Source organism: Amphibalanus amphitrite, unplaced genomic scaffold, assembly GCF_019059575.1.
Source record: "Amphibalanus amphitrite isolate SeventyFive unplaced genomic scaffold, NRLGWU_Aamphi_draft 000280F_arrow, whole genome shotgun sequence".
NCBI lineage: Eukaryota > Metazoa > Arthropoda > Thecostraca > Balanomorpha > Balanidae > Amphibalanus > Amphibalanus amphitrite.
In genome coordinates, this window is record NW_024881775.1 from 141,424 (window position 1) to 213,512 (window position 72,089).

At 49.1% G+C, this 72,089-nt stretch overlaps 1 protein-coding gene and 1 pseudogene across 1 annotated transcript; one reads left to right on the forward strand and one right to left on the reverse strand.

Annotated features, from left to right (window-relative positions):
• Window positions 1-584: 584 nt before the first annotated feature.
• LOC122387294 (mucin-19-like) lies at window positions 585-26,727 on the reverse strand. Its single transcript, XM_043377394.1, has 8 exons — window positions 26,154-26,727; window positions 11,257-11,406; window positions 8,502-8,598; window positions 7,719-7,822; window positions 6,057-6,168; window positions 5,392-5,533; window positions 5,002-5,082; window positions 585-3,883 (listed from the first exon to the last, which is right to left on the reverse strand). Exons 2-8 carry the CDS (start codon window positions 11,393-11,395, stop codon window positions 1,112-1,114), a joined length of 3,447 nt encoding a protein of 1,148 aa, XP_043233329.1. The 5' UTR covers window positions 11,396-11,406; window positions 26,154-26,727; the 3' UTR covers window positions 585-1,111.
• Window positions 26,728-36,575: 9,848 nt separating this feature from the next.
• LOC122387297 lies at window positions 36,576-36,695 on the forward strand (annotated as a pseudogene).
• Window positions 36,696-72,089: the final 35,394 nt, after the last annotated feature.

Consider the following 72,089-nt stretch of genomic DNA (forward strand, 5'->3'; position numbering starts at 1 on the left):
GAGTGCATGATTGACTTCTTGAACACATTTGATTCGTGATTGGATGATGTCTCATTAGGACATTATGACATGACACAGACATTATTTTCGAAATCTACCTACGTGTAAAATGGACCATAAAACATACGCCGCGTGACCGACACATGATATACAATTTTCGTGACCTAGGATGACCTGGCCTTAACCTGAAAAATTCGAGGTAAAAGTTCGGTACCCTCAGGGTATCTAAGGCATATATCAAGGAGAGCGTGCCGTAAACCATAAATGAGCCTGATCGGACTTGTCAGCCGGCGGCCAGAGCCTAAATTGTAAACAAGCAAAAATGGCGATAATTTTTCTTTGACCTGACCTGTGACCTCATCGGTGACCTCGAGGTCAATGAAAATAGGTTTCGTTCGACAGTTTTTCCAGGGCTATCAGACGCCGTTTTAATTTTGACGATCAGCTCAGTAGTTTCGGAGATAGAAGGGGGGCTCTGGAGAGCCCCCATCAGTTACTCGCGTTATGGAAAATACTCCAGTCATGCGCGGGCTATTCTGCTCCCAATTGATAGTTTTCAGGAAACATATCGCATTCAAACATCATTAAAGAGCATGACTATTTTATTCTGTTTATAAACAAGCATCGTGCAGTTATACACTGCACTGAACAAACACTTGTGTAACTCGACTTCGACTAGTCAAATGTAATGCAGTTATGTACATACAACACAGACACAACATTTGCGATGACACCCTTTGACCATTCTTTGGGAAGACATCAATGCACGAAAAACAAACATCCATGCCACATTTGTGAGACATTTGAACTTTTGAATGTTGAACTTTGACACAACCGCCTAAGCTGACGCATATCGGTAGCGGTTCTTAGCGGCTGTTGCGGTCGCAGAAGCAGAAAAGACTGAGATCTGACGGTGAACAATGACATTAGCTTCCAAAGTAACGCCACGGAGCAGCTTTCTGATTACGACGGTAATCAGCAATGCATCGCCTTGCTTACGATACCGGCAAGCTGCATGCGACAACATTTGCAAACACGAACAACATCACTTCCACAAGTGCATTACATGAATGGCAAGCAGTCGACGAACATCATCTCTAAGACTTCCTGACTACTTTGGTGGGATAGGAGTGAGAGTGACTGAGTGTCTTTCAGGGTCGCTTCTACTCTTGCCCACGGTTCTAGTGAGGTTTTCCATGTGCTGGATTGATGCCGACGTCAGTGCCGTCGGAGTTCGCAACGGAGGTGCCGTGGTGCCCGCCGTTGGAGATGCTTTCTTGGCGGATGCCCCCATCCTGGCCTCGGACTGACGCCGAAGCAGGGAAGGGTCCGACATCGGGTGGAACTCGTGACCCTTGTGCAGCGGAGGGAACATGGGATGTGTGGGGAACATGTGAGATGGTGGTCTGACCATGCCGCCCTGGGCCATGGCCATGTGGGAAAGCGTCAGGAGGTTCCGCATCGCCATGTCGTAGCTCAGGCGGCTGGCCATGCTCGTGTTGACGTGAAGAGGAGATGAGTAAAAGTCGTGGGGAACCATGCCGGCAGGGAAGTGGAAGGATGCTGGGTTGGGCTCATGGAATGTGGGCTGCTGCTTTTGCTTCGGTGGTGGGATCGTCTTGGCGGGCTTGGCTGCACCGGAAGGAATGGGCGTGAGGGAGATATGCTCGGAGCGTGACAAGTTTCTCACGATGGAGTGAATTGTTTGGGTTCCCTGAGCCTTTGCTGGCTTGTGCTTGCGGGCCTGTGATTTTGAGGCGGAACGTTTTGGGACCATTGATGTCGAATCTGCGGCAGTTTTGCTGGCGCGCGCAGATAGGTCCAGCGGCGAACCGGTCAGGACCCGCTTGTGGTTCTTCTCCAGGTATTTGGCAACTCCACTTGAGCTTCTGGGAACTTCCTTGAAGAAATGTTTGATATCGGCAGATGCTTTGGCATGCTTGGTTGAGCCGCAACGCATGGTTGAACTGTCTGGACTGTGTCCTGCGGCTTTGTTGGGTGTGGCAACTTTTGCAGCCGTTTCGGTACTCTTTTGCATTTTTTCTCCCTGAGCTGGAGCATTGGGTATTCTCAGGATATTCACTGCATGCGCTTTTGTTTTGTCATAAAATGTTCCCTGTCCGGCAACAACCCCTGCTGCCTGCGTGAGCCTGCTGGCAAGCTCAGGGTGAGAAGCTGTAGAAATGTTGTTCTGAAGTGTTTTGGCTGGCTTTGTAGTCGTGCCTTTCACCTCATCCCTTATGCCTTGCTCTTGCTGTGACGTCCCAGCACCTATTCTGGATGTTTGAGAAGGTTGAGTGGTTTTCTGCTTCCGACAGTCAGTGTCTTTCTGAGGCTGCACGGCATTGTTTACTCTTGAGTCAGAATATTTGTCAACTTCAGGTGTCATTGTTTGGACAGAACAATCGACTTTGGTGGGAGATGGTTTTGGAGCGCCGCCACTAACTTCATCGATGTCCTGTGTTCCACATGATACGGACGATGTGGTTCGTACAGTGCAGCTGCCACCAAGCTTATTGGGCGATGCAAAACTGCCGACGTCAGCTTTGCATTCCTTCGGGGCATCTGGAGACGGAGATGTTTCGGACTCAAAAGGAACGTGAGGCTCAGGACGCTTGGCTGGTCCGCAGAAAATAGTCTGGGTGTCAGAGGTGCAGCTGGGCTCAGGATCTGGAGTTGCAGACTGTCCTTCCATGCTATCCTTTGGTTCAGCAGTGGGTGCAGCCTCAGGGAGATTAGACGTGCTCGGACATGTGTTCATGCTTGTGGATCCTTCAGCGGACTGTGGGGACCCATCCCTGCTACTTATGCGGGTATCCGAGGAAGGCATTGGGGTGTCATCCGCCGGTGAACGTTCCTCTGCCTCCGCTGTATCCATTGACACTGACAAAGCCTCCTCGTCTACGACAAGGCAACACTCCGACGCTGCGTCCTCATCGCAGTTCGAGTCGTCGTCTGGATCACTGCTCTTTGGCTCTCCCCCGCACACATCTCCAGTGTCAGGCTCGGTAGTGGTGCTAATTTCAGCACCGACTGTTAACTCGGAGGATGTGCTCCCAACTGCCGCACTATCTGCACAAGACACTGCCGTTGCAGAGGCATCAACGTTATCCCCTCCATTCCCACCAAGCATTGCAGACGCATCATTGCACAGTTCATCATTGCATCCGTCGACACTTCCAGTGCCCACAACCTCACTAGCACCAGCATGACCAACACAACTCTCATCACCTGCTGTACACTCGTCACCACCCGACCCAGGCTCGTCTTTCGACACGCTCGGCTCGCAGGCCATGTCACTTCCAGACGGACAGCCGTCATCGCGGTCGGGCTCGCTGGAACGCTGTTCAGCAGCGGGACTTTCACAAGCCTCCGTGGAAGGACCTGGCTGAGGAGATGGATTCTGGACGCCGCTTTCGTCTCCAGCAACACCAGATCCTGCGGGTGAAGACGCGGACACGCCGTGAAGAGCCTCTTCTTCAGCATCGAGACTAGCGATGATGTCTTCCACCTCTTTCGGCGACGTCGGCTCGTCGTCGTCAGCGTCGAACAGCCGTTCGAGGACCACGACCGGCTGTCGCGGCCGATGTTCGTCGGTCCGGCGCCGCTTGGCCGGTGGCTCGGAAGTAGCCGGGGGCGATTCAGGAGCTGACTCTTTCGCAGAAGTCTCCGAGACAGATGCCTCAGACGAGATCGCTACTGGAATTGACACATCCGGCCCAGAAACAGCTTCTGTTGACGCTGACGTCGACGCAGGTGATGCCACCGCTTTTGACTCTGACTTCGTTTCACTATCCTGCGACACTGCCGCTGTCTCGGCGTGCGTGACCGAAGGCACCGGTCGTTTTCTCACGAGGCGGTACTCCAGGCGGACCGGTGCGTCCTGCGAACAGGGCGGAACCAGGTGAGGTTCGGGTGGGACCGGTCGGCGGCGGCGTCTACCATCACGGCGTGGGAATGCCGGCACCCCGCTGAGGATCCACACGGCCCACCGCTCGGTCCCGCCGCCGTCAGTTCTCACGGCGCATTGTTCGCACCCCGTCTGTTAGGACAAGGCTGGTCACTTGACGGCTGAGGCCCGCAGTACGTGTGCGGACTGCGAATACGGTGACTATGGGTTGAAAGGAACCGCGATAAATGTGCAGGAGGCTAGTTTCTTTGGAAGCGTGCTGATGCTTCTAAAGAAATTTCAATGCGAACGCTTTGCATTTTTATGATAATTTAATGCCAATGTTTTACGCTACTTACTGATGCATCCACTGACCACTATTTCCACAATTAAAAGGCGTAGTGATGTGAATGTGAAGCCCAAGCTGAGCAAACCGATTCTAAATTATGAATTGCAAAAGTGCCATACATTTTCAACCTGCAGTCGATCGCCAGAATTACAAATAGCACCTCCTTGCATGGACATAACAAGAAAATTTAGCATTTCTCCACACCGAGTTACGAGCCACCAGGGGCGTAGCGCGTCTCGGCGCGGCGCTGTCTTTTCGACAGCCAGTCGGCCCGGCATGAAAGGGGCCGCCCGCGGTGCCGTGACACGCGCACGGCGGCGACTGATTGCCACGCTGACTTGCAGCCGAGACGCTGGCCGCCGAGGCGATGGCCGTTCGCGCTCGAGCGCCAGTCGCCGGCGCATGACGGATGGAAGATGACCGGCCGGAATGTCCCCGGTCCGCCCTCCGAGGGAGGGGAAGGACGCGCGCCACGGGTGGGACACTCTGCTGAGGGGATGGAAAAGGTGGAAAGGGCATTCTTCTGTACTGACAATATGAGGAATATGAGGATTTGGAGGATGGATTCGCATGCATTGTAAGTGTGAAGTTGGTTTGGTAGTATATACACATATATGTGAGTTACAATGGAATGCCCTGCGCACTGTGCAAAACACCTTTCGAGGTGTGGACTAAAATGCACAAAATACACAAAGCTGAATCAACATGTATTATTTATTGGTGAAATAAGCACTTCATCGATCAGTGTATGAATGACCCGTACCTGCGGCGGCCGGTGCAGGTAGCCGACGTCCATCAGGCTGATGTCGTCGGGCAGGACGTGACGGCCGTGAATGAGCTGCACCTGTCGACAGCGCGCCACACATCGCCGCGTCAGTCGCGCCGCGTCACACACGTCCAGGATCAAAGACCGGCTGCACGCCCGGCTCGGAATGTGGCCACGGTTTGGTCCACCGTGAAATCGCTAATGTTGAGCGCCGAACAGACGGCCACAGGTCGTGAGGAAGCCGTCGGAAATCGACAATAACCAAAGCCGAGAAGGTGAATGATTTTGTTCGTGTGTAGTATTGGGTAAGTTAGGAAGACAGATCGTTGTCTTAGCAACAGCTGGCATGTTTTCAGTAAAAGCTCGCGACGTTTCAAAGGGACTCGCCTGAACGTTAGGTGGTAGTTGAAACTTGTTTCGGATGAGCTTTTGCAGCACGGTGAGGGGTGTATCGGCCTGGCAGCGCAGGTAACGGACCGGAGGTACTCCGGAGGTACTTCGCTGCTGCTGCTTGGCCTCCTCGTCGTCCCTGAAGAAAACGACGATATCAGTAACTGCTAAATTTTCTGACGTCTAATACCAGTTTCTTTTCGGAAATTTCAAGACGCTGAAGAAAAGGAATTCGGTCGAAAAGTTTATCATCTATCAAGAAAATAGGAAATCAGGAACACCATTCCGGTAGATCTGAATTTTAGACGATATCAACAACAGCAAGCATTTCTAGAGATGGACATTGGAAACCCATCAGTAGCTTTTCACCATCAGAAGCCAGGTGTAGAAGTCCACCTTGTACCGCCACACAGCACATTTTTACCGCCCCATTAGGCGAGCAGCAATCAGCCCGCTAATGCCACCCATCGGACCGTCTTTATTGTCGGGCCGCCGCCATCGACTTCCCAGAACTATACGCCGGTGTAATAATGACGCCATAAAGGTGGCGATCGACGAGCTCCCCCTCACCACTCCCAACGCCAATGTGACAGTTAAAAACTGACAAATCAGACAACCTAGTATGGGCCCTCAGAAACACTACATCGAGAACCGCGACCTACCTGCTGTCAGCGTCGAACATGGCCAGTCGCAGCTGGAGGGGCTCGTCGGGGGTGAAGACGTGCGGCACGTAGGAGGCCACGTCCCCCTTGGCCCAGCTCGGCAGCTCCGGGTCTGGGAACAAAGTACCAGGGTAAGGACTGGAATGCATGAGCAACAACGTGTTTCCGGCTAGCTAGACCTAAGCTGTCGTCCTATCTGAGGTTTTCGATAGGAAGTTTTGCAGCAACATTGAGTTGGCAGTCAATGGTGGTCGGATCCCAGCCGCACCAGACAAACCCACAAGAAGCATCCGTCGGACATATAAAGCCCGACGGTGGATGGAAACAGCCTCTGTACTGCCTCCCACTGCGACCAATCTCCTGGCTTCACCAGGTTGGCTGGCCCACTACAGCACGGCCGCTGGTGCTAGCCCCGGTCCCGTATCGGAGTATTGATCGGACGGCCCCGGGAGCACGGGACGGCCGGTCGGTGCCACCGCCAGCCGCTGTCACAGTCGCTGTCACCGTCACCGGCTGCTACTGTCACAACTACTGTCACCGACCGGGGACGACCGGTCGGTGTCACCGCCAGCCGCTGCCACAGAGTCACAGCCACTGTGACTGCCAGCCGCTGTCAGAGCCACTGTCATCTGTGCAGGCCGACCAGGCTGTGTCATACTGTCATGCTACTGTCACTGGCTTCGGACAGGTATTGTCGCAGTCAGCTACTGCCACAGCCAGCCCAGGCATTGGCACAGCCACCACCACTTCGAGACCAGCGAAGTACTGTCATACTGTCATAGATAGCCACTATCACACACTGTATGTATGTACTGTCATATAGCAGCAAAAGGGCTACCAAGCTTATCGAGCTATATTCGTGCTTCTAAGGGACCCGACCCGTTCCACTCGATGCGTCGGCACACGGAAATCCCTTCTTATTAGCTAAATGAAGACTTCCCATTGTTGAAGCCGTGCTATCAGCCCTCGAAACAATCTGAACCGTTTCCTGAAATCCTCTGTTTTCTGCGCTGCAATCCCATTTAAAGATAAGGTTGATGCAGCCTATATGAAGAAAATATTACAGAATGAAGCTCAAATCAAATTAACAGTTCTTTACAAAACTAGATTCGTCACGGTGCGCTGATAACAATTGAATTATCACACTAGCATGCTAGCAGTCAGTAAGTTATCGGATCAACATCATACAAACGTGGCAATTATCAATTCTCGCGGTTTTTAGGTAGCTGACCGTACTAAAAAATAATACTTTTTAATACAGACGCCGTCAACCTATGGCGTAGGCAGGACATTCAATACAGACGGCAGACCCCCGCAGCCACCGGTTGCTATTCCGCGGCCTCAGTGGTCTACGACAGCTCTTAATTGGCCATTGGTGAGATAGCCATCTGAAGGGGGTGAGTGCCAGAGGTCGTGGGTGGCCCCACCTGCCACCGATTAGCGTCAAGATAATTAACTGCAAGCAACATGCGTGCATGACTCTTCACCTGATCAAAATGATTGCCAGTCCCATAGAGGCCCTCTTGATCAGATATGACCTGGTGAAATCCATCATAGGTTTTATTCGGTGACAGTGTACCGAAGAAGACAGTTCTGATACACCTGCCCAGCTATAGAAGAAAGTAGCGTAGAAATCGGCAAAAGTTGTGGAGAGTTGCTTACCTGCATAGGGTTTCATGTCGTAGAAGTCTCTTCTCATCCTCATTTCGTGACTGAAAAGGCCTGGCACCAGCTTGTAAACCATAGTTTGCAGAATGCGATCGGCCCTGAAAACGAGAAGAGACGTTGAATAAGCCAAGCGGGGAATAGCGTCGTGGAACTGAGCTGGACTGGGTGTATGAATATTTCTAACCGAATTGACCAAAGAACTTCTAAACGATCAAGTTGAGTTTGAAGAAACACTAAGCGGAAACACATCGCATGATCAGCAGGCCGACCGGCAACCAGGACTTATTGACCGCTTCACTCTCACCACAGCCATATCGTCAACAAAACAATTCAATACAACGTGTCCCATGGCGTCGAGCCCGACGGCCGACGGTAGCGGCGGCGCTAGACCGCAACTGGCCAATTTGCGGCCGGAATCACCACACCGGAAAGATATAATGTGACTGCGGCGGCTCCCCGGCGGCCGGCGCGGTTTCATAACAAACAAACCGAGGTGCGGTAGCTCGGGGGAGGGGATTATAACACCAGGCAGGCACGAAGCCGTATTCCGCGTTCACAGGCGGGTAGCCGTTGAAACTGGAACCAGAGCTACAGCAGTGCCGCTTGCAGGAAATGGAAGAAAATATTTTTTTTGAAACTGTTCTATATAATATGGCAGTAGGTAAAATAGTGCTTACCTAATTAATCTACAACAGTCTCTTCAAAGTGTTTACCTATAAGCGTGCAACAGTTGCAACACGGAGCACTTCATGCATGTATGCAACTCAGGTCGCTCACCTGAGACTGGATGACCCCTTAGTTCTGTGAATCATGACGTCACAGATGGGACAGTAGCTGCTTGCCTCCAGATGACGTAATATGCACGACAGGCAAACTGAAATAAAAAGAAAATTCAGGTTAGTTGGCTCCTGCTGCAGCGCACGAGACGTCCAAGCAGCCAGTTCCAGTTGGATTACACTGTCCTACGGAATTTCATTATAGTAAAAACTGACTAAATTGCATTACTGAATAACTGGAAGAACAAATTTGCTTTCCCGTGACTCTTAGGTACGTATATAGGGGAAGGTGGGGTAAGACGGCCCAGCGGGGCAAGACGGACCACCAGCCCTCCCGGCTGAACCGCTGCTGGTATCTACTGCTTTATGCACTCACTATGTTTGTTTTCCTTCGTAACAATGGCCACCTTGAGCTCATGTTGCTAGGATGCATAGCTTTTGAGTTATTGAGAAAAATGTTGTTTTTCGTCAAACCGATCTAATATAAGAGGTCTACGGGTGATTTAATTACGGCGCCTTTCTTGCATGATTAGTTTCTATTTTGCACTTAACTGTGAAGAACAAAGTTATAAACTTAGCTATAGTCACACTTTAGGAAAGGCAAGGTTTTGCAATGTTGGGCTATTTGACATATACGTCATGATAATGACAGAATTTAGATTTGGGGCAAGACGGACCACTGTGGTCCATCTTACCCTGTGGTGGTCCATTGTACCCTGCATATGGAAAGTTCTTTTCCAAAACATTGACACAAGTTTAAGTAAGCTAATTGTTCAGGAATGAGTCTTTGTTACATGTGAGCCATGCATGCAAGTGCTCAGTTAGCATGCATTCATGCCAAACGACAATCAACACACATGTTCCCAGCTTTTAGCTGCACTTTCATCACACATGAGTAAAGAATAAAGGCTCATTTTGTTATTTTACCATTCTGGTTACTTTTTCTTACAAGAGTACAGAGCAGAAGTGTAACACACATGAACGGATAGCAGGCACTGCTGGGTGGTCCGTCTTACCCCACGTTTTTTCTTGTCTGAGTTTTTGACATGTCCCTCTTTAAGAGCATTCACCACCTAGATGTCTTTAATTTGAAATTTAGTCTTTACACATATCAACAGAGGAAGGATTGAGCATTCCGAAGACTATAAATAATATGAATTACGAGAGCAGTGTAGCAAGATATGCGGCCTCAAACCTTAGCTGGTCCGTCTTACCCCACCTTCCCCTACGCACGCATCATATCAAATTCAAGCTGTCTCAAAAACAGACTGGTAGAAACCACCACAAGGCGCAAATACGCATCGTCCTTGGTATTTAACACCATTCATTCCATTTCGCCTCTGGCATCCGTGGAGCATTTACTTCCAATCTAAGACCCTCGGTAGTCATTATTCACCACACTAGGCCGCGCACGACCTCATCAGGACACCATCAGCTGACTACCATCAGCTGACGGCCACACCTGAGCAGTTCGGTGCTCTGAACCGTCTCCCCGCCGTCTGCCGCCCGCGCCGGACCATTGTCTCTGCACGCGCCCGCCGCACGTGGTCTCCTCCCTCGGTTTGCAGCGTGCGCACCGCCGCACCGATCACCATCAAAACCAATTGCGACCGTTTACATTAATGACACGTCACGTGCCGGACGGCGGCGCCACGTGCCGACACGTGCCGCGGCCGGTCACGTGCGCGCCGGCCGGGGCGCCCAGGGAGGCGCCGTTTGCCGCTGTAGGCGTGAGGGCGCCCAGTGTGGCCAATGATAACAGGCGCGGCTGGACGGCGCCCGTGTGTGCGCCCACCATTACACCAGGCCTGAGAGTGCTGCTGAGGAGCGATTTGCAAACATTGCTGCAGCTGCCGCCCTATAAATCACCATTAGGATGGGGTGAGATTTTTAGCACGCGGCTGTCATGCATCCCTTCCTACCGTTTATGTTTCACTTTTTCACCTTGCGCAAGACAGCTAGCAGCTAACAACATCGAAGCAAGAACTCGACAACTTCTTTGTCAGAACTGCAACAAAGCGTGACCTGACCCCAGCGGCAGGCTGTTGCAACAATGCACACAGTGCGTCTCCTCCACACCCTCCGTACCACCGCAAACAATCTCGCTCCGTTCAGAACTTTCTCTCACATCTCAGCGGCACGTCTAGTCCGCGCCGGCCTCTCTCTCCCCCTCTCTCTCTCTCTGGCCGGGGTCGTTTGGGGCACCGACCGGCCGTCGACCCAGCGGCAGTGCCCGGCCTGACCTTGAGGTCAGCGGGCAGTGCGCCCATTCATTTCAGCTGGTGGGATCGATACGCCGCCGCCGCCGCCCGGCGGCGGCCCGGCTCGCCGAGCGGTGCCGCCGACGACCCGAGAACGACGGCAGCGACGGGACGGCAGAACGACGGGGACAGTCGCCGGCGACGGCACGACGGGATGCGTACTGAAATGTCAGAGAGGAACGGATGGAGACGGGGCGGAAACTGAACGGAAACTGGATGGAAACTGGATATAATGGAATAGAGGATGGAAATGGGACGGGTTCAGCTAAGGAAATGAGGAGAGAAGGAGAAAGAGAGATGGAAGTTGTTGGGTGGGAGACATGGTTTGAATTAAAAGGGGGTTTCATGTGTCTATGGCAAAGGCAATCCAAGCTTCAACTTCATTTCCAGGAGTGAGGACTTTGAAAAGAAGAGACTAAAACAAGCACATTTGAAGAAGAACACCGAGGAGCCGCGACTCGAAACCCAATAATCCCTGGCAGCATCAGTACTCACATGTGTGTAGACATTCGACGATGGTGGTGGCATCGATGAAGTACCCGGCACAGAGGACACAGGTGATGTGTGACCTCAGGTCACCCAGACGGGGTCGGCCGCCCTGACCCTCCGATGACCCGAGAGCTGATGACGCCATTTTATCGGGATCTGCAACGAAAGAAAACGTTTGGAATGAATACAGACAACGCTAGGCACTGGGCAGCAGAGTATCAACGCATCATCGTTGATGCGGTTTCAACGTTGAACGGTACCAACGTCCACCAGCACTGACCAGCTCACCCATGGTCTGCCGAATCCCGCTATTATGTATATTGGCATGCATAACATTACGTACATTGTCCATTGCACAACAATTCAGTGGTCGGCGGTCAACGGTTAGCGCTTCTGCAGCAGCACCAGCAGAAAGCACAACAGTCGAGTTGTCAGACACACACAGCACCAGTAGACGGGGGAGCGGGAGTGTATGTAAAGACGCACCCTCACCGCTAGCGCACGTGCCAGCGCATGCTAACAACGGTGGCCCCACAACACAGCACCATAAACTGCACGGCGGTGTTGAAAGGATGGGGCAGCCTTCGTGCTGTGGGTCAGAGGATGGTGATAGATTGGTGACGGGTGGTGATAGGTGGTGATGGATGGTGACGGGTGAGATGGGTGGTGACAGTTGCTGTTGTTTTGTAGAAACGAGGCGCTGCTAAGGGTTCCACCACATCACTCGAACTTCGATAAGGCAGGACATCTACGTCAAGTCGATATCTACGGTGTATCGCGCAGCATTCTGCATTCTCTTTCCCACGGATCAACTTGTCCTTCTTTCATCCAACACTGCTAGTCTGACCACAATCCCTCCCAGGTCTTCTGTACCAAATCCTCACCCTCCCCGTCCTTAGGCGACCTTCCCAGTGGTCATCATCGCACCCTCATCGTCACCCACATCACGTACGAATCTTTTCCACATCGCGCCGGCCATTCAGTCTTTCCCCCCACGCCGTCCTCTGCTTCGTGCCGGCACTAATTAAAACCGGGCTCAGATGCTCTGCCGGCCGCGCGGGTCCGGCTGACTGGGACGGGCCCGTTCAGAGGGGACCGCCGACCCACCGCGCCGGCCGGGTTTCTGCGGTGAGGAGCCAGCACTGACGAGCACAGGCCGCTCCACAGAGACCGGTTTGCAGGCCGGATTATAGTGACGGCGCACGGCCCAGCCCGCCAATTAAGAGCCGAGCGATGGCTCAATAAGCGAGCCGCAACTATAATGGCTATGGTAATCGGCCATTGCGTGGGAGACAAGACCGCGCCGGCCGCAGTCGGCCGGCCCGGCCGTGCAGAGCGAAACCGCCCTGGGCGCCGCGCGTCGGGAGGTCCTAAAACAATCTCGCCGCCTTGGAGGGCGAGATGGATGGCCGGGCTCGCATCTCACGCTGATTATATTAATTATCTTGTAAAGCGATCCTTAAAAGTGGTTTCAACTATGCCAACAGCGTTAAAGTTTTAATAGGGTTTCGTAGCAGAGCTGGCGGCGTGGCGTCATATGCACGCGGTGCTGGCTCGATACCGTCGGCCCTGTGTCTCCCCACCTAGGATCGCCGCGCGGTCTCAGCGGGGTGGCAACGGCACTCGCCAGCACGACGGCGCGGTCTTCCGCTCCATAATGAAGCCGTGAATAGTCGCGTCGCCGACTGATGCATGGCTCCCTGGCGGCCATCGCGGACCGGCTAAATTCCAGCGGTCAGCGAGCCAATTTAGGGCCGGCCGTCGTGCCACAAATGCACTCGAGCAGCGAGAATTAACAGCATGCAGGACACCCCACCACAGCACGGCGTATATGAACAGCGGCGCTGGACCGTCCGCCTCAGGACAGCCCCTTCGTCGACCCGACGATCGATAGGAGACACTTTAGGAGCTCGTTAGGGGCGTGCGCGTGTGTTCCCAAATCGCACCCAGGCGCGTCTGTATAACGGGCAACAGCGGGCCAGGGGAGAGGGTCGATCCCTTTGCCACCCTCATTAGAAGTCGTCCGTGCCAGGAGAGTGTCACGAGCGACGTGACGTGTAACGAGCGTCACGTGACGTTATTAGACCAATTAGCACCGGGCGACACTTGGGGAGAGAAGGGGTGAAGCTTACCGGGAGGGGTAAGGTCAGGGGAAGGAGGGGGGACTGCTCCGGGGACTAGATGAGTGAAGAGAAAACCACGCTTGTCGAGAACAAATTGGAGGATTGATGGAGCTAGGCAGGATGGGAACGAAAACAAATGAGAGTTGGTGAGTCGTTTGATCCATATTAATGAAGGAACTATCGAGCTGTTTACATACCCACCGACTGTTGCCACCCACAGGTGGCTTGCCGATCATACCTTGTCAGTCACTGCCGATCTTATGGCTCCCAAGGCTGGTGGGCACTATAGACCCTGGGGCACGGTCCCCCTGAACCAATGAAACTGTCGCAATGCAGTGATCAGCGTCGACTTGCGATCCCTTGGGCTAGACTTCCACACCTCCCTTACAGTAGACGCTCGCGTCCGATCGACTCCACCGAGCGCCGTACCGTGTGAAGAGACCGGCACCATTTGTCTGGCACCGCCCGGGCTAATGAGCGGCCCAGCCGGCCAGCGGAACCAAACGAGGGCCGGGCGGGCAGCAGCGGGCGACGGAACCGAGGGCGGGCAGCGGGCAGCGGGCGGCGGGCCGTGGAACCAAAGGCAAGCGGGCGGTGGCCGGCGGCGGCGGGCGAGCGGTGGAACCAAAGGCAGACCGGGCGGCCGACGGCGGAAGCGGGTCGGCCAGGTCGGCGCCCCGTCGGCATCGATAAATAAAACATGACGGCCGCGGCGGGAGGCGCGACGTGCGTCCCTGCCAGGAATGCCGCCGCCGCCGCCGCCCCCGCCCCCGCCCAGGTCCGCCCAGCCGATCAGCTGGTGGGCGGTCCGTACGTCAGGTGCATCAGTCAGGACTGAAGTCGAGATATGGCGACAATTTACATCCCATACATGGGAAATGCGGTTAGCGTTACGTGCTAACAAACTATAGCACAGACTGGCAAGTAGAGATGGGTGGGAGGCATGCGATAATAAAGCGACAACGAGAGGCATTGAAATGCTCTCGAATCACAACAGAATGGAGTAGTGTTCCGAAATCCGGAAGTTGGACGTTCCGCCCCTCTGCGGCGCACACCTACATCACGCTATTTCAGTGTCGACGTCATGCACTGTTGCGCGTCGCGATAAGAAGCATACATTTTTAATTAGACGGAAGCTGACTGAAATGTTTTACTGGCTACTAATAACCACTTCAGTCCTTCAGTCCTTGAAGTTCACGTTGACATTTCTACTCGTGGAGGATCGCGTGATTGTCTTATGATCCCTGCAGGTGGACGTTATCCCAGCGCGTGTTGGTTCTCACGTCAGTGGCGGTGTGTCCAGGCGGAAAATCAACATGACATGGACACCAGTTTGGAGCCCGCTATCAGTGGACCATCACTGACCACGGCTGCTCGCCTGCCTAGCATGGCGCCAACGCATAGGCTCGCGAGGCTCACCAGCCGCCATCGCCAGACCAATGTCCAACAGCTACGTCAGCCTCCCGACGCTACCACCATCGCCGCCACGACGTCCACAACCACCACCGTCAGCCCACTATTTCGCCGCCACGGAGCGGGGACTAGCGTGACGACCCGGACCGATAACCATCGCCCGGGCGCTAATCGCCGACTTCCGACCGGTGCCGCTCCCCGGCCGCCCTGCGCCGTCAGCACCCTTCGTCCGCAGAACGGAGGCCTCCTCATCAATCATTGTGAAGTGTCGATCCATCGACGAACCAGTTGAGCCGGCTAGAGACACCGAGCAAAACGAACGGGCTGCTACGACAACTCTGAGGAATGGGTGTTGAGCATCGGATTGCAAACCGAAGAAACAGATGAGGTGGAGCGCGGATATATCTAGAGCCTCGTCTTGTCAGAGTAGCTATCCGGTAGAAGAGCGCACCACTGCATTGCGCTCAGCGGAGCGTTCAAGGATTGCTGACTGTTTGTGACAGGTGCCGACAAGTGTTGTTGACGGGTGACAGATGGTGGTGACTGATACTGTGTCAGCCGACAGACGCGTGACAGCCTCTGTCGCCATACTCGAGCAGTAAGGCAATCTGCCTTCGAGCGGAGGCCCGACTGAAGTAGAACTGCCACTCTTTTATCCGAAGGAAATTATGAATTTAAAATTATGCATCGCATAGAGCAAAATTACATACTTCGAGCGAAATTGAGGGTTTCCCCTTCCGTTCAATCATCCCGACAAAAGGTAACGAGCAGCATAACTTAGAAACGAACATCAGCATTGATTATATGACGCAATTAATTGCATGCATGATGCAAAAATACTTAAAATTAGTGCAGGCCTTCGGCTGAAAACTCTATACGAGTATGGCGCACATTCTGACTGAGTTAAATATAGTTAAGCGGCGCATTTTTATGGTAATGGAATTGTATAGTTATTCCAAGACATGGTACCACACGGAGAATATTCTCATTTACCCGTATGTCCCCAGTCAACCCATGGCATAAGACAATAAGTAAACAGAACCAAGAAGAGTTCCATTGATAGAAAGTCGTTTCCACCCTGCACTAAGTGTGTTTTGGCATCTCCCGGGCGCTGACACTCCCAGCACCAGAATCACGTCATGGAGCTGCTCAGGGTTCACTGTGTCCACTGTCCAGTGTTCAGCTCTGCGGGTGTTCTGCTGAACACAGCGGTGTTCTGCTTGAAATGTGCATACTTCAGCTCAGAACGGACTGTATGGTGGGTGTGAACAGCCCTGGCCAACAAACCTGGCACGCCTGACAGCCTGTTGTTACGAGACCGTGAACGTGTTGTTCGGCTCCACGGTGATAAAGTGGGATGAAGTATGGCCGGGTTCCTGTCACATCCATCAACTTCCCTCGTTCAATTGCTCATACCCCAGTCATCTGTTTACTTCTCGAGATGAGCAGGTGGCCGCTTTTATCATCTCTGAGGAACGCGGTACCCGTTAGGTACTTGCTCTGGTGTGTTTCACAATGCGATGGGGGACACATCCTCTTGCGTTTTATGGATATATGTCTTCAAGGTGTAAGTTGAGTTGAGTTGAAGATGAAGTTTCGTTGAACTTTTTGGAGTTGAGTTGAAGGTGTCGACTGTCTAAGTAATAGCTGTTATGGAGTTGGGGGTATCATGGTGGTCACTGGTCGTTATAGTCCTGAGGTTGTCGAGGTAATCTGTCCTAGTACTGACTTTGTCGTGTTATGAGGCTGAGGGTGCCATGGTGACCATCGTGGTGCTGGTATTGCTGGGTAATGCCTGTTATGACACTAAATGTGTCGCGTTTTTGCGCTGATGGTCTCGTGGTTTCGACCTGCGTGTGCCATGTTGTGGTTCTAAGTGTGTCGCGTTTTGGTGCTGAGTCTTTCGTGTTTGGTTTGAAGCCGAGTGTGCCATGCTGTGGTTTTAAGAATGCCTTGTTTTGGCGCTGAGTGTTTCGTGTTTTGGTGCTGAGTGTGCCGGACAGCCTGTTGTGTCGACCCACCGACGTGTGGCGCCTCGGTGTGTAAAATCAGCTCCTGGATCTCCGACGAGGCCTCACCGTGGCGATTTGTGGACCGGCTGCCGCCCCAGGTGACAAGGCTATGAATAACGACCTGCCGTAACACTCGCGACGCCCGCCATTCTGTACACAAAGCACCCCCTGGCAGAACATTTAACAGACCCATTCTACATTAAACAAACACAAGAAGAATGAAAGCGAACAAAAACGGCACTTAATTATGCACACCTCTTTCACGGAACCCCGCTGAAGAGTTGCCGCAAAGCTGCGGCTGAGCCTGGCTGTGGCCGTAGCGGGGCCGAGATCGCACCAACCCCAGCTTTCGGGCCCCTCTCACACTATCTCGCCGGCTCACCACGGGATATCCCGAGGGAGAGACACTTTCGGCGCGGAGGCGGCGATGGCGGCGCACCGAATGGCGTGCGGGTAATAGGCTTACAGCGATAAATCAAATTAGCCACGGGGTGATGAAACGGAACAACGGGATTCCTTCGTTATCACGGTAACCGAGTTGCGCCGGGGCGGAGGGACGGCTGGAGCGGGGATCGATCCAGCGCCCGGCCGGGACTGCACGGCTGCACGGCTGCACGGGACTGCACGGGACTGCACGGGGCTGGGCTGCACGGGACTGGGCTGAACACACGGACCGGGACTGGACACAGGTGCTCACCGGGCGCACCTGTAAAATCACCGGGCTCGTCGATATAAGTGCAATTTCTTATACGGAGAGGCTTGTTCTTTGGGCAAAACAAGCTGGAATACGTATGTCGGGCAGTGGAATGGTGTTTTGCGCGAAGCACTTTCGGAACATATGGGAATGAGATCAGAAACGCCCATACGCTGCAAACAATTTATCAACAGAAAGCTGGACTGCAGGAGGCCCGGGCCAGTCCGGGCAGGACCGGGTGACGGGCCGTGGACCCGTGTTACCTCCTCCGTACAATTGAACCAATCGGCCCCTCTGATGAGCCGAATTGTTCAGATTGCCAACCCAGGGCAGTCCGACTCAGCGGACCGAACGGCGCAGCTGAGGCATCCCACAGCCGCGCGTGGAATGTGTGAGCGTTTGTTCGACAAAGGAAGATAATGAAGAAAATATTTAATAACCATAGCCTCGCTGGCCCGTAGCATTTGCCTTCCCATGATTCAAAATCAGGCCTGACGTTATCAGGTCAGTGGAAAATTTAACTCCAATAAGGCTTCTTCGTATTCATTTTGCTGGAGTAATGCCGACATCCAATGTATATCAGAATGCACCGAGCTTCAATCCAACTGCATCTCACATCTGCTATCTAAGCCCACTCTCGTTACAACTATAATAGCGAGAACCACACGCTACCGCGGACAGAGCCTTCCAACGTTTTTGTTCGCCACATCATTTCGCGACCTTCGCTCGGACATCGCATTACAGTATAAATTCCACCGACATACGCTCATAGTAATCTTCTGTAATGATACAGTCCCTCTGACATTACCGCCACCAAACACGCACGGCCTGGGCGGAACTGGGCCCTCCTCAGAGCACCCCCCCCCCGCCGCCACCCGGGCCACCCTCATCCCTCACTCCTCAGTCCTGGGGGAGGGATGTCGGGACCCCGGTCCCATCCCTGGCTCGTCAGCCGGCCAGCGGAGGATCGCATTCCAATCAAAATGGGAAGGCCGCGCGCCGCAGATCACACGGACCGGATCAAACAGACCGCCTCCGATGATCACGGGGATCAAAGGCGCCGCGTTCGGTGGTCACGGCTATCGACAGCTACTGGCGGCCAAAGAGGAGACGATGAAGACGTCAACCAAGATGGCAGCTCGATGTCTACTTCAGCAATGAAATGGGCAGACAGCCTCGTCTCCTCGGCACCTCGGCGTGCTTCTGTGGCTGCTCGAAGGGAGGGAAATTGGGGACTTCCGGTGACGGCGCAGGATTGTGGGGAGCCACTTCTGATACAGCTGTCTGCGTCACAGGCTAGGCTAGTCCTTTGTCCCCTCATGGCGTCATGAGAAGGGGAAGAAGGGGAACACCTTTGGTCGACTCACGCTTCCGCTGAAGGCAGCGTGTCTCACACGGAGGGAACAGCCGCAGGCAGTCGGCCGCGACGGAAGGGTTCCTGACACGAAACGTCAGACGACTGATACGCCCCCTTCCTCTCCCAGAGACACCCCGGCATGTTGGAATGTTGAAGTGGAATGTGGTGTTGTCCGGACAGCGGTATTCGTCGTCCTCAAGACAGTGCATCATCTCAGGATTATTATGACAAAAGAGGGAGTTGGCAGCGTCAGGGTGACATTTGGCTAGAGCTAGGCTAGACTTTAGACTCGACTAGAGCCTTTGCCGACGGTTTCTCTGTCGGTCTGAGGCTGCCGTTGGAGCGTGGTCCTTGGAAGTGCGATACGCTGGAATGCCACGGAGCGGTGCGAGGCCGCCAATTACGCCAATTGAGACATCTGGCCGCAGCCGGAGCATGCGGGGAACCGACCCCCTGTCGAGGTGACGCGGGGCGGCAGCCGGGCGGGGAAGTGGGGTAGTGCAGAATACAGTGCATTCATATGATTGGGAGGCAAGCATGATAGTGCAGTGCTTCCGTTCATGATGCATACTACAGTCAACAAACTAGAATGAAAAGTTTGCTTTGAATCACCGACCGCCGACGTCCGTCTGCTTGCATGATTTGTTAACTTCAAGTTCCGGTGCTGGGACAAAGACTAGAGCAAAGTCAGTCCCTCGCTGGTAACTAGCCCCCAGGACATCCCTGCTGACCACAACCCCCGCTGTACCATCACTGTCTGCAGCGGGAAAGTCACCCGTAGTTGGTCATCTGCGAAAATTGGATGTCCCGGCGCGTGTGTTTACACTGTGGCTCAGGGAAGGGCCGGACGGGGAATTAACAACGCCACCATGTTTGTTCAGCGGTACTTACCAAAGCCCGTCAGAGGGGGACCGTCCCGTGACTCCTTCGTATTCCGGGGCCTGACTCAGTTGGTGGTCACAAAGGGGAATAGAAAACACTGGGAATTTTTATCGCATCAGCGATTGAGCTGAATCGAATATGCGGTAGATTGGCGGACCGGACTGCACACAAGACGCATGAAAGGCAGGGTTGGGCAGCTCGCCTAAGCTGCCAGCGTTGCCGCCCTGGTGCGTATTATGGATTGCCGGCACCGCCAGCCTGACGGGCCTGATGGATTGACTGGCTGGGGCGGGCGGGCGGCGGATGGTACCGTAGGGAGCCAGCATAGCGTACGATACAGCTGGGAGCGCTGCGCATTGGAATAAAGGTAGGTACCGCTGGGAGCTCAGCATTGCGTACGATACAGCTCTGGGAGCCTTGCGCAGTGAAATATACCGCTGGGAACACGGCACAGGGAAATATGCATATCGGAAGTAGCCAAGATTAGCGGAATATACCGCTCGGAGCCCAACACAGCAGAATATAGCACTGGGATCCCGTTAGAGCGAATCGTAGCGATTGAAATCGGGAGCACAGTAATGAAAACGGCACCACTGGAATCCATAGTCCCTAATACGCCACTGGAAGCTTGCAACGAGAGAAAAACTATCGTGCTTACGTCGCCTGTACCGAATTTGTGGGTTAGAAAATGCGCTGGTTTTCGATCGAAGCGAAGCTTATATGACCACAGTCTTGCTTTCAATTTAGTCTAGTTTCGAGCTGTGTGCTTGAAGTGGGTCATTCAATTCACTTTCTTGCGGATCACTGCCGCGTTTCCCCGTTTCAGATGACTACGGGATACGACTGACTGTTCGGCGGACGAGTGCCGAACTTGGAGACGATGGTCTGCCGTTTTACCGCCCTGTCTCTCCGGGGAAGGCCGTAAAGTCTGCCGAGCGGCGCGGGCGGGACGTGCTCTGCCGTGCTCGGCCGTGCTGGATCGCGCTGGGCCGTGCTTGGACGCGCTCGGACGTGCTCGGCTGTGAGATACTCCGGTCCACAAACTAAATTGAGAGATGGACTGTGAGCTGTGTTGTGAGTTGTGCTGTGAGTGGTGAGTTATGCTGTGAGCTGCACCATAAGCTGTACATACTACGAGCTGTGCTGTGAGCTATGCCACAAGCCGTGTTGTGCTGTGAGTTGCGCTATAAGCTATGCCACAAGCCGTGTTGTGCTGTGGCCTGTGAGTTGCGCTATGAGCTATTCCACAAGCCGTGTTGTGCTGTGAGTTGTGCTATAAACCAAACTGTGCTATGAGTTTTCCGGCAGCCATTCTGCCGAGCTGCGCAACCCTCGGCAGCTATCGGCCCGACCAGCCGGCCCGGTCGATCGCTCGATGGCCCGTCCGACAGATTTTATAGCACCGACCGCGGCCGGTCGAACCAGACCGACGAAAGTGGCTCCGAAATTAGATCGGAAGGACCTCCAGCGCCGCTGTGGTAGAGGCTATAAACTGAGGGTAATAATGGGGAGGTTAGACTGACCGTGTGCCAGAGGGACTCACCGTAGCCCATGACGTTTCCATGTTCTACGAAAAGAGGTAAAAGACAGTGGGCTGGATTGAATGAGCATGACAGTGCCTTATGTGACTGCGTTAGGTATTTTTATTGTTTGCGTTTGTCAGGCAATCAGTGTCTTTTAACCCTCGCCCATGTAGGGGTGGTGCGCAGTTGGTGCAGCCCCCCCCCCCCGCTGAGGTTTTTCTTAGCTACACGCCGAACCGTTTCAGATAGCCTGCTCAAATTTTCAGTACCCTTTGGGGCATCCTTTGCGCAACTTTTGGTAATTTGTTTTGTCAAGGTCATGTCAGGTCACGGAGTTATGAGTATGACGTCATGAAGGGAACAACCTCCGACCAGATTTACGCTAAATTGGAGATTGCTTCACATTGGTATAAATGCCGACTGACCTGACGCACTGATGGATTGTTTTAGAATCACAACTAGCTGATTTGACATTGACACAATGTCCGTTGACATTTTGAAGGTCACTAAAGGTCAAGGTAAGGTCAGTGACCTCGGTTGACCACTAATGACTTCTTGCACTTGTATGCCTTTTCGGGGTATTTTGATGCCCTGAATTCGAATTTGCTATCCATTTCAGGCATCGTCGGTTGTTTCTTGTAGTTCATTTTGGGTCAGGGTCAGGTCAGTGACGTCACACGCCTGACGTGACCCAATGCACAAATGACCTTGCAGACTTCCGATGCTCCCAACGCATCATGTTTAGAGTTATGACATCGAAATACACACCAAACGATAGAGAATTGATCAAGGATCACGACAGTGAAGGTTTCAAGTCGGTATCTCTTACCGTTTTGCCGCAATCGGCGCGAAAATCTGAAAAAGTTAGATTTTTTCGAAAATTTGACCTTTGACCGGTCATAAGTAGGTCAAATGTTGACCTAGGACCAAAAATATACCACCAATCGCGAGATCTCGTTGAGAGCAATCCGTTGGTCTTTTCCGCTAAGCTCTACGACGCTTCGTTTTCAAACGCCAGGGGGGGTCGCACCAACCCCCCCCCCTGCATGGGCGAAGGTGGCAAAACACCGTTTACGGGCGAGGGTTAAGACAACCTGCTGTTGAATGAGCGGACGCAGACTGCAGCCCCGCTGACAGGTCGTGTCGATCCCTCGGTCCCTGCCGCAGCCGTCGGATCATGTGACACGGGGTGCACGATCGTCGATCAAAGGCCTTGGCGCGGCACTGTCATCAGGATTAGCCGCGTTACGTGTCGAACAGCCGCCGCTCCCAAGGCTGTGCGAAACCCGTTCCAATCCGGCCGCCGCGCGCCGCTCCCCTGTCGAATTGCCGACACTTTGAGAAGTTCCTCTGTGCCGACAATAATGGACGGCGCTGCCTGAAACCCACTGAGCCATTCTATCCGCGCGGCGTCGCCTTTTTAATCAGCCGCCCCTTCGTTCCGTGAGAAAACTCGCTTCAGAACTGATCAATAAATCCCCAGAAGTGCCTGGCTTCTGTCAGCCGAGCGCGCCCCCTACCCTCTCAGGGTGGCCAAGGGCGGGAACCGCCGCCATTGGCAGGCCGACTCCCCCTCCTCCCTCCTTCCCACCTCTCCCCTCCCGCAGAGGCCCGATCCGCAGAGTTCGGCTGGCACAGTCGCGACGGAGGCAGCCAGCTGACGGCCATCCTGTGCAGCGTGCCGCGGCTACCCTGTGCCGGAGTTACGTCACAGCTCTGGCGATGACGTCAGCGGGCTGTGGCAGGGCGCGTGCCGCCGCACCGCTACCGTGTTTTGCCGACGTGTGGGCGGGGGCGGGGGCGGGGGCGGGGGAGGCGGATGTCGTGGGGCGGACCGGACGGTGTGCTACGATGGAACACTTCCCGGTGTGTCCGAAATAGACTGATAAACAGTCGTCATGCTTGGGGTGTAATTTCATCCGCAAAGAAAGATTGAAAGCGTTGCACTGCATTGCAAAGTTGGGGCAAGACTTAATAAAGAAATGTCAATTTAACTACAACAGTAATACAAAAAAGCATGATATTTTTATCAAGCATGCGAGAAACCCAGCACAGTTTCATGACAAGTGAGCAAGTGTGGCCGCTCATTGCCAACTTTCAGACTCATTTTTCCGGCAATTGTCTCGGGTGTAGCCAGACAATAAGCAACGGCCTGGCAAAAACTGGCGTCGCGTTGCGCGTCGCGGGGTTTCAATGAGTCACTGGATTTGTCCAAATTTGTGAGCCCGGACGGCGCACGCTATTTCGGCGGCAACAAAATGCGACGCTGAAACACGAGCCGACCGGTGACGTCATGGGAGACCATGACGTCATGGGAAGCCGGACTCCACAAATTGCGCCTCGATTTAGTCTGCAGGGCGCTGACGGATCCATGCTGTATCGGACCACGCATAATTCCTGGGGATGCTGTTACTTCAGCGGATCTCAAGCCATAAGAGCCAACAAGCCATAAGGCTGGTTCTCAAGAGTCTGAACTTTATGGAAAGTAGGTACTACTTTTTTAACGTTGAGAAGAGCCAACTTATCTGTTTTTTTTTTTTTAGAAAGAGGAAGTGTATCCGAAGGTTTGACAAGTTACAGTGCAAGTTATGTCACGATGTCATCATATAAATACGTTTCATTATAAAAGAAAAATTACCGCAATTGAAACTTCTCGATGATCGCTTTACAATGCCACGTTTCTCTTTGAAGAACGACGAAGCTCGTAACAAGACCACTTTCCATCTGGCGAAACGAGGTCCAGCCCTCGACCTCCGTCATCCATTCACCGATGACACTGGGAAGAGTGTGGAGCACCAAGGAGAGAGGAGAGGAGACCTCGCCTGCCGGTCATTCCACCGGGCAGTGCGTGCCGACCGAGGACGAGGCCAGTCATTGTGTGTGACGGTCTCCACCCACGCACGCGCCGCGCCGCCGTCGCTGGCGGCGAGGGACCGTTGGGCGGCGGCGGCGGCGGCTGCGGCGGCGGTACTGGCGGCGGTGGCGGCGGTGGCGGTAGTGGCGTTGGTATAAAAAAAAAATTCTTGGCGAAATGGCTTGCGAGCTTTGAAGGTAGTGTTGGAAATCCTAATGTAATGTAAAACGAAGGAGGAAGAAGGGGAAGGGCATGGTATCTCTACTCGGGGTGTGGTCAGGTTTCCCAAGGGCGCACCCATGTGCTGGCGGGGGAGATAAGGAAATATACGGCGAGGGGAAGAGCGGAAGGGAAGGACGTAATGGCAGGATGCGATGATACGGATAGGAGGGAGGAAATGAACAGGAAGGCGAAGTGGCAGAGCCACGGTGGTGCTGTGGTGGTGCACCGCCGTCTTAGCGTGATGCGCGAGTCTGTTTCCCGTTCATCATCATCGGTGGCGGAACGGGAACGGCTTGGCCACGCTGGCAGCGCTCGACGGCGGACTGAACACAGCTTGGCTACGGCCGACAGCCATCAGAACGGTTGCGGCTTGACTACGGCCGACGGCGGAGTGGGAAAGGCTCGTCTTCATCCACAGCTCAGCAAGCGACAGACCGAGCACAGCACGGCTACAGCCGACGCGGGCGGAGTGGGAACGGCTCAGCTACGGACCGGGCATGGCCCGTCTACGGCTAGCGACGGAGCAGCACGGCACGACTACGACCGGCAGCGGACCGAGCACGGCCCGGCTACGACCGGCGGCGTACCGGGCTCGGCGCGTCACTCGATAGTGGGGAACGTGACACGCCGACAGTCTGCAAGGTCGTGCCGGTGTCGAGACCGCTCGGTACGTGCCGACAAACACAGTTCGATGGGGAGGTGATGTTACGGTGCAGATTGCAGCCGCACGGCAAAAAACCGTTCCGTATCGTGGACAAGTATCAGTATGAGGGCTGATGCGCTTTTCCGTGATGGAAGACATGTTTCGGGTCTTCGGTTGACTCAAAGTGCTGAACTGGACTACGGCTAACTAGTTGTTGTTAAAACTAGTGTTGTGCGTGTGTGTCATCCATGTGGTGTTAGTATCGTTAGAAACGTTGTTATTTAGTTCATAATAACCAGCGTATGTCTTATAGTGTAGCGGTATTTCCATGCTGTATGTTCCTGCAACCTTTAACTTTTTCCTTTGACATGTAATAGTTAACCACAGTTCGCGATAACGTCTAAAAATGGCGATGTTCAAAGTCAACGCTTTACCGCGAAGGCAAACATATGTTCAATGTCTAACCAGGTGTTCAGTAGATGGTATTTTAAACTAGCATTGTTCACTTCAACTTTAAGCACTGCGTTACAGTGAAGCAACGTACAAGCTGGCCGCTGTTCGTCGGATAACACAGCTTAGCGGGCTGTTGATGGTCAAAATCTCATGGATTTGTCTCTGTCTGTCGGTCACATGGTCTTTCGTCTTTGGCTTTCTTTTTACTAGCTGCTGCTGCCGGTTCTTTCTCGTCTCCCTGAATTCAAGTCACATGAACATTGCACAACGCACACTGAACAATCAACAAAGAGTCAATACGACTCTTTAGTCTTTATTTTACCCTGTGCCGTCCGAGTGAATCCAACGACAGGAAACAGGATGTCTTCTTTTTATCAACCCCTTTTCTTCTCTCCCCCACTGCCTCTTGACGAACACTGCTCGTTGTTTCTCTCTGCTTTGCGCTGGCAAAACACTGACCTGTCTGTAAGAAGTCTTTACCATAAGCTTACCCAGTACCCTTTAGACTGATTTGGAAGCATTATGCTGCAGAGTGCAGCTATACTTTCCTGTAACAATTCCGCTGCAGATACTGGCCTGTAAGCATTCAGCTGCGGATACTGACCTCTGTAAGTATTCGGCTCCATATACTGGCCTGTAAGAATTCCGCTACAGATACTGACCTGTAAGCATTCGGCAGCAGATACTGACCTCTTACCACAGTGACGTCACTACCGACCGTACTCACCCGTCTGGGGCGGCTGGAATCGATGGTCGGTCGGCAGGACCGGTGTCGGTTGAGAGACCGACCGACGGTAGTGGCTCCCTGGTGTCGTCCACGTGTCGAGAGAGACGCCCGGTCGGTGAGACGGTACGGAGACGGTACGGAGACGGGGTAAACGCTCCTCCGGCTATGTGTATTGACACCGGACACTCACGGGGCACCGGCAGACACTCTGACACCGTGTCACTGACACACTGACACGGCGTGACTCGCTGTGTCACCACCACGGGCTCGACTGGTGCACCGCCCGTATCACTGACACTCACAGAAGGGACTGGTGGCAAGAGAGCCACTCGCTGCCTGCTGACAGCTGCACACACACTGTGACACACGAGCACACGTTGGTATTTTCCACTGGTCGGGTCGAAATCCTTCGTCTCTTGAGAGCGATCACCACCGTGTCGCTATGAATCGGCTTCAACCGCTCCAGCGCTGCTTCAATACTCTTCGGCTGCCGTGAAACACGGACAGTGTGCAGCGTCCCGGGTGCAGCGCGGACCCGTCCTTCTCGTGCCGCCGCCGGCAGTCGACTGAGCCCGCCGGCCGCCGCCACCCAATATACCCTGGCCGCCACCGCCGCCGCCGCCGCCGCCGCCGCCGCCAGTCGCCACCGCCGCCGCCGCCGCCGCCGCCAGCCGACCGGCGGGCAGGCTGCGCTGGGACGCGTCACGTCCATGTTTCTTGCGGTACGACGCGACGCGGCCTTCCCGTGGACCTGCATGAGGTCGTCCACAGTACCACGTCACCCTACATTCCACCACGTCACGCGAGGGGTCTCGAGCCTCATTAGGAGCTAAATAAACAAGGCTAATGACAGAATTCACCTTTGAAGTCGTAGTGACGTCAACTAAGTACGATGTCACAATTAAGGATAAGTCTGATGTGTTGCATGGGGTTTGTTGTAGCATTGCAGTGCACATTCTGCAAGAATACTGTTCGGCAAGGTTTTACGATAACGAGTGTCGTGCCACGGCCCGGGCCTCGGCCGGCGCGGCGGCGGCCGGCTCTCCTCCGATTGCATGAGTGGTCGGCGTTCTATCGCGGCCGCCGGTCTTGATTACACGGCCGCCGGTCCTGATTTATGGACCGCCTATTCAGCGCGGCCCAGAAGGCCAGCCAGCACCGGCGGCCGCGAGCGCCTGGCGGCCGGCGCCGGGTCCGGTCCGGTGCTGGGTGCCGGCGCGGCGGCCGGCCGGGGCAGGTGGCGGCCCTCCCGGCCAGGGTGCGTCCCTCCCTCCGCCATTTTCCTAATGAGACGGGAGCCGGCGGCGGGCCGCGGCTCAGGGGAGGGAGGGGCCGTCAATGCCCGGTCGATATTGAGCCATAATGACGCTGGGGACAGCCGAGCGGCTAGGCCTAATGGAAGTTTGGACTATAATATTCGTGGCATACATCATCACGAAATGATCATTTGATAACCACGCAATGTCTATCATTCACTAAACCGTATGGATATTGGATAGTGTATCACTTTCCCTGCCCTTGAACCAACTATGTACCTTAGGTATTCAATGATAAAAATTGTGTTGGTGCGAAAGCCGATCCATGACAAAGACTGCAGATTTAGAATTCCAAGTGGTGCTTAGCTTAAAGTACAAATTGTAATAAGCTGCAATGACTCGTTATGCCTCCTTGTCGATTTAAACTGCATTTAACCCATTTACGCCCTTCGTTGCGTTTTCTCAACACAAGCAAGCGTCGACGTGATCAAATCTTGAGAAGTGTATAATAACGTCTCACCGATGAGACAAGTTTCAGCGCGTTTAGCATGGATCCGCGCATGATGCTACGCAGTTACAAGTCTGTGCGGCCGGTAACTTACCGTCCAGAGCTCCCAGAGGGAAGTCAAAGGTCCCGTCAGTGATGACGTCACGAAAACCAAAATAAGTAGATTAAGTGATTAATTATATCGTAATGAATAATGTGTGAACATATTCTGCAGAGTCCCTACAATAGCTAGAATATACATTTTATTAACAAATTATGCTGCAAATAGGTTTTGTGACTATTTTCAAATATGACTACAGTCGTGTTGCGGTAACGCAACGTTGGGCACATCGGAAAGACAGGGGTGTTGCGAAAACGCAACGAGGGGCAAATTGGCAGGGCAGCGGAAGTATAGGAACATCAAATAGACTTCACTTAAGATACGGTGTGGGTTCTTTCCTTCTCTCCCCAATCTTCCTCCCTCTCTTCCACGCTCCCCCAACTCTCTCTCCTTCCCTCTCTCTCTCTCTCTCTCTCTCTCTCTCTCTCTCTCTCTCTCTCTCTCTCTCTCTCTCTCTCTCTCTCTCTCTCTCTCTCTCTCTCTCTCTCGTTTTGTAGTCGTGAGGGATGTGTAGGTATGTAAAGTGCAAGGTGCATTTGCACGTGAATGTTGCGACACGTTTCACATTAACTCACTTAAACAGCTATCAAACACTCATTTCTTTTTCTCGCAGATTATCGGGCTATTCGAGCAATGGGTTTTCGAACATCTGAAAATCGCATGGTAGGAAAAGGACCTGCATCAAACGCTCGGCGATGCTAACAGAGCTGAGAGATAGCGAGGTACTTTGAAAATTGGATCTACTTTGTACTAAATAATGGGTACGTAGTCTGGTATTAGACGACAGATAGGCATTGTCATTCTCTGGATGCAATCCGCTGGCCCTTACGTTAGAAAAGATAACTCCCAGAAGCGGCAAATGTGGGATATGCCCCCTCGGGGGGGGGGGGGGCAACAGACCCCTTCGGCAGGAGTGATGAGGGCGTCTGGAAAATAATAGTTTATTTTTAGAATTCATGGTTTGCACGGATTGATAAGGTGGTTGATGTGAAGCATTGCTTGTTTGTTTACTGAGGGTAGGCCTTTTGTCTAATCAGACCATTTTAGAGCTAGAAGCATTATTGGAATTAGGGAAAACATTGGTCTGAGCGGGCATGGTGAATCGTCGAGGCTGAGCCCATCCATCCAGGCCACCCATGAACCAGCCCCCCCCCCCCCTTCCCAAGCACTTTCTGTATCCGGCTACAGACCTGTGCTCCTATGGGAGCTGCTCGAATGCGATATACCTAGTTCATGCCCGTCCAGCTCGAAACAAAGGTTGAGGCATGGAGAAGGATTCTACTATCCTAAAGATGGAAAGGACGGATTGACGAAACACTTGGAAAGTGTGAACTGCGTCGAATCACCAGTCTGCCCTGGCATTGTCTCGAGAAAGAGGTTTCAAGTGTGAAGGTCGCTGAGAGTGGGACAATGAAAATTTTGGATTAGGTGTAAAAGTGATAAAATGGGTCCTGGGAGACACTTTAAGCCGAGTTGTTATGACGCTCTACGCCTTACGCAGGTAATTTGTGAAAGCCGGATAGGTTCATTTTTTGATAAGAGTGTGCACGACTACCCTGCATTTGAATTTGTCTTTACTCCTAGGAGGGTGGTTAACAATGGTATTGCGGATAGGCGCTTAGGCGAGGCACTGGTTGACTCCCAATCCTCGGTTAAATTGTTTTCAGTTTGGGGTTCTCATATGAGAGGGTAATGGGCTAATGGCTCTGTCTAACTTCCAAAAAGAAAGCACCGCCCAGGGTACGTGCCGACCACTAGGTACTTTAAATGGACAATTGTTGTTGATAATGACCGTTTATTGCCATCTCCCCGTTCGCGAACCCTTAAGTTATGCTCCCTCATTGAGGCGCTTAGGCGGGTAATAAAGCATGAGGGATGTGAGTTCCGCATTCTCAAGCAATATTTTTCAACGGTTGGTGAAATACATGTTAAAACAAACTAGCATATACGGCGGCTTAGTGTGCTTTATGTCCGTCTGATGTGCCCGTCGTTGCGTTTTCGCAACGCTGATGGCGCCCGGTGTGCCCTTCGTTGCGATTTCGCAACGCACGTTTTTTACGTTTTTCTCGAAAAACTTTTGCTGCCGGCAAAAATTATTTTCGATTCCATGCAAGACCCTGGTAGAAGCGTAACATATCTTGATTTCATCGATTTTCATGATGGTCAATATTCCTGGGCATAAATGGGTTAACTCCTGTCACCTTACAAGGCCAGGTTCTAGTAGAATTGTTCTACTAAAATTCTACAATCTCGGGTAAAACGAATCGCAACTTATTTCCCTGCGATATGAATGAAGCAGGGATCAATTATCATGCATTAATGCAATGCGAGGTATTTAGCTGTTTCCCTTTTAAAACAACTGAGATTTCGACGAATTCCCCAAACTAAGGGAGACTTAGCAAAAATGTAATAGAGGAATGTAATAGAGGCGGACCTTTTATCGTCTAAATAGCGAACTTTATCAGATTGAGCCCAGGGCTCAATCTTATAAATGCCGTGAACTGGATACGGCAGCACTGGCAGACGTTCAGCTGCAGAAAACAGCTAACAATTGCAAAATGATTTTCACGCATTTTAGTCCATCATATATTGATCGTCCCAAGTCCCAACAATCTTTCCGTTGACTCGGATGAGCATTTGATATGCACTGGCATCACTGTAAATGGTGCTAAATACCGTAAAAAGAAAAGCATGCCCTTCCCTTGATAAGATTGGGTTCCAGCCTTCAGAACGGCGGGTCAGAAGACAACATCTCACGTGGAAGTGATTGGTTGTCTCGGGTTAGATCCGGGTCAGCTTGGATTAGGCGGGATCGGACCGAAAAGAGTTTGATCGGACTGGATACCGGGTCAGGTCCAACCGCGGCCGCGCGCGGTCTGACGGCGTAGTTCCCACTTTCCGTCGTCGCCGTCGCTGGCCGGAAGCCAGGTCGGAGCGTCGGTGCCGTCGAGGCACGCGACAGCGCGGCGCGCAAACGCGCGCCGGCGCGCGCTGCGCCAAGATTGGCGCCGATTGCTGTCAGCGCGGCGAGCAGTGGCGCGTCTGTCCGCGCGCCGCCGTGGCACCGGAATGGGCCCGGCCCGCGGCCTGCTGCCACCCTGAGGACAATGGATGGTGTTTGCGCGGGCTGGGCGGTCGGGAAGAATCCGGGGAGCGATGACGGACAAACGCCTCTCGCACGCCGACCGCGGTCACCGGGTGGACGGTCAATGGTGGTGGTGGAGTGAAAACTAACTGAAAATTAGAGGTGTCTTTTCATAATCGCATTGGTGCGGACGGTGAACAGTGAACACCGCTAGTATTTCACGAATTTCCAGTTGATAAAAATTAAAAAGTATAAATTTTAGTAGTTTTGCGAACTGTTGATACATTCGTCCTTGTGATGTTCAGGACCAGGCCATCCTTGTTTTTTTACACTTCTTTGTTTCGAATCGAAGGTCATCAAACGCAAAGAGGTCCGACAAGAGGTCCGTGGTCGACCCGTGGCAGCGTGGTATGGAATGCCTCTCCTCGATAATTATTGTTTGTGCGGCTGGATGGCGTGGTGCACTGTGGCGCAGTGGTTCCAACGGAAATGTGTTCATCGGTTGCGGCGCGCCAGGCAGATTGTCGGCTCAGTCTACGCTATCTCTTTCTTATCCTCTCATTCTTACGGCTCTCAAAGGGTATTCATAAAAGCGAAAGGGGCTACCTGACGCAAAATGAATTATGCTTTTAAAATGGTGTTTTCAACCAGACGTCTTCTCAACAATCTTTACTTTGTTTTATCACGAGGAAATAAAAATAATCCAGTTGTTTTTAAAGTTATTACGAGCGACCGTGAAGCGCGAAGCGAATCCTTTTAATAAAACGGAAAAATCTCAGTGTGAGCGGCCCGACCCGACCTGTAATGCTTTTGAGAGGCTCATAACTCAGCAACCGCTGGGCCGATTGACCTGTGGTCTTTTTTTTGTTGGGTAGCCCTATCCCTTCTACCCCGTAACCGACTAGTGTTGAAGCATTTAGGTGACCGTCGTGGCACGTGCCACGTGAAAAGTTAAGGGCGTTCAGGCTGCTCTACTGGAGTAAGGATTTTGAAAGGCCTATATCTCGGCGACCGCTGGGGCGATTGACTTGCGGTTATTTTTGTGGGGTAGTTGCATCCCTTCTTTGAAACATCGGATGCTCTCGATACATGTGGGTCACCTCCAATGCACGCACAAAATGCAAAAAGAAGGGGTGTCAAATTTGTTCCCATTATAATAACTCGGCAATCACTGTGGCGGTTTTGTGAAACTTGACATGCCGGCAGGGACCCAGCACGCAATGTTTTCCCATATGTTACGGTCAGTGTCCTACTGCACGTGCGCAAGTGCATGGGCGACGCTTCCAGATCTCGAGTACGGCTAGATCGATTGCCTTTAAATTTGGCACACCGTTAGTGACCGATTAGTATAGAATGCCGTGCACGAGAGTGTGCCGTGCATAAGCCATCTGGAAGTACCAACTCGCCCTTCCGCACGTGCAGGTCTCTCTCTCTCTCTCTCTCTCTCTCTCTCTCTCTCTCTCTCTCTCTCTCTCTATCTCTCTCTCTCTCTCTCTCTCTCTCTCTCTCTCTCTCTCTCTCTCTCTCTCTCTCTCTCTCGCTCGCTCGCTCGCTCCTTAATCGCCTCCCGAAAGACGTCTTCTGTTTATTACATTTAGAATGATTTTCAAAGAAATGATTTGCAAAGAAAGTCATCACAGTGACGGTATGCATGCATATTGCATACTCCACCATGGTGTTCCTCAGCAGTTTCAAAGTGGACTGAAAGCGTGCAAAGCCAATGGTCCTCCATTCAGTAATTAGAATTCCCAGAAAGTCATGAACAAGCCAGGCGTTTATGGAAATGATACACAGAAACACCAGAAGTGCGAGGTAATTATCCTGCAAATAGTCATACACTGCAGTATTTATACGCCATGAATACGCCGCTGCCGCCTGCCTGCCACCTGTGCTTTTGCCGCCGCTCCCAGTTCTTAGACATGCAGCCGGCTAACCTCTCTGTGATGGCCACAGCTGCACGAGCATCGACGCGCTGCTGACATCATTTGACGCAAAAGTCACAACACAGCGTCACCAATGACGCAAATGTCACCACACTGCAGTCACAAATGACGCAAACATCTCCACACTCAGTAGTGAGTGACGCAGGCCCCCTTTTACCATCCTCTTTGCCGGTGACGCTGCGCTTTTCCGCGCCGCGTCAGGAGCATGCCGCTGCCTTGTCACTGCGCTCGGCATGTCTCGCTGCAGCCCGCCGGCCCGGCTGTGACCTTCAGCGTGCACTGTGCACTGCATGCAGGGCCGGCCGTGAGAGAGGGCCGGCCCGCCGCGCCGCGCCAGTGGCCATGCAAACCACCACCTGCCACCATCCATCAGAATGGCGGCGCCCAGATGAGGGGGCGGCCACCGGCGCGATGGCCAGCCGGCGCATCATTATGGCTCCCGAACGATTAAGCTGACGGCGGCATGCACACTGCTTGCATGCATATCTACACAGATAAATGGGTAGGCATAATTACATTGTTCGGACTCGGCGGTTGAGTAGCACGAAACATACCTGCAGATCATCTCTTCAATCAACACTTAAACTGTGCAATGTGCTCATGCGATTTGCATTGCAAGCAAGGAACACTTGACATATTTACTTTGCTAATGTTCTTTTGCTTTCCTATCTTTATTTGTTGCATATCTGTTCCAACTTCCAAACCTAGGCATAATGCTATCAGCAATAAGTTTGTGTGTGGTGACGGTGGCGGTTGCAGTGGCCGTTGTATTGGCGGTGGCGGTGGCGGTGGTGGCGGTTGCAGTGGTCGTGGTGGTGACGGTGGCGGTTGCAGTGGCGGTGACGGTGGCGGTGGTGTTGGTGGTGGTGGTGGCGTCTCTCTAACAGTAGCGGCGGGAGGAGTTTGGCGTCTCTAATCTGCCGCCTGTCACCCAATCTGTCACACAAACAGGTTTGTGAAATGTTAACGAGCGCGGAGATTGCGGTCAGCCGACTGGGAATGGGGGGGGGGGGAGGCTAATCTGCAAAGGAACCGGCAGTCAAAGGAGGAACTCCGATAAACGGCCAACAGAGCTTCCTTTTTTTAACCCGCGCCCCGTTGGGCTCTGCCGAGCAACGCGCCCCGTTTGGAGGGGGGCCATTTTAGCCCCCCCCCCCTAAGATCTCGAGAACCACGCAACCTAGCGACAAGCGGCAAACGGTGTTGGATAGCCCTATCAGGGAACTACCTTGTGACCCAATTTTATTGACCTAGGTCAAACCGATGACGTCAAAGGTCAGGTCAAAGGTCCAATTTTCACCGTTTACAGGCATTTCAAGAAATGCGTTGTAAAATCGAGTAAAATGCATTTCATTGAAAATCATCGATGGGGAAATGTTCTTCAAACACATATTTTGTTATTTTAGGTCACTGATACCAGGTCAGGTCACAGAGGTCAGGTCACTGGGGGGTCACAATATGAAAGTGTCGTGTGATACATGTTTTATGGTCCATTTTACATGACAAATGCGATTATGTGGGTCAGGTAGCCTTTGGGGCCAGCTTAGGCCAAGTTTTGGTCAAGGTCAGGTCAAGGTCAGGTCAAGGTCAGGTCAAGGTCAGGTCAAGGTCAGGTCAAATTAGGTCAAATTTCAAAGTTGATATTTTTGCGTAAAATGGGTATCGAATCGATGCAGCTCGTCACGGTAAGTTCAATGGTGGTCTTTGTTTTGCCGTACGTGGTCTAGAATCGCTAAAAATTGAGTTCAAAAATTTGACATCATTTTTGAACAGTTTTTCGCTATAACTTGGCCAAAAAACGAGATATCGATCTGAAATTTGGTATGTATATAGAAGAGCACAGCGACTATCACATATATTCCGTTTTTTAAATTCGGAAAATTTTTTGATTTTTTTTTTAGTTTTTCAAAAAACAAATCAATTTTTTGAATTTTTTGGTGTCAAAAACCCAAAATTTTGAAAATCCGAGATAGCAGTTTTGTAGCGCCGCTTTTTGTCTACTAGACCATATAAAGATTAAAGAACTTTGAAATTGCTTGATAACTGTAGATTTGGTGAGCGTTTCAAGATTGCATGTTTTTTGCTCATTTTTGCTCGAACATGACCTCAGTTTGACCTCAATAACTCCTGACCTAAGGTGACCTAAGACTTGAAATTTGGTGTGAATGTGTCAAATTGATGCCCGGGAAGGTACTGAAAATTTGGCGGCGCTGCGCGCCGCCGTTTTCTTGCTATTCAGGACAAACCACAGGGGGGGGGGCCAAAATGGCCCCCATTAAGCAAAAAAAAAAAAGATTATGTCGTCATCACAGCGGTTGCTGAGATGAGTCTCTCAAAAGCGTACGTACAGGTCGGGCCAGGCTAGGCTGCTCGAGCTAAGGGCTTTCCCTTATATTAAAAAAAAACATCTTCGCGCTTCGTACTCGCTCGTGACGTATCTAAGAACACATCAGCGAAAGGCATTCATGAGAATTGTCAATACTTGTCCAATTATGGATATGCTCTTGCCCTGAATGAATCACCTAACTACCTATATAGCTCTGGCGGCATTTCTAAACGCACTTGTATTTCAACGACATCAGATGACAAGAGGAGTGTATAAACACAGAGTGTGGCCCTTCCCTTCCCCTCGACCCTTTCCCAAAAATCAATATCCACCGGTTTTCTACGATGCTTTCTTTCAATGAAAACGCAATTTTGATCATGCTTCATGCAGTTGCCACTTCTGGGAGGTATATAAATGAATTCAATGACTTTTCAGTCGTCACTTTCATGAATTTCTTTTTTGTGTGTGGCTCACCTCCCCCTCCGCTGGATCCGCTATGAAAACATGCCGTTGGAACAGGCGTACTTATATCGCAGGAGGTGTTTGTTTTCCCTTTTTTAACTCCAAAAAACGAGCACATGTATCGTAATGATTGTCATACACCATGAAATGTGTTTTTCCTTTGCTTCCGCACGCACCAATGAAAACATGAAACGTGTTGAGCTGCCTTTTCCTCTCAATACACAGCGGCTGGCGGGCGGGCGGCACGCAGAAAATTGCAGCAAAAGAGTCTGCAATTATTGATATTATGTGATTGATACAGAGAAACCTCTTTTTCTCTACATTTTTTGATATATGAGCCTGTTTTTGTCCCATCAATATCCTTTTTATCAGCGTGAAAAGGAAAAAGACAAAAGACACAAAAGAAAAAGACAAGAGACCTGAGACATAAAATAAGGAAGGACAAGCAGACTGCAATGCCTAAAATGTGGAGCTTGCAAGTAGTGGTGTTCCGATCAGGATCAACCTCTGTTCTTCTTAATTCATGCAAAATCTTTAGATCGCTTTTTAATTTTTAACTGCGAAAGTGGCTGATTGAGCTTGTTTTTGCTATCTATAGAAAAAAGCAAAGTTAGCAAAGCTAACCGCTGTAGACGTTACTTTTACAATCCTTCGAAGTGAGAAGGACTAACGGAGGAACTCTCATCACTTTTGTGGGTTGCCGAGCTTCTGAAAGATGAATTTAACTATAACGAACGGTGACATCGCTTCTCGGCCTTTTGGCTAAGATCAAAGTGTAGTATCTGTGGGGCATTCCCCCGGTATTTGCACATGATCGCGGCTCATTGGTCGGGATAGACATGCTTTTGGTTGGCTACCTTTCTTCGATTCGATGAGTTGCAGCTTGTATGAGAACACAAGTCGATGTTCGTGCTGAGGAAATGACTTCGTTTCCTTTTCGTTGAGATTGACAAATGACCATGCTTATTTATCCATACAGTTCGCTTTATTTCTTAGTTTCCTTAGAAGGGGAGGGTATGACCGGGTGCTGACATGCTGACAGGTTTGCACACTCCTTAGTTTGGCGAAGAGCAACGTAGTTATTTAGCTATCCCCAGAAAAGATCTTCTTTTTTACACAAACAGGCTGCGCTGTTAGCTGCATTGATGGTATTGTCATTCATCTCACAGCGGCTTTTTTTAGCAGTCCATTCCTTGTCGTTATATTCCAATGATAATACGCAACGTCCTTTCAGATGTACCCAACATAAGGTGACTCAATTCACCGAATTACGGAACCTTCAGAAACCCGTTAGAGCCCAACGAATATGTTTTCCTGTTCACATCACCGGACAGGAACGAGTGACGTTCGTTTCGTGCTTCCATAGAGCGCATTTCCTGCCCCAGCCGGAAAAAAAATGATTTATTGATCACACAAGGAGCGGGTTCCCAACAAATACATCAACCAAGCTGCAGAGGCGTTCCCAGGGAGCAGGCCGGGGAGTGTCCACCCAACTGACGCCTCTGCGCCCTTTGGCACCGCGGCATTGGCGACTTATCTCTAATCAGCCGTGTTGGCGAGTAGGGAGTGGCATCGTGTGCCGGGTTGGTCGCGCTTGGCCATCCGTATGTGGCCGCGGCGCCTGACGGGCCCGCACCGCCAGCCTGTTATCAGCCGCCCATCCAGGATGACATATTTACGGCCTCCGAGTGGCCCTCCCTCATTATAAATGGGAGGTTTCACTGGGAATTGGACAGTTCTTAAGTTAGCGCCGCTGTCTGATGCGGTCAAACGCGTTTCCCGTCAACTGTCCATTCCCTGATGAGAAAGGCACACACAGTCAAAAGAGCAAGTGGACCAAATGCTTGGACAGCTAAAGCCAACATTAGATACCGCCAACTGCGCTGAATCGTGGCTGCACTGGCACGCCGGCTTGAGGATATTGCCTGCGCGCCATCCACTGAGAGTCCGGGGGGAGGCCGTCTGCCCGATCAATACGGGCGCGCGGCCGACCGACCGACCGGCCGGCCGACCGGCGGGGTCGGACGGCGAGCGGCGACCACCCACACTTGTTTTGGTCGCCCGCTCAGCAGCTGAGAGGGACCAGACCGGCCGGGACGTATACGGAGAGGGCTCAGGGCCCTGTTTCACGGCCGCTGCCAGCGCGCTGCCAGCACAGGTGTCAAATTGGGTTTCCATGGTGACATCAACAAACTCGTATCTCCAACATCACCACAATCTGTGACGTCAGCTCGCGAAAGGTGCTGGCAACGTCCTGCTAGCGACTGTGAAACAGGGCCCTGGAGTTTGGATATCAAACTGCTAAGCCCTGACACATAAAATGGCTCGGCATTTGAATCGGATGTCATTAATTTGAACTGAAACTGTCCTGGTAGATTGTAGAAAGAGAAAGGTCCAAAGAGGCGAAAGTGCGTTCACAAGCAGTGCTAGAATGGCGTGAACGTGTATTTTGTTTCAGCTTGCATATTGCAGACATGCATCCTTGATAGGTAGTAGAGGTGTCAATTTCAGAAATTTCTTGTCCGATGTCCGTCCAATGTCCAAAATCCTAGCTCACTTTTGTCCGAAAAATGTCCAAGGCATGGATTTGTCCGAAAACTGTCCGAAAACTGGATATGGAAAGAAAGGATGGGGAATTGATCTATATTAGGTATATGTTTGTATGTACCACATGATAACTAAATAACAGATCCGCCATCTGGTTTTGACTGCAAAATATTGCAAACTAAAAATGTTGAAGCAATATCATATGCAGTAGGGAATGGGCATTAGGGCAATAGGCCTAATCTGATGTATAACACAAGCACAGCATATTGAGACTCTGCTTTATTCTGCTTCAAAATGTGCTACAGCCTACAGCTGAAGCCAAAGCCCGAGTAAGCAGGAATAATGCAAAACATTGCCTTATCCCTCCAACTTGCGTTCTCAAATATTGACTTCTTACTACATCCCTTAGGGCTTACACTAAGCCACTTGATGATAAATTAATACAGCAATAATGCAAGCAGCTATTCACTTACAATAATGATGGATATCTTCATCTTATATCACACTGGCTGAGATGTAAAGTAGAACACTTCTTGCAAAAGAAAAATAGTTCATGTGAGAAGAAACATGTGGGATAGGTACATATGGAAGAAATGTGCTCTTCACTGAGCCACACATATCTGAATATAAAAAAGAATAACCGAGCACAAACAATAAAAATACCTGCTATGATTTAATACAAGTTCACTGAACTTCACAAGCAAAAAGAAGTTGTATAAATCCTTGGTAGAATGAAAAACACATTTCATGCTACCATTCTCGGTAGCATGGAACATGGGTATCCGGCTTTGAGTCGATGATGTGAAGGTAAATCAATCATATGACGTCATTATCATATAATTTGTCCTATTGAAGTGCATTTACCGTTAAATGTTTGGTTTAAATTCAACATGTATTACAAAATATCATATTTCTTTCGAAAATAATTCAATTGTAAAGCAAAATAACTGTATTTATTGTATAAGACGTCATTTTTGTCTCCTCCGATTCTCATCGGGACGCCATCTTTCCTTAGGTGACATTCATTTATGACACTTTCGCCGCATTTCATCACCTTTTGGTTTTCAGTTTATTGATAGGCTCAGAGATAGGCTATCGGTATATTTTAATATTTTATGTAGCATTGTATTCGATATTTCGGCACGGATATTTTTTTGTGGGAAGGGGTAGAAGGGGATGACTTTATGATAGGAGGTTGTAGGTAAGACTCTTGTGCTACTTGGCACACCTTGATATTTGCAATTTTCTTCAGTCTCTTTTCTGTTAACTTTCCAGTGGGGCAAAACTATTTTTTGATTCCCTTCTTTAACTGCTTTGGTGTCTGGTGCTTCCCACAGGTCAATTGTACATCATATTCATAACTGTGTTATCTAATGATGGGCTTGCTGACAACAATGTCACCTATTGGCTATTGCTACTGACATTTTCAAAAGAGTTAAAAGTTGGTACAGTACGTGTAGGTATGTACCTTATTTGACTCAGGGCTACCCGCTACATGCAATCACGTTTACATATGTTCATCTTGCACTATAATTATGAATGATGTATGAACTATGAAGCACCTATGCCCTGTCAATTTTGATGACATGTTTTGCAATTTGGATATTGATAATGCAAATAACTTTGAACTTTAACTTATTTAAGAAATTTGTAACTTTCAAATGGTTTTCCGAATATGTCCGATATGTTTGTCACTTGTCCGTCCGATTTCCGAATCGGAATTCGGAAATTTTCGGAATTCCAAAATTTTCGGTTCCGATTGACACCTCTAATAGGTAGGTACTATAGGTACAGAGGAGTGCCACTGCTGATTGCTGAATGGGGAATTACCTATTGGTGACAGATGAATAGGTATTTCATCATGGTATTTCATCATTCAGCTGCATCATGTATGTTTTCAGTATGGGCGGTTGATCTTTTCTCTCGATGAGCCCTGTGTCCCTCTGAAATAAGCCGTCTGAAATAAGATGTAGATAAATATTTAGGCGTATTCGGGACCCGTTATTATCGTTTTGAGCTTTCATTTCTATTTCTAGACACCCTCTTCAATTCCTGATTGAATGATTTAGCTAAACGCTTAGTTCAAGCTGTCGGCTGATGTTACGTGGCGGAGGCTGGAAATGATAGCGGAGGCTTGTGACTCTGTGCCGAGCTTTGATCACTGTTTTCTGACTGTTGTGATCTATGAAAGGATACGTGAGCTAGTTCTGTCAGATTCGATGAGATGAGCGCTGTTTTCAAGATGCCGCCGTCAGTTCAGCACTGTTTTCGAGTTGCCGTCGAAAATCTAGTGCTGCTTTGAAGTGCCAAAATGGAAGGAGCACCGTTTTCGAGCTGTCATCGTAAATTGAGCGCTGGTACCAAGTTGTCACACTCACCAAATCATCGCGCCGGGAGCATAGGCCCGGCTGCCGGCATTTGACGCCGAAATTTGGCCACCTCCGGACACAGGCTGTTGATGGAAGATCAATCCCAGTTCCTGGTTGTTTCCAGGAATTTTACCCCTTTTTGAGCTGCCGCCGTATAGTTTCAGCGCTGTTTTTGAGCTGCTACCGCCGCTCAGCGCTGTTTTCCAGCCATGCGGTCAAAAGCTGGGCGCTGTTTTGAACTACTACCGTGAACTGAGCTTCATTTTCGAGCTGCTATCGTAAGTTGAGCGCCGATTCTGAGTTGTCGCCAAGACCATGGTGAATAGGGCACTATTGACTATAGTACCCCATCTAATGCCGGGCTTTTGACTCCGAATTATGAGCTGATGCCGTGAGGCGTGAGTTCACCCTCGGACCCAAGCTGTTGCCGATAGCTCATCCCATATAGTGAGGCTGTGGCCGGTATTTTGGCGCCGCTTTCCAGGCCTTTACCATGATTTTGGCGTCACTACCCGGCCTATTGCCGAAAGATCCGCTACTCATTCGGCCTTTTGCCGGGATTTGGGCGTCGCTCTTCGCCCTGTTGCCGTGAGTTCAGCCCCGGTACCCGCGCTGTTGCCTTCAGTTCACCCTAGTATCCGCGCTGTTGCCGGGATTTTGGCGCCGCTCTGCGGCCTGTTGGCGTTGGCAGCCGCTCACCGTGTCGGCCCGTGTTTGTTGACGAACTATATACGGCCGGCGGAGAAGGCGGTCCAAATTCCGCCTGCTGCCCGCCCGACTGGTGAGCACTGAGCGCTGCTACTGGTCCTTCATGTGTTGCGAGTTTGAGGGTGAAAACTTGATTCTGGCACTTTTGCGGCTGCGTATCAATTTGAGTTGCTAAGTGGAAATAGAACGCAAACTTAACTGCGGGATAGAATGCATCATATGGGAACTGCACAAATACTGCTGACATGGTGCTAACATGGTATAAACGTGGCTTTTATGCATTGGGGCGAGCATCGTTACACTGCACTATGGTTGGAAACGGCCTCACGGATGGCCGGGGGTCAACGCGAAAAAATGTTTTGCCCATAACTTGTTAATGCGTAGACCGACTGCGATGAAACTTTGCATAGGTATACCAGTGTCTTTCATGCATCATACAGTAACTCAGAAATGACGAGGTCACGTCACGTCACGCGTGTGTGACGCCATCATTGCAAGTATGTTATAAGTCGCCTATGTCTTTCGTAATGTTATCGATATCGCGAGGCATTTTGAACATGTTTTGAATACTGCTATTACTGAATGGATATTGTTGTTATGCTTTAGGGCGAGAAATATCAACGAAGTGACGCACAGTGTCTTACTATTGGTCATAAAGAGTCAAAAATTTGGAGAAAGAGTATTTATGATTTTTTTTTAGATTGGGTAAAAAGTAAGAAATAAAATGACGATCAAATGACAAAACATGCGTCAGATTAACCCGGCAGTTGCTGGGGTATTTCCCCATCCGTCGTTTGCCGGGGGGGGGCGTTCAACGCCCGCAGCCGATAACTCGCGAACAAATAGGCGCAGCGAAACGCACGAGGCGGCAAACGAAAGAAGAACGCGACGAGACGATTCACATGAATACTTTAAAGTTGAATTTCGAGGTCACAGGTCGGGTCAAGGTCAGGTCAAACACTTGAAATCGGGCTTTCAGTAGCATGGACTTTAGAACCTCGCAATCGGTGCCTCGCGTTTCGCGTTTCGATTATATCGTGATCAGTTGGTCCTAAATAAATTCAGTCATCAGTTGGTCCTAAACAATCTGTCATAACTGTCACAACTGTCACAACCCTTCATATAAGTGCTAAAAGAGTGTCAGATCAATGTAGGGGTCAGTCAAGCATAGGCCACTGGCCAGGGTCAACGTCAGGTCAATCAGGTAAGCACATAACCCCGAAAATTAAAACTGGTACCTATTCGCAGCCCATGACACATGTGTTATGGGTACTTTTGGGCGTAGAACACGATGGTGACATTCATTTTATCATACGAGTACGTGGCTGGTTGAAAAAAGATCAATTTCAGAAATGCATGCATCATGGTCGTGAAGTAGTCACGCGAAATTGCCAACATTCAGTTCAAGATTTTTGAAAATGTAGAACGATGATCAAAAACCATAGATAGCCATTTGATTTGCCATGGTATTGGCAGTGTAATGGCGTTTACAGCATGTCTGTATGTCTGCTCTGTCGGTGGATATCCATATCCATACTCCAGGATATACCGGGTGGCCCAGAAAAAACGTTCCCAACTTTAAATCAATATTTCTCAGAAAGTGATAAAGATACAACATTGAAACTTCGAATAGTTAATGCGGCACACATTTTCAGTAAATGGTGTGATTTTCATGGTGTTCGGTAAATAACTTTTTAAACGGTTCGTGTTTCAAGCATGCCATGTAAAAATTACTGTTTTGCTCCGATGTCTACTAAAAAATGTTGGTGAACGGGTCACTTTCACCCCGCGGCACCGCGGCCTAGAGCCATGACTTCTACTGGCAGCTAGTCTCATTGATGGTTCGGGTCTCAGGATGACACATTCCCTCAGGCAACCACGATGGCTCTGTGCCAGCGGCATCGGAAGAGGTTTCCAGTTTTCTAGCCATCTTGTGGCTCAAATCATGCTTTCCTGGCTGACATTCCTGGGAAAAGGTAGCTGTTCAACCAGTTTTTTTTGTCATCTGCTGGCAATGTTGTTTTTCATAAGCTATTCTGTGGTCTTCTGGCACAGGAACCAGTCTGCTTTAGTTTGTTTTCCCTTATCCGGTCGATTTACTGTTTGATCTACTGAAAGGAGGGTAATCAGCAGTAATCCATGCACCGTGCCACTCCTGCTCGAATTATGATTTGGTGTTGAAACGAATGACATCCATGAACACCATTTTGGCTCAGTATTTGAATATTTGGCACATAAGTGAGACAAAAATATTCAAAATAAGAACATACGTGTTGGTTTCATTCACGTGCTTTATTTTTTATTTTTTTTATAGCATGGGACGTCTAACCCAATCATCACTATCGTTTGACATCGGCAAAAAAAGCAAAAACGTCTTGCTTACTTCAACTCAAGATTGCCAGCTTGAAAATTATGGTATAGTGTTATAATTTGGTATACCAATGCGCAAAGAAATGACGCAAACTTGATGAAAATTTTGGCTCGTTATTTGTACTCGTATTTGATATATAGGCCTCCAAAGTTCGGAACGTTTTTTCTGGGCCACCCGGTACATACACGTTTGCACGATATCCATACTCCAGGTGCAGGGGCGAGCAGTTACTTCTTACGAGGGGTACGGAGTCGAAGTCAGAGTCGGAGTCAGAGTCGGAGTCGGAGTCAGAGTCGCCCGGAGTCGTGGCAACGAGCCAGGAGTCGGAGTCGGAGTCGGGGTCGGTCAGGAGCCCGCAGTGGAAGTCGGAGTCGGTCCGAATCGGAACAGCTCCATCACGAATCCGAAACACTGGCAGGGGTCCAGAGTCGGAGACAGAGTCGGCCGGAGTCATGGCAACGAGTCAGGAGTCGGAGTCGTAGTCGGAGTCGGATTTGGCGCCACCACGACTCCGCAACCTTGCTTCTTACCATCATTTATTAGGATAAGCGATTGCACGACTGACTAGCCGACCTGGTGCTAACGAAGCGACGGGTAGGTACGCCTCGGGAGATGAAGCTTCACGGACGATTTTGCGCACAAGTGCGCAGTCTGCTTTTATGTTTTCCTTACGCAGAATTGAACAGAGATTTATTCTGCCAAAAAGCTCAATGGAGGTCGATGGAGAACTTTTTGTATGTCCAATGAAACATAAACGTAATTTTGCAAATGTTGCTGTGGTGACACTGCAAACAGAATGCAATGCCGTTCCTGATTTTGAACACGCATGGGAAAACGAGTCACTCCACTCGATAGCCAACATAACAAGGATTATTTTGATATATAATAATCCAGTTTTACAACGTCATGGAGGTACTCCACATCAGGGCTGCGGAGTCGGAGTCGGAGTCGGAGTCGGAGTCGGAGTCGGTCGGAGTCGACAGTTGTGCTCGGAGTCGGGGTCGGAGTCGGAGTCGATTTTAGAAACTCGAGCCGGAGTCGGAGTCGGAGTCACCGAAAATCTGTCGACTCCGCAGCCCTGCTAGGTCTGCGGAGTCGGAGTCGGGAGTTGGAGTCGGTCGGAGTCGACAATTCTGCCCGGAGTCGGAGTCGGAGTCGGAGCTGGTTTTTGAAAGCCGGAGTCGGAGTCGGAGTCGGAGTCGCCGAAAATCCATCGACTCCGCAGCCCTGCTCCACATGCTATCACCAGCGCGGTTGTTTAAACCTTTGACGGCGCACCAAAAAAGCCACTATCAGAAACTCCCGATTCCACGTACGATAATGGAGACAAATGCGCAACTAAATATTTTTTCTGCCCAATTCAAAACATTTCATCAATTTCCAACAGAATGACACCCCAAATATACATATATTCCGAAATTGCCCACGGCCATCCGTGAGGCCGTTTCCAACCATAGTGCACTGTCTTGCGGTGACTTTGGACCCATAGGCGGCGGAACGAGGGGGCATCGGGGCACCATGTCCCCCTTTGATTTTGGCATTTTAACTTTAGCCCTATGGGCGTTGCATGAAAAGAATGGGCCCGAAAGTCGGCAGTGTCCCCCCCCCTTAATTGAAGGTGTTTCGCTGCCACTGTTTGGACCGGTGCTAAGTTAAAGTTAGTGCGCTTATCTGGTATCTAACGAAAAGTGTTTTGTCTATTCAAATAGCCTGCGGTTACTGTCGCAGACGTGAGACGCATGCTGTATACTTTTGTGGGTATGCTATGCTTGCCAGACCACGAAGCATTCCGAATCGCATTGCATCGAAGAACTAAATCAACAAAATGTGTTTATTTGAACCTATTCGGAATGGGGCGTCCGTTTTAAATTTTAATCTTCTTCCTCTAATCGTTCATCCATGCGAGGAATGCATTATCTTGCAAACACATTCAAGCGTGACTGAGGCCCATATGTCGACATGATACAAACATAAACAGACAATCCGACAGACATGCTCGTACTCATTTTGAGCCCGCTATCTTACATCAGTCTGCCTTGATGTGAGATCCATCACCGGTCACTCGCCCTGTCGACGGGCGTGTGTCGTCAGCGGCTTTCGTCATCGTCTTGCTGTCCTCACGGCTACGCCAGCCACAGAATGACGACGCGGCGGCAATGGTAGGCTGATGTCAGGGGCGCATACTTGCACTGCAGTGATGTTTGTTATGCGGACGCCAAGTGATTTCGTACACTGGCATCCGAAAAACCGGACAAGTTCGTAAATAAAACAGAGTCATTAGCTTCGCTACGTCGAGACTATTACGGAGTATGTCAAACGACATTTGGTATGAAAAGCCCTTGCTTTTGTCGATTTTAGCCAACACGAGGGCGGCTGAAAAAGTGTTCGGCTCACCTGGGAGACTATTTGGAAAAACTGGCAGGATTTGACGACAAGCTTCGTGGCTACTTTTGGGGCTTTTGGGAAGACACCGTCACATTGCTTGCGGGCTGCGCTCCAGTGTGCTCTTTTGATACTACACCATTACTTTATTTTGACAAACATTTATCTGACATATCTTGGGAATGAGTAGTGACATGAGCGTTGCACACTAAAAAGTATTCCAAGCAGTGTAAAATAATTCACTTAGAATGGGTCGACAATGTGTTGTGGCATACGTGGCAATTTTTCGAACAGCGTGGGCATTTTTACGCTACCAAGCTACGTGTTTTCTTTATTATACACAGTGCAAACTTACTTTTAAGATTCGTGCCAGTTTCGCATCTCGCTACAGTCGAAGTGTTAAGTGACACATCAATTTCTGAAACAAATATCCGTATTTCTCCGACCAGCTCAGTGGGCGCCATTTTGCTCGGTTCATTCCACCCGGAGAGGAGTCGTTTTTATGACGTCATCCGCAGAGGGTGTAAAAGCATTAGGACGCCGTCCCGACCGGTGTCCTTTATGGGAAGGGTTGGCGCTCGGCCGCCTTTGTGCTGCCCGGCGCCGAGCGATGATGGGCCATTATTCTGCTGATAACGGCCGTAACTCTCTGCCGAGATGGCGCGACAGTTAATGAGCCGTACTCCGGGCTGGGACGGTCATTTTCATCACGAGCTTGTCACGGTGGAGAGGACATGATCGGGGTAGGCTAAAACGGTCACGAGATTATACTAGTTACGAGGGAAAGCAATGAGTGAAGAAATGAGACATTTGGGAATCAATCAAAGGAAAAGGCATGATAAAAATATTTTTTTATATACTTACGAATTCTAGCTAAAATCTATCTACCTCATGGTTCCAATTATGGACTCTTTAATGTGGCTATTCAAATGCCGAGCATGATTGATTTCGTTGCTATTGTATTGCACCTGGCAATTCCAAAGATGAGAACCGTCTATCTTACTCACGAAGCTTTCATCTCACGTCTCACCTAACACCTCCAATTTATCGTTTCCGTGGCCTGCCAGTCATCGCCGTTCTCGTCCCACCTCACGAGCCTCACAGTCCCGTTCCGGCATCTGTTACCGTCACAGCGGCGGAGACCCGCGCTGTCAGCAGCGGCGGCGGCGGCGGCGGCGGCGGCGGCGCGCGGTCCGCTACGTGACCAGCGCAGCGCGGCGAGCTGTGGCGCGGCGCGGTCAACGGACGGCGCAGCTCGGGCAAAAACGGTGCGCCGGCCGGCCGCAGCGGTCGGCACAATGGAGCTGTAATTATGTGAGTGGTCACGCACCGAGGCCGGGGCAAGCCTGGCGCCGGGCGGCGGCGGCACGGAGGAAGGAGGGACGACGGAGGACGGAGGGATGGAGGGACGGAGGACGGAGAGGATGGATGGACAGATGGAGGATGGAGAAATGGGGAGTGGATGGAGGACGGATGCAAAGGAATGAGGGCCGGATGGTTGGAGGGCGGAAGGATGGAAGAAAGATGGAGGACGCAGTCGCAGGACAGAAGGAGGACGAGATGAAAAGAAGGCGGATGAAAGACGAATTTGGGGTGAATTGAGGAACACTGAGCATGGATTAAAGAAGAATTGTAGATAAAGGAAAGAGGAATTGAGGATGGTTGAATGACGCACAGAGGATGCATAAAGGCGAAATGAGAATGCATGAAGACGAAATGAGAATGCATAAAACACGAATTCCTGGACGATTTAAAGACGACTTGAGGACGGATGGATACGTTGGAGCGGTGAGACAGACAGAAAACAGCCGAGGATGGACGGAAAACGGAGAAGGGCTACAGCAAGCAGTGAATGATGAAACAAATAGAAAGGGTCACAGAAATGTGAAAAACTCGAGAACGGGGAAAACGGAGGAAATGGAAAATTGAGGTGGGTTAAGTCCTCTTTCACGTACGGACATCCTCTGACGGATCATTACGGCCAAAACATCAATCGGTTACCTTTTTCTAAGCTTCCACAAAAACCAGGTATTTCTTTCTGTTTCTCTCACCAGCTTGGAAGGTGTCTCGCAATACCAATATACACAAATAGAGATGTTTTACCCATTCCTATGCATCAGGCCAGCCTGCAGTGCTCACCTCCCCCCCCCTCCCCCGGCGGCACCATTGAGTTCCGTCTGCCGGCCGCCGGGGCTGTGGCGCCAGGCATACCGGTCCGACTGCGTCACTGGTATCACACGAGCCGACCTGCCTTCCCCCGTAAACACTGAGCCGGCCGATCTGCGACGCCAAGGGTCATGGTGAACCCTCATGGACGCCACAGCTGGGGGTCTGCGGTGCGGGGCCGCGGCGCGTCTAACAGCAGCGTCACAGGCGCCGCCATGATTCTCCGGGGGGGGGGGGTCTGTGAGGGGAGGGGTGCGGGTTCAGACGGCGGGACCCACCCAGCGTGCCGCTCCCTGATGAATGGTCGAATTCAAACTGTGCAGCACGCCGCAGCTCGTCTTGCAGCGGACGGAGGTGCAGAGCGTACGACGGCAGTGTGCGAGAGCAGAGCTGATTGATGTTCCAGTGGAACAGGACGACACCCAGCGGGAGGGTGCCCTGGTGGAACGGGGGACCTCTAGAGACTACTGGACACAGGGTAATGGCCAGTTAAGCGGCCGGCATTCGAATGCGAGCGAAAATAGAGCACTGAAATGTGTTTGTCTTTATACAAATGCTCGATGACGATGACGGCCAGTTGGGGTTTCGTGTCTCTGTCTATGAGTTCGGTGCCTCTGTCTGTGTCTGTGTTCCGCGTCCGTCTGTGAGTGTCTGTCACTGGTCAGCGGTGGCGGCCGTTGGTCCGTGACCGATAGTCGTGTTCCGTGTCCCGGGCCGACCACTCGTGTCGGCGGCACCCCAGCTCCAGCGCCGGTCCGCCGGCTCGGCTGCACAAAAAGCCACACGCTCCGATCCTATCTGCGCCACATACCATCCAGCGAAGCCGCCTGCCGGCCGGCCGGCGCTGCAAACGACGGATCAGGATCGTGCGGCCAGCAACCAGCGGACCTGGGGACGCGCCGGCCGCCCGGCGTCCAGCCGCCCAGCTCTGAGAACTCGACCGCGTTCAGCGGCGCAGGGATGTCAACACACAAACATGAGTGGCGTTTATTTGTGTTTATTAGTACTGAAAGGTCTAGAGACTTACTGATTATTTCATAGACTTGATTCTTATCCCTGGTTGCGTCCTAACAAGAGACAGCGATGATACCAAAGAGAGTGGAATTTTCCCGCACAGCTCTAGGAATGACTCCCTTTGAGACGATGGTTTGCCTGTGCACAATCGCGTCAGCTGAGCTTGTGTTAACTAATTAACGCGCCTGTACGCATGATGGTCCAGAGAATGTATAAGTAGGAAAACTTATACATCCTCTTGGAAAAAAATGTATAAGAGGAAAACAGATCAATTTATCAGAATCGATTCAATACTCTCGGTAGCATGTGATGTGTTACGAACAGTGATTCTGTGAACATCGTGTGGAATACCTACTTTGCATGGCGGAAGAACTAAACATAAGTATATCGCTGTTATTGGTTCCAACTACGTGGTATAGGCACTAGGCAGCACTGTTATGTTTCATAAAGAGCTAGATTATACACTTGACAGTTGACAGTATTCATCTGTTTTGCGCCGAAAATAAGCAGACATTGTTTTCGATAGCTTGCTTCGACGTAAATGTCATTTAACCCGCGCGGGGCTGGGGGGGTAAATTTTACCCCCCCCTCGCGAATTTTTGCGATATCTCAAAAACGGCGGCGCGCAGCGCCGCCAAACTTTCAGTACCTTTTCTTACATCAATTTGACACGTTCCCTGAAAATTTGAGCGAAATCCGTCGGAAAATTTTTGAGAAATTGACGTTTTAGTGACGTCATGTTCGTCATTTTCGCCTCAAAAACGGCAAAAGTTCAAACGCCGCTAACATCTTCATTTTTAAAGGAATCAAGACGTAACAAAAAAGGTTATACGTAATTTTACTTTGTCTATTAAATGGCTATCTCGGTTTTTTGAAAATTTTGGATTTTGGCCAAATTTTTTTTTTCAAAAAACTGACTTTTTTGGGAAAATCATTATAAAATCCAAAATTTTGAGTCTATCGAAAAAACCGGAATATATGTCAGAGAAGTGGTCTATGTGCACCTACATACCAAATTTTAGAAGAATCGGTTCAAAAATGTGGGAGTTATTCAAAATTTTATGACGTCACGACACACAAATTTTTTGAAAAATAACTTTTTTGGAAGTTCTAGACCTCGTACGGAAACAAAAATAGCACCATTCGATTCGCCGTGAAAACTGCATCAGATAGACACCTTTTTAGGCCTTAACAACCAACTTCAAAATTTGACCTCACTTGACCTGACCTTGACCTGACCTCGACCTGAAATTCATCCAGAGGTGGTCCATATCACTTATTGAGTGTGCCTATTGAATTCTATGAGTAAAATGACCCATAAAACATGTGTCGCACATGCCCTTTTCTATATTTTGTTTTTTGGTGACCTGACCTGACCTGACCTGACCTTGACCTTGACCTCTGAATGATATTGTATGCAACAAATATTGTCTTGGTAGCCTAAGAACACGTTTTGGGCGATCAGTCTCAGTCCATGACTCCATTCTTCGGCAACTATGGTGCAAGGCCGATACTGTAGAAACTTGCAATTTGTACCCTTGACCTGACCTTGACCTTGACTTCAAACTTTAAATTAAGTACATGTTTTTAGTAGTTCGTGATGAGAGCTTTCGATTGGCGTTTGAATTTTCCAAATCGGACCGTTAGTTCGGGAGATAACAGGGGGGGGTAAAATTTACCCCCCCCCCCCCCAGCCCCGCGCGTTCGGCTGGAGACCCCAGCCCCGCGCGGGTTAAGTTTGCAGAGAGCTGATGGTAACGTTTATACAGAGAGGCGTGTAATTAACTTGTCGGAAATAGAGCACATCAGCCCGATTTAAATACGGAGTTGAGTTAAGCTTTTAATCCTTTAATAAGCGGCCTCTGCAACGTAACGCCCAACTGATAATCTTGTTGCGGATGCCTACTGCGTCACCATTCACTATCAAACCCTTTTCATCCGGCCGCAAATCCTGGCCGACGGGACAAGATGTCGGCGCTGCAGAGACAAAAACCGGCGCAGTGTGGGCTGATAGTGGCGCAGTCGGTCGTCCATTAGCGCCCCAGTCGATCGTCCATTCCGGGAGTGGAACGACAGCGGTTAATGGGTATTAGAGATGCCCTTTGACTCGGGGAGTGAGCGGATAGGGCGGCGTTGGATTGACATACTGCCTCTGGTTCCGTAAGAAAACTGCATTGTTGGTGGACATTGGACACTGGACAGCCTTATGACTCGGTAGAGAACATTGATGGACATTGGACAAATAACAGCCCTATGACTCGTAAGAGAGCGGTATGGTTGATGGACATTGGATACTGGACAGCACTATGACTCGGAAAATGAACAGGAAGTGAACTGAGCTTTTATCGCGTGGAGAGACTGGAGACAGGGCCGAGGAAGGAGCAGCGATGGGCAGATTGACCTTTGCCATGATAGGGCGGAGAAAATGTGTCCTCATTCTACCCTTTGTCCTTCTTTATCTCACCTGAAGAAGCATTGGTGGACCGACTTCTGCTTGGTGGGGCACTCGCACGTGATAAAAAAATGTATGCAAGAGACATGAAGTCGAAGATAACGCTGGCCCACACGAAGGCATCTGAAGAAGAATGGGAACTTTCAGTTTCGGATGACTCCTTTCCCCTGATCAAGGCTGATGAATAATCTTTCCTGGTAAGCCGACATTTTCCCGGTTCTAGTGCGATCTTTCGATGAGTCTCTCGCGTCATCACTAGTCCGGAGAAAGGGAAGACCCCCAGATGTCCTGCGTGGAACTATAATATCTGACTAACGCCTGCAGGAACGGAAGCAGTCCCCCAGCTCGGAAACTGACTCAGATATTATGTATTCTAGCTTCCACCAGTCGACCGCAGTCCCACAGACTGACTCGCCTCCGACGATTCCGTGGCTAGCAAAATGTGACCCCGCCGCCGCCCCACCGCTACCAACGACAGCAACGAATGCGACGACAACGCAGGCGGCGGCGGCGGCGGCGGAGAGGTGTTCCGGCGGCGTCAGCATCGTCGGTGACGGCGCACGGGGCGCGGAGTGGGGACAGGGGAGGGAGGGTGGGCTGTCGGCGCCGACGGCAGGCGTTCCGTATTGATCCTGTTCCGCTCCCGACGGCCGGGCGCAGCCGCCGGGCGCGTCGGCTGGCGGCGTCGTGGCCGACACCTGATACGGGCCGCACCTGTGTGAGCCGGACAGATGGACGACACCGGCACAGAGGCACGGCGGACGACCGGGGCGGGCGCCCGATAACAATGACGTACACTCGACACAAGTGTGCCGCAAAAACAGAGACACGAGGCCGGGTAGTGTTCTGTTCCCAAAAGAGACATTACAAAATATTGCTTGTACACTTGTGCAGTGCACACCTAAATACTGAGGGTTAGGCTGCGATAGGCAGCGTGTTTGATTTTAGAATACAAGTTTCCGATGACTTTTATACCAGTTAACTGAGTCGCTTATCACTAGAGCCCATCAACGTTTAATCTTATATTGATTTCGTCAGTGTTGATGGTTTTCGCCATGTGTACGTTGAGAAAAGAGTAGGACGAAGTTTTGTAGGAATTTCTAGTATAACTACTAGAAAACCTTCTACATGCAGTCGGAATTAGATTAGCAAGTCTTCAGTTCAAACTAAAATATGGTAGCACCTCTGATAGTCGTGGCGCACATTTCTTCGAAAACAGCTAGTTAAAGGGCATCAGGCGGCAAACATTTGAATGACTAATAATAACATTGGATGACTAATAGGGACAAGCACTGTGAATACCGTAAGGTGGAGCTATTTGAGACAGTAAAACATCATCTCACACAGTATTTAAAATTGTTATAAAATAAAAACCGTTTGAAATTTATGGTTAATTTTTGCTGAGGCGATTTACTGCTCGATTCCACACCTTCCTGAGCAAAAATGTCACATAAAAATTAAACGATCTTCATTTTATAGCGATTTTAAATGCTGTCTCAAATAGCCCCACTGTCTCAAATAGCCCCACTTAACGGTATGTTATCACATGATACGTTTCAGTCGCTGTTCGCAAAACTGGTGCAGTCATAATTCATCAGTCTCGTGATGTTCATCCAAAATTCAATTTACGAATAGGACCTCCCGAGTTCCAATGGCTTGGAACCGCCCCTGTTACAGATATAACTTGAAAATTTCAAGGTATGTACCCAGTTTAGTTTTAGGAAAAGTCAGAAACTTTCGGTATCTTAGCTTCAGCCGTTTCGGAGATATTAGCGAAAAGCCTGAGGGGTGGATGGAAACAACCCCCGTCCCCCTGCCACTAAAAGGGTAAATTCTGAAAGTTCACCTTCGGTGACCTCAGGAGACATGACTATTTTCACGATCTAAAAATAATCCAGTAGCTGTCTTTGTGTGATTTTTCACGAACTTATGATTTTGCTTCTCGCTATGTGACTCGCCTAATCTGACCAGTTTTGCATGCCGTTAAAGCTCAGGTCGCCAGATGACATCAAAGGTCACTTTTCTCCCATAATGAAATTTGAAGCTTAACAACTCAGTAAACCTAAGGCGTTGCAAAAAACAAAACGGTCAATTACCCTTGCAAAGCTCCCGCCTACCACAGTAACATTTCGTCAGCTTTCATCATCTTCAGCAATGGCATACCTATTGTGTTCGGCTTTGTCAACAATCGTCAGCTTTGACCGCAGGACAATAATTAGACATTCAGAAATGTACACCATAAACACGTATTTTTGTGGTGACATGCATGCCTCCCCCCCCCCCCCCCCCCCCCAGCTGTTCGGCTCCTGATCGAGCCAGAGTTTTGCGGGAAAAGGAGCGTGCTGCCGGTAACAAGAGGAACCCGATGATATCCAATTTCAAGGTCCTGGGTTATTAGTTGACCTTCCAAGTCAGCTTCATGACCTGACTTGCCTGATCGCCGCTGCTGCAGCGAGCAGCGCTGCGGCGCAGCCTACCCGGCGGGCGCTCGGCCCCGCCGCGCCGCTGATTGGTGATCCCAAAGGTCACGTGACCATCCGCCGACCAGGGTCGAGGCCGTGGCGGAGGCCTACTCTGGAACGAGGGTCGGTCGGGGCCAGGTCGCTGCGCGTATTTGTGAGGTTTTCCGAGTCTGACTGCTTCGCCGGTTTCGACAGCTCGCTGCACCGCAACGTGTTCGGCGCAATTTGTTGTTGGCTGCAAGTTGGCTGAAGAATGGGTTTGCAGTCCTTTTTTGAGGCCACGGTCTTAATTGCTTCGAACTGTTAAATGGACTGCCGTATAAGTTGATTCTGTTGATTTTTCTTTTGAATCACAACAGTTCATTTAGGTATGCATGTCTGGTACGTCATTGGACAGCCGGATCAGAGGCCTCTTGCACCAAAATCCTCTTGCACCAATGCTTGGATTATTTTGCATCGTATACCCAGACCAAGTCTCAAATGTGACAATTTGAGTGCAAAATTTAGCAAGCACATGTAGGATTATGTATTGGGCTATTGCAAACAAATTTACCACCGCTAGATTAGCTTATTCTGAAACCGGTTTTTCGATTTTACCTAGCTAGGTAGTTTGGTGCAAGAGGCCTCAGGTCAACAATTAAAGAAACGAACTCCAGTGAAAGGAAGCTTACAGGGCAACGCAGTTCTGTATTGCACGATACATCACATCGTTATACAAAACTCATAAATGGCTAATAACGACACAAGCTCACTGCTCATGCATTGAAGTGTATTTAGAGCCTTGCATTGAAGAATACTGATGTGGCATGGCAATGTCTGTATACTCAGCGGTTTCACTCCTTGCAACTACACATGCTCAGTTATCACGTCTAGTCGGCGCATCCTTCACAAGCCACCGGTGGCTGCCATTGTGAGTGCCACATGCCAACCTGCGACACCCAACGCACATCTTTCTCGTTTTGTTGATCTTATTGCTCAGACCTTTTAAGTACCCCTTGGCTTCTTGGTTCACAATGCAGAGGTGGAACCGGGCGCGCTGTGCCGCCGTTGGCTCGGGTACTGTAGGTGATCCAGTCTTCCGCAGGATGTTGTTCTACATACCCTGCTCAGGATAGCCTTCATAACCAGCCCAGTCTTGATCACCGTTTTGTGGAGGCCGGCTTTGGACGATCGGTTCGATAAGCGATATGCCGAGCTCTCGATGAAAGGTCTTCCTGCTACCTCCGGCAGCTTAAAACTGGCCTATGGCCTTGGTTAGGACCACCCAGCTGTTGCCTGTTTAGTGCCGCCATGTCAAGCATTAGGAAGATGACCATCGGCCACCTTCTTGTCGACGTTCTGCACGTGCAGCTGTCCAGCTTCTGGTCGATGTTGCCGATCGCTCCCTTGAAGTTGTAGTAGAGCATCATCTCTGGCTTTTTCTTGCATGCTGCACCCCAGCTGCCATAGTGGCTGATTGTGCTGATTGGAGACCATGAGGACGTTCTTGTCAGTTTTTTTATTTTGTAGGAAGCTGCCATGATGCCTTCTGACCAGTAGAAGTGCGTGCTTTGCTGTTGGAGCCAGTCGTCGCCTTTGCTTCCTCCGGCAGGTCCCGACGGCTCGTCCCCGAGCCCTCTGCCCTCTTTTACGGCCTTGGCTCTGCCGACGAAACGAAAGTGCGTTTCTGCTCTAGAAGTTCCTCACAGAGCGCGATGGTTGTGTAAAATATGTGTGCCGTCACGTTGCGGCTGCTGTTCCTGAACGGCGCCACTTTACAATGTTTGCCGCAAGATACCTATAATAAGAAACAGGTAGATCCGATGTTTGAAAGTAAAGCCCCAGTCACAAATTTGACGCACCTGTGACATTTCCTGACACCCACGTGACTATTGTATTAACTTTTGTGTTTTGCGATGTTTTGACCTTATTTAAAGTACTGAAAGCTCAAAATGTATGATTAATGTTGTTTAAAGCAGCATTTTAATAATTATGTTTGTAAATTACACTGAACAACAAAATTTGACTTTTGTCATAGTACAGAAAGCAGAGTACCCATTTCTGTGGTAATTTGTGACGCTTAACACGAATCTGGCATCAGAAATGGCGTATCAGGCTAGGTTTTTGAGATCCAGTATGCCTGTGTATCTGCTCTGAATGGCTATTTTCAACATTTCACTCTTCCTTTATATGACATTGCCGGTGATTTCGAAGGAAAAAGTTCTGTGTCTGGGGTAATTTAGGGTGCAAAATACGAATCTGGCACTAGAAATGGGGTATCGTGTTAGGTTTTGGCATTACAGTATGTTTGCGTCCTTTTCTTAGGTGCATGTACTCAGCTTGTTATTCTGTCTTTATATCACATGGCTAGTGATCCAATTTACTTTCGGAAAATCTTGGAGATGTCAGTGACGAGCATGGGGAGAGGTTCCATCAGTGATCAGGACATCGCCGTGATGGAGAGCAGATATCAGGGCAAGTCTGGTCCCAATATGATGGGTGATTACTGCTGGACACTGCAGAGAGAGGAACGTCAGCAGGGGAGGAGACAAAGCAAGAATCAGAAGCGATTCTAACAAGAAGAGTTGCTGAGCGAAAGGAAGATGCCCAGCCAAAGTGTTTGAAATGACCAAAAATCTTGCCTGTGTGGTCGAGAGGTAGCACAAATGGATGACCATACCGTTGGTTGATTGCACTTTGCCGTGATTGTACAATATGTGATTACCTACATTGCGCTGTGATGTGTGATATACATTTCTGTTCCAACAAATTCAGTAGTTTTGTGCTCATCTGTGTTGCCTGGCTGTGGTAGATATGGATTAAAAAGATATATAATCTAGATCTAAGGATATCTACAATAGGCCAACAACAATGCATAAAAAGTGAGAATTTAAGGCATCAGTATTTGCCAGACAAAAAACTGAGCCCGATAGGGCAAAACGGTGACCAGATTTGGAATCAGTGGCCTCGAATTAGGTAGAAACGAATGCTCACCTCTCTGTACATTTTTGGCTGTTGATCAGTGTTATCGATAAGCTGCTTATAGCAGGTCACGTGATTGCTACCAGATTATGTGCTCAGAAAGCATCTTTTCAACTTCGATTTTGAACAATTTTTACCTCCTTTGAGGCCAAATGATGGACGGTTTGAGGCACACGATGAAATGCTGAATCTATTGATGCCAAAATTTGTTCGTTTTTTGCATTTTTAGACTAGTATATCCTGGCTCAAACTTTGACCAATTTGTGTGTAAACCCTATGGTGAAGGGAAAACTTCAAGCCCAGCAGGCGTCATTACAGTGCTACCAAATCGTGTTTGGTGGGGGTCGGTTTGCCGCGCCAGTCACATGCAGGTCTGAGTTGGGATATCCGGCGACGCCGACGTACGGCAGCACGCGAAGCACAAGCAAGTAGCGGCTGAGAGCGTCAGAGACGTCACAAAGAAGCAGGCTTCGCTGGTTTGTTTGGCATGTAGTAGGTGACAACGTCGCATCGCCTTCGGAAGTTCTGAAGAGTCTCATCGACTGCAAATTAGATAAATGGGTTGTAATGGCGCGACAGTTGCCTGTTAAACTCGCTCATCAGCTCTCGAATCGCCGCAAACTCGTCCCTCTGCTGTCTCTCTTCCCTTGTTTTGTCATCGAAGCGAAAAGTGCTCAGGAGGTGTAGTCACCGCCCGTGGGACATGGTCGCCCTGTCAAATGACGGAAACACCCGTTAAACAGGTCCAGCAGCTCGCACTTCCGGTCCACTTCGCAGCCCGTAGACATAGCAGACCAATGACGGGCCTCAGCTTCTGCACGGTGACAGGCGCGTAGGTTTGGTTTTTCATAAATGCCACTTTTTTACCCCCTTCGTGGCTTTGGTGCACCATATTCAGGATATTATGAGCAAACAGAGGATAAGAGCATCCACCGGATAAGTGGTGTGCCGGGCGGCGCCCTTCGGGCCAGGCGCGCCGAACACGACGTTAGCGCTCGCGGCGCGTACTCGATGGTTCGGAGGTCCCGTAGCCCAGAGTTGACGTAACATGTATTTGGCTCACGTAGCCTGCTCTCGGAATACTCTGACAAAGTCGACGGTTGTATGTCATTTCTGTCTATGTCAAAGCCGCCCCCGGACGAGTCATGACCTGCTGGTTCTGCCATCGAATTTCTCCTGTTCTCGATCACAGTGACAGTGACGATCGCGTCGGTGTCTTCGTTGTCAGACGGGTATGACTTCCGGTGGTCCTCTTCGAAGCTGTTTTCCTGTTAGTTGATGGGTCATTGAATATCTGCAGCATCAGGGCCTGCCTGGCACGAATTACGACAGGTGCTTATAGCAATGTTCAAATAAATCTGACACGGTATAAATAAGCGATTCCGCAAACAAATCTCGTCTTCTCACGCAATCGAAGCCATCAGCGAAGCTCTGCAGCCAATGAGGAATGTGGGATGTCACGTGAGCGTGAAATGCGCTAGTGGTGTGCTAGCAGCGCCCGTGAAACAGGACACAGGTCAGGAAACTCTGTCAGCCAATCGGGAGCTACATTGTCACGTGACCTCACAGGTCGGCCCCGTGCCGCCCCACGGCTGCCAGTGCTAGGCGAACAGCGGACGGAGGACATCGCATGCCGCGGCGAACCGTTCGTGGTCACTGCAGGAGGCGCACCGAGGAAGAGCGGCGGGCGGTTATCGACGCGCATTTCGCCGGTGAGAACTACCAAGAGGTAGCTTCGGGACTGCACATCAAACAGGGGACAGCGTGGCCGATCGTCGTGCGCTACCTACATACAAATGAAATGAGGTGACTCCTAGTCCAGGAGGCGGGAGGACCAGCACGGAGTTGGACGATGAGACCAAGGACCTTCTCGTGATGCCCCTGGAGGACAATCCGCAACTGACTCTCAGACGTTCAGCTGAACAGCTGCAAGAGGTCTGGCCGGACAAGCCAGCAAAGACGACCGTCTCGCGAGCGCTTCACGGCGACGACGCTTGCATTACCGTCAGAAAGTGATCCGGCAGCCTGCAGAGCGCAAATCGGACCGCATCAAGGCTGCCCGTCGAGACTTCTCACCCTGGATGATGACTACTGAGCTTGCGCGTCACGGAATTTACGTCGACGAGAGCGGCTTCAACATCAACCTTGATGCTAACCAGGGGCCGAGCACTGGCGAGAGAACAGGTCATTCGCACTGTATGCGGGTCACGGGACAATTGAACGTGTCATTCATTACTGCCAGTAGCAACCAGCACCCAACATTTCCCAAGAAAAAGATGACAATCACCTTCTACGAGATCTTGGTGTGGTGTGAAGCGGGCCCATTTCGCGGATTTCATTCAGAGCCTTGGCGCCATCGTCGGGGAGGATAAAGAGGTGGCCATCCTTCGACAACTCGTCTTGTCTCATCATGGTCTTGAAGCTAGGGTGGAAATGCCTGCCGGTCATCAGTTGAGAGAGCTGCGGCCCACACGCTGTTTTTTTTTTAATCCAATCGAAAACGTCTTCAACATCACGAAGTTGACGACGAAGCAGCACCTGGCGGCGAATCAGCAGCGGCTCGACGACCGATTGGCTGCCGTCTGCGGGGCTGACGCTGACCGAGTGGCGCCGTCAGATCCTCATGGACGCCGGCATCGCCCTGGGTGTGCTCTCGGTCACCGGCGAGAAACTGAAAGCCGAGTGCGCCCTCTCCAATACGTTCCTGCCCCTGTGTGCAGCCGGGGCCGTATCACCGCGTAAAGCAGCTGATCTGAACCGAGCGCTGTGTCTCAGCTGATATCGTTTTTCGTTATCAGACCGTATATGTCTGCAGCAGTGTATTGTACAATGCTGTGTTATCGTGTGCGCTTTGTTTCTTTTTGTTATTACAACCCAAGCGTGTGTTTCTGTAGAAACACAGATGTTTATACCTATCTTACAAAAAAACTGCCTTTACAATCCGCTGATGGTACTGACTGGTTACATTCGATGATCAACGAGTTTGAGAATCGGTGCCGGTATACGTGTATGCGCCGGCATAAACGTATGTGGATTGAAGGCAGTTCCTGGGATAGAGGAATGGTAAAAGTGATCAGAGCGATCAGAGAGTTCACAAATGCGGAACACCCGATACGGACACGGTGCATACGAAATCAGTTTAGGAAAGTCTTGATAATTACAAAATGATGGGCGAATAAGTCAAAATTAGATTTTTCTAGCAGCTTCGTAGAAGATTGGTTAAGATTCCTTATGAATGGTAAAATAATGGTTGAACCTTTGAATCGACGCACTGACTGAAGGATATTCAAAAATCTTCTGTCTGACCGACTCATGTCTAAATCGGCATCAAGCTTTTTTCGACCACCGCGCCGGTAAAACCCCGACTGCGAATCACTAAGTGGTGGTCGTACTGGGCTCCGACACAGTCCATGTTTGGGGGGGGAGTCCAGCAACAACAGGCGGTTCAATAACAGAGCCACCTCTACTTTCCTTCGTCCCTGCGCCCTATCAGCGCCTCCTCCTCCCGCGGGCCCAGGCCGACGCGTCGTTTCCTGACACGTGGCTTCCCAGTTTGGCCACGTCAGCTCCGCCAGCCGCCCGGCCCCGACGCAGCGCGGCCCGGGGTGCGGCGCGGCGGCCGGCCGGCCGACCGATGCCCTTCACTTGACCTCTACGCTCGCGGCGCCGCAGCGGTGGCGCCACCCGTCCGTCGCGGCGGCGGCGCGCGGCCAGAGTCCCGGATGTGGACGCCCCTCCCCCAACGGCCGGCGGTGCACGTGGCCTGAGGGGCGCTCCGTGAGCGGCGCTGCCCGATTGGCTCCGAGCCAGCGGTGCGTGAGCTGTGGCGCTCATTTTGTGGAGACGGAGAGATTTGTGGGATGGGTGGGACGGCCTGTGGGGAGGGGAGGGTCTGTGCACGTCCACTCTTGCGATGGTGTAATGAGTTAATGGTACCGTAATGATTCTTGTGCAATATCACCCAACAAACAGAGTTAAAGTGGTTTGGGGTTATCTACTGACCACGAGCTTTTCGATATGTCCACCAGTCGAAGTGAGCCAAGTATTTGGGAAGCGTAGCATTAGAAATGGCAGCCTAAAAATCCTTTTCTCCCAACAGGTGCGCACGACTCGTGCATTGTGCCAGTAGGAATGAAGGCAGGCCTGACGTGGCAGTCTCGATTCACGGCTCAGACGTGACGTGGCTGGCTCGACTCCGATCTTGGATGTGACGTAAATGCCACATCGCTGACGCTCAGGTAAGTTTTCCAGTCTGCCAACAGATGTAAGGCAGTTAAACAAAACAAAAAAAAAATCGCCGGCTTCAACCGTTTTGTCTGAAGTTGCTCACGAATTTCGCCAGTCACACGAGAAAGTCGTTGATTGAAAAAAATATACCAGCATAACTGAAATCTTTTCAGATCAGGGGTTATTTTTTATAAGTTTGTGGCTTACTTCAAAAACTTATACAACCAGCAGCAGGTGGCTTTGTGTTAGTAAAACTCGACTCTGAGCCAGAGCATAATGATACCAATGTCATAAACGCGTGTGTTCGTGGTTAGATCAATTCGTGTTCCGTTCCGGTTTGACCGAATGACCGATGCGAAGAGGTCCGTGGAATCGTGCACGCGTGCTGGCGCGGACCCCGCCCCCGCCCGCATGCGTCTTTTTTTCCATCGCCAGCAGCTCCAGCATATGTCTTCAGACTTCAGCCTCCCCCGCTCCTGTTCCTTATCAGCCACCAAGTTGTGCTAGAATCCGATTAATTTATCTTGCGTGAATGCTGCTAGCTCTGTTATAAATTCCTTTCGGAGGCTCTCCAGCACAGTTCTTTTGGCATCATTTTCTGGACCCTGCACCTGTTCTCCATGATGCCACCATCCTCGACATCCAGAATGTCGTCATCGCCGGGCCCTTAACATCTTGCTCTTCAGGATCCAGTCCCAAGCCACCACTGCCCCGCACGGTCGCACCACCCCGATCATTCTCATGCGGAAGGTATTTGAGAGACGGCTAGATCATGGTCCTTCTGAATTTCGTAAAGGAAATTTAGTAAAATATCCTACGTCAAGGTTATCCAATCTGTCATGGATACTCAAAATTCAAAGAAGCCCATACGCACCTGGCTCCACTTCCATAGTTGGGTTCATTATTGTCTTTTTTCACGCAAGCAGCAGGGCTGCGGAGTCGGAGTCGGAGTCGGAGTCGGAGTCGGAGTCGGTCGGAGTCGACAGTTGTGACCGGAGTCGGAGTCGGAGTCGGAGTCGATTTTAGAAACCCGAGCCGGAGTCGGAGTCGGAGTCACCGAAAATCTGTCGACTCCGCAGCCCTGCTAGGTCTGCGGAGTCGGAGTCGGGAGTTGGAGTCGGTCGGAGTCGACAATTCTGCCCGGAGTCGACAATTCTGCCCGGAGTCGGAGTCGGAGTCGGAGTCGCCGAAAGTCCATCGACTCCGCAGCCCTGGCAAGCAGTAAAAGACAAACATTTGTATTTGCCTCAAAATCAAACTTATGCTTTTGGTTGCCACCCTGATCGGGTTAATAATGATGAACTCAATGGAAAGGTGAAGCATCACACATTTTTGCATTGGGATTTGCAAGTGGCCTATAAAATGACCCTAGAGTTATTATCGGTGTTGTTGAACAATAAATGGCTAAATACGCACTACGCAGTGAGATGGAGAGCTAAAATGAAAGCTTTAAAGGAAGGGTGCCACCTTTTGGACACAACGCAGTTTTTACAAGATTAGCCTCACATGAACCTAAAAACCGGCTTCACTTACCTATCCTCGAGACGGTCAGCATTGAATCCGCACGTGAAGTTATCATTTGCGAGTTTTGCTGCCAGCATTCGGGCAGGCAAAAATCTTCAGCACTATTTCCTCGTCGTGTTAAGGGTATTTTATAAAACATGAAATCAGCAAAGGTATGTATAAAAGTTATACTTTTGAAGCATGTTTTATCATTTTGAAAGGGTATATTTTTTCTTTATGGTATACACTTAAGTTTTAAAATTTTAATTGGGAAGTTTTTCTAGTAAGTTGCATGAAGGGTGAAGGGTTCCATAGATCTCTTAAGCATTGTAAAGGAAAAACCTTTACTCGACTTATTTGATGTTCTTTAACTGTTGGCAAATATGAAACAGTTACCAACTATTGACACTCGTAGGGTACGGACGTGTTTAGGAGTGGTCTATGATCTGGCATATTGTAGCGTGGCTGCTGGCTTTCCATAGTGGTGATGTGCATCAGAATGTTGCTATTTAAACGTGGATTCTTGAGATATTGAATGTAACTTGCAAATGTTTTGAATTAAGGAAAAATTAGCTCCCAAAATACATGATTTTTTAAACTGAAAGAGGAAAAGTTAGTCCAACAATACCATCGACTATGCATTGAAATTTCATTATAAGCACGTGCAAGATGCCATGCTAGAATCTCCGTGTTCGTAACTTCAGCTACGTACCTACGACATCCTGACAACTGGTAGCAATTGGTGGAAATATCATTTCTCAAAGAAGACGTGTAGTGATATTGAATCGGATACAAATTTAAACGAGGAAAAAAAATGGAAGATATGGAAACAACGCAAAGTAAGGAAACAAGCATTAGAGAAGAACTACAAAGCATGAGGATGGAAATATCTGAATTAAAGCAAAGCGTAGAAGAAATGAAAAAGGCAATGAATGAGGTATGCGCCTTGTGTGCTGCGTCTCTAGTTGCCTCAGGAACCAAAATACAAGAGGGATTAAAAAATGGAGAACAGAAAGACAAAACACAGAAAAGCATGGAAGAAATCCAGGAAGACGAAGGAAAAAAAGGAAGTGAAGATGGTAGAGGAAGAGAGTTAAAAAACTCAGGAGACCGAACACCAAACAAGCAACAAAAGCAGACAAAAAGTACAGACCAAATAGCAAGAAACGGGAAAGCTAGCGGAGCAGGATCGGATGAGAAGGCTCCTTACCCTGAAGAAGATAGAAAGGAATGGAAAATAGCCAACAAGAAAAAACGTAACACAAGAAGGAAAAACAGAGGAGCAGTGGTCATTGGCGGACCCAACGTGAGGAGGGTGGCATTTGCAACATGGGAACAATTTTCATCAGACAAATCGGTGATTTTTGAGTCTATCCCAGACGGAACTATCCCAGATGTATTGGGCAGCATGAGCACCGCAATCGAGAGATGTGAAGCTGAGAACGTTGACTTGGTAGTGCAAATAGGAGAGGAAGACATACTGGACTTCAGCCCAGATTATGTGGTAGATGGAATAGCAGCCATCATACAAGAGGGAAAAGCAAACAAAAAAGTCAAGAAAATTACCGTTTGTTCGGTAGTAGAAAAACAAGATCTAGAGAGACCGGGCCACGGAAAAGTTTCACAGCTCAATGAGTACATAGAAGAACAGTGTGCAGTGGATGGAGCTGCATTCCTAGACCTCAGACCAGGTCTCATGGCCTGTAAATTCAACGGACTAAATAGAACTGAATACCTGTGCACTGCGGAGGGAGCACGAAGTATCTCCAAAAATCTCTCAGAAGATGTACCAGGATTTTTCGGATAAATGGGAAAGGCTCGGAAGAAGAAAAGAAGGAAGAGACAGATGATGTAGAGGCAAAAACTTCAAACAGTACAAATAAAACAAAATTTGAAACATTTAAATCTAGCACAAAGTCGCTGAATGCACAGAACCAAAACCAAGCGAGGACCTTAGATTTTGAAGACGTAGAAAATAAGCAGGCAGTGTTTGGCATCACGAAAACACAGCATTGTCAAGGAAGTACGATCACTTCACGCACAGACAGAACAGAATGTAAAAAACACAAACAGGGAAAACAAACCGTAAATTACAATGATACAAGAAGATGCAGTCATATGCAAATAGATACACAAAGAAGGGGTATCTCTGCAGAAGCTTCTGAACCAACAATGTGTTCGAAAACGGAAGAATGTAAAAAGATGAAAAAAGAAGATGGCAGGGAACAAAAGAAAATAGCAACAACTACACAAACACAAATTCGCAGAGGTGGTGAAGGCTGTGTTATTTTGGGAATCATCAACATACAAGGCTTTACAAATGCCAAGCTAATTGAGGTGGAACAACTGATAGAAAACAAATATGATATATTTTGCATCACGGAAACCCAACAAAAACATGATAAATTTGTGTTCTCTGACGGCATTAAATATTGCCAGAAAATGAGAGAACTGCATGACAAAAAAGGTGGAGGATTGTTGACACTTTTCAAAGAGAAGGAGCTAGATGTGTCCCAAAAGAAAACGAGGAATGCAGACATGATGCATATGGAAGTGAAGAAAAAAGGGAAACATTTCCAACTGATATTAGTATACATGTCTGTCGACAACAGGACTGAGGATAAAGAACGAAACACCAACATCATGGAAGAAATTGGGACAATAATCGAGGAGGCAGAAAGAACAAATGAAGCACTCATTGTGGCAGGAGACTTCAATGGACACCTACAAGGCTTAGGCTATCAAAAACAAGACAGAAATGGGGACATGGTAGCAAATTTGCTCACCAACAGTAATATGATTTTAGTAAATTATCAGCACGAATGTGAGGGCATGTACACATGGCAAAGAGGGGATCAACGAAGTGCAATAGACTTCGTGCTTACCAACAGAGCAGGTTATGGGATGTGCAAGAAGATGCATATAGATGAAGAAAGAGAAATAATGGATATAACAGACCACAATCTCATAACTCTAACACTGAGAATGCAAGGAGAACAAGAAAACTTCAACAGAGCCGTGACAAAAGTGACTACATATTACAGAACAGATGAAGAAGCAATGCATGTTTTTGGAGAGGAATTGAAAAAGGAGCTAGAAAAAGAATCGGTAAAAACAATTACAGAACTAGACAAGCTGATGAAGACAAAGGCGGACGAAATACTTCTTTGTCACTATAAGAAGAAATGCAATAAGGGAAAAATGGAGCGTCCTTGGGTAACAAGTGAAATAAGAAAAGAAATAAAGAAGAGAAAAAGCATTAACAGAGCGAAGAGAAACGCAAGGGAAGAACAAGAGCGAGAATTCTTGGAAGAGGAATACAAGAGTCAGAAGAAAAAGATACAATGCATGGTCAAAGAGGCAATCACAACCAACGAAAAGAAAATTACAAAAGAGATTCGACAGAGTGAAAACAATAGCAAAACATTATGGAAGAATATCAATAAACTCAGAAACATTGAAAAGAAACCAGATGAAGTACACTTATATGGATTGGATGGCAAACCACTTAGCTCCGAAGAAGAAAAAACAACGCTATTGCAATATTGGACATCCATTTATCAGCAACATGATAATGAAATAAGCATGGTATGGGACATACAAAAGCAAGAGGAATATACAAAACAACTTGCTGAAGAAAACACCAGCTATCCAATACACTTAAGAGAACAATTGGACATGGAAAGAGTCATTGAGCAAGAAATAAGTCCAATGGAAAAACCAGATGTGACAGGAGAGGAAGTTAAGACTCAGATTTTAAAAATGAAACCTAAAAAGGCAGCTGGATCTGATGGATTAAAAGCAGAACTATATAAGGCTCTGGTGAAAACACAAAGAGGTCTCGATACAATAACAAACTGCCTAAAAAATGAGCTGAATGCGAAAGAAAAGCCAGACAGTTGGAGAATATCAAACACTAGGATGATCCCAAAAAACACGAAACCAAGTGTTAAAGAACTAAGGCCACTAGCTCTTACCAACTGTTCATATAAGTTGTTCATGAGCATAATTAAGGAAAACATTGAAGAACACTTGAAAGAAAATGGACAGGTCCTAGAAAATCAAGCTGGTTTTACTAAAGGTGGAAAGATAGAAGACAATATTTTTCTTTTGAACTACTGCATAGAAGACAGCATTAAAAAGAAAAAGCCACTGTATGTAACATCAATAGATTTCTCAAAGGCATTTGACTCGGTGAAAAGAATGGCACTAATCGAAGCCATGAAAAACTACAAGATACATCCAGATGTGATAAACAGTGTGGCAAATGTATACAAAGATGATGTGACATACATACGACTGAATAGCCAAACCGAACAGCGGATACCAATCACAAGTGGCATAAGGCAGGGGTGTACTGGTTCCACCGTTCTTTTCAAAATTGTCACATACATAATCATACAAGAACTTCTGGAAACCAAACTGGGTTTTCGGAACAGGAAGATATACCTCCCATTGCTGTTCTTCGCAGATGATGGGCTAGTACTGACACAATCAAAAAATGAAATGGAAGAACTGATAAAAAAGTTGATAACAACAAGTAGCAAATATGGGCTGAAATTAAACAAGGACAAATCAAGAATCCTAATATACAACATGCGAGAAGAACCACTGGAAAACAATATTCAAGGCATAAAGATAGAAAAAGAAATGAAGTACCTAGGTGTAAAAATTTGCAATGAAAGAGATATGTTCAAAGAACAAAGAAAAAACGCCATTTACAAGGCACAAAGACTTGCAAACATGACATTTAGCGTAATAAAGAAGAGCTGCAACAAGCTGCTAATAGGAAAAACTTTTTGGAAGTCGGTTGCGCTGCCATCCATTTTGTATGCAGCAAAGGTAACAACAACACCCAAAAATGATGTACAAAAGCTGCAAAAAATTGAAAATTCAGTCTATAGACAGATTCTAGGGGCTCCTCTATATGCTCCGACGTGTACGTTACGGGGCGATGTTGGATCATCCCTCATGGAGACCAGAATAATTGAGGGACACTTACAATATATACGGAAATCATTACAAGGAAACAACAACTTACTGAAAGAAATCATCAGACTGCAACTTGAAGAAAAAGTGACAAGATGGGCAAAGATAACAACGAAATATCTACAAGAAGCAGACTTGAATATAGCAAGACTTGAAGGAATGACGAAACAAGAACTGAAGGATAAACTGAAAAAATATGATAAAAAGAAGTGGGAAGACGAGAAAGAACAAAAGGCAAGCATTTCATTATATCGAAAGTGTAAAACTGAGATAAGGGAAGAAAAAGTATATGATAACACAGCTGCGTCTGTATGCCTGTACAGGGCAAGATCGAACACATTACAAATAAAAAGCAGACAATTCCAATCAATCAACCAATCAAACAGCCTATGCGATCTCTGCAGACGAGAATCAGAAGATTTGGAACATTTTTTCTTAAGATGCGAAGCGCTCAATGATGTGAGATCTGCAATTGAGCCGTTGCAACGACCACATGTGGAAGACAGCACCGAAATATTGGCAAACCTTTTATTTAGTAATGATGAAAAGCAAATGGAGAAAAATAAACATAGTGTTTACAAGATGTGGGAAGCAAGAAGAAAAAGGATGAGGCAGTGAAGTGTCAGCAAATCAGTGCAACTATGAAAATTTAAAACTATGAAAATGATGATATGAAAATGATGACAAAGAATGAAAAGAAAAAGATTACGAAAACAATATTTCAATTAAAGCCAACTAAATGGAAATAACATGAAACAAAACAAACCGAGAAAAACATCACTGAAAATGTCATATAGGTACTTGATACCTACTTTGTAGTATGTGTTCGTGTTCGTGATGGTCGTGTCATGTAAAACTGTTGTGTTTGTGGGGGCCGCTGCAAAGGCATTACCCAAATAAACGTCATGTCATGTCACGTCATGCCATGACAACAGGATATGCCAGCCGTCCTAGCTGCCACATCAAACGACCTTGAGTTGTAGTGGTGATATAAACAACGATCTTTTTTTTTTGGCCAATGTATTAAATGCAATGTTTCGGTTTTTTGTATATTGTGGACGCGCTAACCACGTCTTAAAATTCAAATAAGTAAAATAGATTCATAGAACAAAAATTTCGGAAGGTGGCACCCTTCCTTTAATAGTAGGTGCTACTTGTTTAACGCTATTGTATGGTAAGTGTAGGCACTTGAGAGCAGACTTGTAAGCGATTCAACTCTGATTGAATCGATTCTCATGAATCGCCTGAAAATGCCGACTCACTGTGATTGAGTCGGTTGAATCACCTCTTGTCACCATATGAATCCTGATTGAATCGGTCACACACGGCAACTGCAAGTGATTGAATCGGCAACTCATCGATTCAAGTTGATTGAATTAACAAAATGATTCAATCACCATGTGCTGGAAATTGAAGTTATGACCATATTTAGTACTATATTATGTAGAAATATATGTGGCATTTGCATCATAGTCACACACAATGCATTGCAAAATTTTTAGGTATTTTGTCAGTATTATAAATGCGCACAGCTATCATTATTGAAAAAAAAACATAAAAATTTTGTTTTAAGTTTTTAATCAAACTGTAAACACAAATTATGCATAAATGTCAGTGCATGTAGATGAAAACATGAATGTAATGTTTCTTTCCAGTGCCCTAAAATCAGTATAGTAATCAAGTTAACAGTAGCAGTAAGCAGGCGCACATTGCTCAACAGTCAACACACATGTTTTAGATATCATGTTAATCTTTATATTTTCAATACCCTGTTTCATCAGGACATTTGTGAGTAAGCAAAACATAATGATGAATACACAATGCATGTTTACATTATAATTTGGTAACCTTAGTTACTGATTTGATTTTGGGCTAAGGGTCATAAATTGCTTGATCTAACCCATGGTCTTCTCACTCACTTTACATTTCCCAGCAGAATCAGCGTTTACCTATCAACGTAAATAATTGGAATACCTTGGCTTATGAGCGTTGATGGATCTGTCACATATTGCCGTGGTGGCTCCCAATTACACAAAAGTAAGGATACAATGGCAAAAAGTTGATACATACCCAGCCTACTAGTTATTAAATAACAACCACCTTCCCATCACCTCCACCATCACCCAAAAACTATTGTTTTCATAGCTCAACAAACAATCTTTATCCGTTCGGTGTTCTTCACCTTCTAGTTTTGAGGACCGCTAACAGTTTTGCATTCGATGCTAAATTCGGATTAGAGATTTGCCAGACTGCTCGCAATATTTGCCACATGCAAACCACGCAAAATACACTTTTATGTCGCAGCTGCGTCAATATACGCTGCAACTACCTAGTGCTGGGCTACATACATATCGCCAAACCAATTTAGATTTCTACTGTTGGACATTTTTTCTTTAATGAATTGGACAGGATAAAAAACTGTTTTACACGCATGCATAAATATGCTTAATTGAATCTAAAAATATAAACTATGTATTTTATATAGTTAAGTAATCCATGGTTCTGCTGCTAAATTAAAGATGGCTGCCCACTTAGCGCATGCGTACTTCAGTACTAAAGGCCTGGCTACACTAAGCGTGTTCTGCGTGCGTTTTTTGCGAGCTTGCATGTTTTGCGTATATTAGATAAACGTTAATAAAACCTTTTATGATAATTCAATAATTAATTTTTTCTATAAAAATATGACAAAAACAAAACATTATATCGTTTCCTTCTAGAACCATATTATGCAAATCACGCAAACTCGCAAAAGCAAAAAACGCACGCAGAAAACGCGTCCTGGTAGCCAGGCCTTTACAATTTGCAACTCAGCTCCGCCGCGTGTCTCGTGGGGCGGGCTTGGAATTGTTATTTTGTCATTGAAAATATGGATGGTTGAGGTAGTTTTATCATAAACGCATTCAGTTTATATTATGTAACTATTGAATAACTTCGTATGTGTCGATATTCCGTATTCTTGATAGTAAAGAAAACTTGTAGCACGCCGAAAATGTCTAGTCCTGTGTAATGCTTTACTGGCTTTACCACTGCTTCATAAAGTATCAATCAATATTTTTTTTTTTTGCATGGCTGATCACCAGCTATTTAAGTTTGGGTATCACAATTGATTTGCAAATTTTGTTCCTTTTCGATGATGCTGATAATATGTGTGTGCAATTTTGCATGTTTCTTTTTGCAAGTGCCAAGCAGATAAATGAATTTTTATAAGTCCTCTGGTAGCTTCATTTGTAACAGAGCTTGTCTTTTCTGTACTTAAATTATCATCTTTACACCGTATTTATATAAATATCTACAACTTTGTTGAGTTCAGTATAGATTTAGTAGTTTTCTATGATTTTTGGTATTTTCTTAGTGTATTTGGTTGGCATCTGTTTGGTATCAGTTTCCAAAAATGACTTAAATTGATATCACATATGTATAAATTTTAGATAACATCTTGATTGAATCGCGTTGAGTTAAATCATGAGTTGAGTCATTCCCTGAATCACTGATAATGGGATGAGTCGTGATTGAGTTGAATCACAGGGTCCATGAGTCGTGATTGAATCGCTTGGAAAATCAGACTGTTTGATTGAGTTATGATTGAATCGGTCATTTCATCAAGTGAGTCGTGATTGAATCGATTGAATTTTTTTGAATCGTTTACAAGTCTGCTTGAGAGCGTATATGCATCGCTCCAGCCTCCAACATAGGCATAGAAAACGATTTTTTTATTTTACTCGGTATCTTTGTTACGGGCGTACTGGCACCCAGCGCCCGCATGCGTCTTTTTTTCCATCGCCAGCAGCTCCAGCATATGTCTTCAGACTTCAGCCTCCCCCGCTCCTGTTCCTTATCAGCCACCAAGTTGTGCTAGAATCCGATTAATTTATCTTGCGTGAATGCTGCTAGCTCTGTTATAAATTCCTTTCGGAGGCTCTCCAGCACAGTTCTTTTGGCATCATTTTCTGGACCCTGCACCTGCTCTCCATGATGCCACCATCCTCGACATCCAGAATGTCGTCATCGCCGGGCCCTTAACATCTTGCTCTTCAGGATCCAGTCCCAAGCCACCACTGCCCCGCACGGTCGCACCACCCCGATCATTCTCATGCGGAAGGTATTT

Bases quoted from the DNA above. Each gene is read 5' to 3' on its own strand.
- LOC122387294 (XM_043377394.1), bottom strand. From the start codon at position 11,395: ATGGCGTCATCAGCTCTCGGGTCATCGGAGGGTCAGGGCGGCCGACCC. The intron at 7,823-8,501 runs GTGAGCGACCTG...TCTCGTTTTCAG, and splicing joins AAGGGGTCATCCAGTCTCAG to GGCCGATCGCATTCTGCAAA. The intron at 5,534-6,056 runs GTAGGTCGCGGT...CGTTTTCTTCAG, and splicing joins ATGTTCGACGCTGACAGCAG to GGACGACGAGGAGGCCAAGC.